General features: G+C 40.8%; 1 protein-coding gene across 1 annotated transcript; it reads right to left on the bottom strand.

Annotated features, from left to right (window-relative positions):
* Window positions 1-31,774: 31,774 nt before the first annotated feature.
* sfrp5 (secreted frizzled-related protein 5) lies at window positions 31,775-46,496 on the bottom strand. Its single transcript, XM_060924729.1, has 3 exons — window positions 45,612-46,496; window positions 37,761-37,838; window positions 31,775-32,846 (listed from the first exon to the last, which is right to left on the bottom strand). The coding sequence occupies exons 1-3, from the start codon at window positions 46,141-46,143 to the stop codon at window positions 32,518-32,520; spliced, it is 939 nt and encodes a 312-aa protein (XP_060780712.1). The 5' UTR covers window positions 46,144-46,496; the 3' UTR covers window positions 31,775-32,517.
* Window positions 46,497-72,089: the final 25,593 nt, after the last annotated feature.

Here is a 72,089-nt window from a genome sequence, read left to right as displayed (position 1 = left end):
CATAAAGATATATGTAATAAAGCCACTGTGAAGGTATAGAATGTTGATTATATACAGCTTACACACAAGTCTAGCTGTTTTAAAGATTGAGTAGATTTAGTATTTTTACTAGCCAAAATGTTGCCCATGTACAGTAGGGTCTAAAAGTCTGAGACCTCACTGAAAATCTGGGATTTATTTTCCAATAGAGCTGGAAATAACCAGAAAGTTTAGAAATCTGGAAATTTTAAAATAAAGAAAGCATATGTTCAACATCTGGTATACACAATGTCCAGAATTATGCACCATTTCCTATGACACTGTGTAAATTTAAGCAGATTAGTGATATTAACCATGCTAATTCCTTTGGACTAAAGGTCAGAGCTTTTTCCCCTCCACTAAAGTACCTGTTCAGATGGATGAACTTGATCAAACAAAGATTGTCAATTTTGACACAGACTTCCATGTAGAATCTGTGCCAGGTTGAGTACACACTGTCATTAACATAAAAGGGGGACATCCCAAATACTCTGAAATTCATTTATATATTTCTAAGATTATACTTTACAAGTTATTGCTGATAAAATAATCTCATCTCATTATCTCTAGCCGCTTATCCTGTTCTACAGGGTCGCAGGCAAGCTGGAGCCTATCCCAGCTGACTACGGGCGAAAGGCGGGGTACACCGTGGACAAGTCGCCAGGTCATCACAGGGCTGACACATAGACACAGACAACCATTCACACTCGCACCTACGGTCAATTTAGAGTCACCAGTTAACCTAACCTGCATGTCTTTGGACTGTGGGGGAAACCGGAGCACCCGGAGGAAACCCACGCGGAGAACATGCAAACTCCGCACAGAAAGGCCCTCGCCAGCCACGGGGCTTGAACCTGGACCTTCTTGCTGTGAGGCGACAGCGCTAACCACTACACCACCGTGCCACCATAAAATAACCTGTAATCAGTAATTTTGTATTGAATTTGAAACGAATGCAAGCATTTTCTCTAGTGGTCTTGGATGTTTGGACACAACTGTATTTTATAATTAGGGTTAGGGGTTAGCATACAAATAAATGAACTAATTAATTAACCTATAAATTATTAATTTATTCATATAAAATTGTAAGTTTTTTTTTATTTCCTCTTGAGCCCCATCAAAAATCAATTCCTGTTTAAAACTGAAATTCATGAGTGTGCAATTGAAATTCATGAGTGGGAAATCAGGATCCTGCCTTACCTAGAATGGGACTGCTGTACAACAGCAATAGTTTAGAAAAAAAAAATATCTAACACCAAACTGAAGAGTTTGAGAAGGGTCGGAATGACTACTTCAAACCTGTCGATATAAACTGGTGTTCCCCCACTTCTGTGCACTGTTACTTTATTACAGCTTATTATTTTCAGAAACACATTCTATGGCCGTGTATTCCTTTAAATAGACAAGACTGTGTACTTAGTGCAGGACTCATGATTAGGTCTTGGATAATAAGCATTGCCCATACTGTGTTGTGTGTTACATCAAGACAGTGGAATGAAATGTTGTGAAGAAGATGGAGACAATTCTCTCTGAACTTGCTTTATGTCATATTGCTTGGCAATATTAGCACTCTAAGTGAAATTCCCTCTAATTTGTGGCTGAAACACACACACACACACGTACACACGTTTACCATTTATTCTCTCCCCACTCAGTCTGAATAGTCTGCACAGTTTGGCTGGAGTTTTGACTCAGCATGGGGGTTGGGGGTGGCTGAGCGTGGCACTATTTCAGATCTTTCAGCTGTGGCTCCCACCACTGCTCTCAACAATTCCCATGGCACTTAAGCTGTGTTCCATGATTTATAGCATACAGTATAAACAGTGAGGCATGCTGGCCTTGGAATTTGTGATAAGGGCTTAAACCGTGTTGACCATTTTGAAGTGAATGATCACTTGGCTTGGAGAGAGATCATGGCACACCAAAATAGAGATCTCAAAATTTCCCCTTGTATGAACACAGAGAGTGAAACAAAGAGTGTGACAGAGGAAAATTGGAGAATAGAGTTTCCAGTCCCCACTAAGCTGAGGAGGGAAAAAGAGCAGTGCAACTGATCATAAATCATTTCAATCTGTATTTGAAACAGACCCATATTTGCACTGTTCAGTGTTCAGTGCAATAGGGTCCATATATCTATCTATCTATCTATCTATCTATCTATCTATCTATCTATCTATCTATCTATCTATCTATCTATCTACACTGTAAAAAAAGAATAGTCGAGAATACTTGAAATTTCAAGGCAACCGTCTGCATTAAGAATTTTATGTTTTGCCAACAATGTATGCCCATGATAATCCAAACTATGATAACACTGTTATCTTTATTAAGAATTCTTAATTAAGTCAATTTTCAATTCCTCATTCTGCCAACATAGATTTCTCTTTTTGTTGAACCGTGGCATTCACAGTAGTCCAAAAAGGCAACTGAGGTTATCACAATTTTTTTTTACCTTTATTTGGATAGGACAGTGTAGAGACAGGAAATGAGCGGGAGAGAGAGACGGGGAGGGATCGGGAAATGACCTCAGGTCGGAATCAAACCCGGCTCCCCAGATTTATGGTATGGCGCCTTATCCACCTGAGCCACGACAACATGAACTTCAACTGGAGAGAGAACCACATTGCCCAGCCCTTGCATTTGGGAGAGGAAACCACGTGTCTTGGTCATTAAGAGCATGCGCTGAATAAACACCTGTGGCAATTATGTATTTTCAATTCAGATTATTCACTATTGCATATTTACACATCATTGAGGTGCACCCTATCAGTTTGATGTGGATTTTTCTGTTCGTTAATAATTATTCATATTTTCTTGTCCATTCAATTGTGAATATGGAATTACTTGAACAAAGCGTAATTCTATTTTTTAGAATTATCCACATCAAGAAAAATCCACATCAAACTGATAGGGTGCACCTCAATGATGTGTAAATATACAATAGTGAATAATCTGAATTGAAAATACATAATTGTCACAGGTGTTTATTCAGCGCATGCTCTGAATGACCAAGACACGTGGTTTCCTCTCCCAAATGCAAGGGCTGGGCAATGTGGTTCTCTCTCCAGTTGAAGTTCATGTTGTCGTGGCTCAGGTGGATAAGGCGCCATACCATAAATCTGGGGGCCTGGGTTTGATTCTGACCTGAGGTCATTTCCTGAGCGCTCTCTCTCCTGCTCATTTCCTGTCTCTACACTGTCCTATCCAAATAAAGGTAAAAAAAGCCCCCCAAAAAATTTGTGATAACCTCAGTTGCCTTTTTGTACTACTGTGAATGCCACTGTTCAGCAAAAAGAGAAATCTATGTTGGCAGAATGAGGAATTGAAAATTGACTTAATTAAGAATTCTTAATAAAGATAACAGTGTTATCATAGTTTGGATTATCATGGGCACATCGTTGGCAAAACATAAAATTATTAATGCAGACTGTTGCCTTGAAATTTCAAGTATTCTCAACTATTCTTTTTTACAGTCTATCTATCTATCTATCTATCTATCTATCTATCTATCTATCTATCTATCTATCTATCTATCTATCTATCCACACACTATGTATATATATATATATATATATACACACACACACACACACACACACACACACACACACACAGTATATATATATATATATATATATATATATATATATATATATATATATATGCTGTATATATACTGTATATATATACACACACAGAGTATATATATATATATATATATATATATATATATATATATATATATATATATATATATATATATAGTGGTGCTTGAAAGTTTGTGAACCCTTTGGAATTTTCTATATTTCTGCATAAATATGGCCTAAAACATCATCAGATTTTCACACAAGTCCTAAACCTAGATAAAGAGAACCCAGTTAAACAAATGAGACAAAAATATTATACTTGGTCATTTATTTATTGAGGAAAATGATCCAATATTACATATCTGTGAGTGGCAAAAGTATGTGAACCTTTGCTTTCAGTATCTGGTGTGACCCCCTTGTGCAGCAATAACTGCAACTAAACGTTTCCGGTAACTGTTGATCAGTCCTGCACACCAGCTTGGAGGAATTTTAGCCCATTCCTCCATACAGAACAGCTTCAACTCTGGGATGTTGGTGGGTTTCCTCACATGAACTGCTCGCTTCAGGTCCTTCCACAACATTTCGATTGGATTAAGGTCAGGACTTTGACTTGGCCATTCCAAAACATTAACTTTATTCTTCTTTAACCATTCTTTGGTAGAACAACTTGTGTGCTTAGGGTCGTTGTCTTGCTGCATGACCCACCTTCTCTTGAGATTCAGTTCATGGACAGATGTCCTGACATTTTCCTTTAGAATTTGCTGGTATAATTCAGAATTCATTGTTCCATCAATGATGGCAAGCCGTCCTGGCCCAGATGCAGCAAAACAGGCCCAAACCATGATACTACCACCACCATGTTTCACAGATGGGATAAGGTTCTTATGCTGGAATGCAGTGCTTTCCTTTCTCCAAACATAACGCTTCTCATTTAAACCAAAAAGTTCTATTTTGGTCTCATCCGTCCACAAAACATTTTTCCAATAGCCTTCTGGCTTATCCACGTGATCTTTAGCAAACTGCAGATGAGCAGCAATGTTCTTTTTGGAGAGCAGTGGCTTTCTCCTTGCAACCCTGCCATGCACACCATTGTTGTTCAGTGTTCTCCTGATAGTGGACTCATGAACATTAACATTAGCCAATGTGAGAGAGGCCTTCAGTTGCTTAGAAGTTACCCTGGGGTCCTTTGTGACTTCACTGACTATTACACGCCTTGCTCTTGGAGTGATCTTTGTTGGTCGACCAATCCTGGGGAGGGTAACAATGGTCTTGAATTTCCTCCATTTGTACACAATCTGTCTGACTGTGGATTGGTGGAGTCCAAACTCTTTAGAGATGGTTTTGTAACCTTTTCCAGCCTGATGAGCATCAACAATGATTTTTCTGAGGTTCTCAGAAATCTCCTTTGTTCGTGCCATAATACACTTCCACAAACATGTGTTGTGAAGATCAGACTTTGATAGATCCCTGTTCTTTCAATAAAACAGGGTGCCCACTCACACCTGATTGTCATCCCATTGATTGAAAACACCTGACTCTAATTTCACCTTCAAATTAACTGCTAAACCTAGAGGTTCACATACTTTTGCCACTCACAGATATGTAATATTGGATCATTTTCCTCAATAAATAAATGACCAAGTATAATATTTTTGTCTCATTTGTTTAACTGGGTTCTCTTTATCTACTTTTAGGACTTGTGTAAAAATCTGATGATGTTTTAGGTCATATTTATGCAGAAATATAGAAAATTCTAAAGGGTTCACAAACTTTCAAGCACCACTGTATATATATATATATATATATATATATATATATATATATATATATATATATATATATATGGGAAACATGAAACAGGCAGAGATCATGGATAGAAAACTACTTCAGAAACATTCAGATCCCTTTCTGGCCAAAAAAAAAAAAAAAACCTGCTTCAAGGAGTGTGGCTTGTGAGTTATCCTACCACAACCACATTTTGCTCCTTCAGCTCACCAGGCTATGACCAAGGATTGTTTGCTATGTCCATTTCACCATAAGGGTTTCTGTGGGAGCGCACTAATCATTCCTGACTATGACTTGGCAGGTGATAACCTTCAAGTGACACTTTTGAATGGATGGATGTGTTGGGGTGGGGATATGATATAAATTAAAAAGTGAGAGGGAGATATTATGGCAGTTATGGAGCGTTTAATGAAAAGCCATGAATCATGAAGTCTGCACCTCCCATGGCACCAACTTGCTTGGCAGCTGAAACATTGTATGGGTCAGCATTTCCTCCAGGTGGAGCCCCAGGTCCAATTCCCAATGCCCCCCACATTTCAGACACCTTCACGCTGTAATCACGTTATCCTTTCGTTCTTAAAAACATGCTGGTGCTAACCTTAAACCTTCAATCTACAATCACCATCCATTTTAGGAACACTTGTACTCCTGTTCATTCATGCAAGTTACAATCTTCAGCTATTCAGTTTTGGTGAGTCAGTGTCCATTGTAGCCTCAGATTAGTGTTCTTGGCTGACAGAAGTGGATTTCAATATGGTGTCCTGCTGATTTAACCCATCCGCCTCAAGGTTTGTCATTGTGCAATCTGAGATGTTTTTCTCCTCACCATGATTGTAAAAAAATATTATCTGTGTTACCGTAACCTTCCAGTAAGCTTGAACCAGTCTGGCAATTCTACACCGATCTCTCTCATCAAGAAAGTAGTTCTGCACGCAGAACATTTTTGTACCATTCTCAGTACAGATGGAAAGGCTTGAAGCATTTCCAGTAGGGAACATGTTGATACCATTTCAAGGTCCATTCAACTAAACCCTGCTCAGTGTCCAGAATATACAGTAGGCATATAGGTATACATGCTGTTTTAAAGAACATACTCTGGGATAAATTAAATGAAGCAATGCAAAACAAACAAACAAGCAAACAAACAAACAAACATGTTTGCTTCTAATGACATCAGGGCAATGTTGAAAAAGATGAAAAAGCATGAAATTGGAATGACTGGGTTTGATCTAAGATATTACATCATGTGCCCTGGACCCTATTGAGTCATGCCTGGACCATATTGCGTCAGCACTCAATACCTTACAGCACCAGGGATTTATCATTTATTTAGCTTCAGTACATGCTTTACTCTGGTCAGGATTGTAGGAGCAATGGGCACAAGGAATAAAAGAATACACTTTGGAAGGTACTAACATAGTCTAGTATATGTGTCATTTTCCAAAACCCTTCTCAATTGGGACATTTATGGCTTTTATACATTCAAAAGACCTTATGTTAATATACATGGACAATGCATCATTTGTTATTTTATTCCCTTTGAACATAATGTGTACAATTGTACACATGAAGTTCCATAGCATAAAGTTCCATAGCATTTTTCCTTGTGTCCAAAGTGGTTATTTTATGAAATAGTACTTACACTTCTTATTGCTAAGAGCAGCCTATTTGTTATCTTTATCTTCACTGTAAACAGAGACATCCCACTTGGCTTGTATTCCTGCCTTGCACCCAGTGTTGTCGAGATCTGGATCCACTGTGACCCTGACCAGGATAAAGTGGTTACTATCAATAAAGAAATGGATGAATGAAAGAACAATGCTGCGATAAGCAAGAGGAAGTTCTTATATCTTACCGAATCAGTCAGCTGTGACATGCTTTGAATTTTTTTCCCCACACAGAATTCAGTTTTTGGTCATTGAGATTTAATCCTGAAGAGATGCACTGCACACTGTTGTGTGTAGTGTCACACTGTGCATGCAAACGTCTAACATTATTATGCATTGTGCATTTTTCCAGCTAAATGGAGCAAGGAAAAAGGGATTACTTAAGCATGTTGTTTAAGTAGCTGTAATAATTTAGTGACATGATAGCACCCAACACTGAATGTCTCCTTTTTTTGGAACAAAGCCATAAAAGTGAACATAGGGGTCACCAGCTCCAGCAATCACACACAAACACAAAATGTGACACATGGAAGATCCTGTTCTCTGAATAGTGACATACAGATGTGAAACACTCTTGCTGTATTCACTGGCAGATGCTTAATGTTCCTCTGAGTATTATTTGTCAAAACTACAAATATAGTTCTTTGAGGAAGTGTAAATGTTGTTCATACTGGTTTTGTATGTGGGTCTGTATGGATGCATTGTTGAGAAACAGAGATGCTAGCCAACATTAGGATACATTTTGTCTTCATGCAGTATGAGTACTGTCTCACAATAAAGATGCAAATTAGGGTAAGGTAGATCAGTGGCTTAGCCAGCAAAGCTGTCTTACTTAGCAGTTACAATTCACATACAGTGAAGAAGGGTTATATAACAGGGTTTTGTTCCACAGGCTTAGTTGTACATATAATTCAGTGCCTGAACCACATATTTAGTGTTCTTGTTGACTTGGTAGAAGTGAGTTTGTAGCTGACATAGAACATAAATGTTAAATATTAACAACTATTATACATACGAGTCACTTTTTCCATGGAATAAAAACATGTATTCTATTCCCTCCTAGCAGGTTTATTGATTGCATGCAATATTGTTATTATATCATTTATCCACCATGTACATATTATGCCATGCACCCCAATGGAGAATGAGCTTGCAATATTGTGATAATATTGCATGCTGTCAAGACAACACAACGTCACACTTCGGAGTTCATGCGAAGATCCAGTGACAAAACTTTTCTGCTGCGCATGCGCACAATCATTTCTTTGTCGGCCGGAAGAGAGAGAAGACGGGGTTAATTCAGTGCTCGGATTAAGCACTAAATAAATAAACTGAAAACTGAAACTAAAGATGTGCTGAACATCCAAAAGGCTACCAAAACTTCATTATATATTCTTCACGCATATTTACAAGAGAAAAACATACTAACGGACATTGAAAAGCTGGAAAAGACATGTCAGAGATGTAAAACTTCTGCACTAGTGAGTGACTGTGACAGTTTGTACACAAACATGGCCATGAGGTTTACTACATTAAAAGCAGAAGATTTAGAGAGAATTTTGAAACTAAAGACAAGTTGAACACCCGAAAGGCTACCAAAACTTCATACTGGATATTCTTCACACACATTTACAAGAGAAAAACATACCAATGGACACCGAAAAACTGGAAAAGAGACACGTTGGAGATGTAAAACTTCCGCACTAGCGAGTGAGTTTGTACACAAACATGACCGCGTGGTTTGCTTCATTAAAAGCGTAAGATTTAAAGAGAAAGACGTGCTGAACACCTGAAAGGCAACAAAAACTTCACTGGGTATTCTTCACGCATATTTACAAGAGAAAAACATACCAACGGACATCAAAAAACTGGAAAAGAGAGCAATAGCGGAAATATTGTAAAAGTTCCTCTTGGAGATGAGGAAAAGTGACAGAGACTTTTACAAGAGGACTTCACTCGTGGACTTCACTCAGCAAAGCCCTTTTGTTTTGAACAACTGCAATGTAACAATTAATTACTACCAAAAGTAACTTTGAACTTGAACGATCAACCTGTATATAGCTTGTATATAAGTTGGGTTGTTGTTCAGGCTTTTTCAACTTGTACCATTTTTATTGTTAGAACTTTGACTTTGTACATGTACATTGGATTGACAGAACATTGAATTACATTCGATCAGAATCAGCATTCAATATTGGTAAGTTACCCCCCTGTTCTTAACTTTTTGTAAAATCTATAATTGTTCCATCGAATGTGTATGTATAATAATAATAATATTGGCTGGATTTTCATGGTATATCAGATACAGTATATTCCATTCAGCTAGCATGATATTGAACTCATCTTTGACTCATTCAGTGTCATGCTAGCTGAATGGAATATATCTGATATACCACTCAAAGCCAGTCAATATTATTTAAATATTACTGTTTGGAGGTGATTCAAGGACAATTTTATAAAATATTGATTTAATTTTAATTACAGGAAAACAAAACTGAAGTCCATATAGCTTAGTAAAATTAGTAGAACAAAAGTTGTTGGTGATTACATAGTTGTATTTCTAATGCTAAAAGGACTTGAGTAGATCCTCCATGTTTCTTTTTTTTTCGATTTTCCATAATGATTCAAAACATTTCCTAAGTCAATCAGCTTCATCAGGTCTTTTCCCTCCAGATATATCACACTATCCACAACTTTCCCAAACTCTGACATTTCCCATGATTTATTGCTGCATCATAGTGGAAGCCGGTCTCTTTCTTCCACTCCACTGTGTTTATGATTGTAGCTAGTGCTAACTGCTAGGTAGTGCAGTCCAAAGATGACTAAAATATGGCTACACATGTCTGATTTTCTGACTTGCCCTGGGGATAATACGATCAAAATGCCCTATCTGTCTACCCTCATGGAATGAATAAACGACATGAAGTTGTGGCCTGACGTCAGCTAAGCTGACATTGTCGCTTATTTTATTCTAAGTGAGAGCATTGAGGGCGAGGAGCTAAGGAACTACAAAAGCATGAAGGCATACAATTATCTACACAGTAATAAAATCTGCAAAATTATGTGTAAAAGAGAGGGGGAATTTGTTTGCTTAAAGGCTGAGGTTGAGCCTAGCCAAACCAAAAAAAAAAAGAAAAGAAATCCTGCAGTCATGCAGCAGCTATCATCTGGAAGGTAGGCTATGTCAGAGTAGAGTGATTGTATTACTATATTGGTTTACTAATAATGCAGTGTTTATATAATGTACTGTAAGTTGCTTTGGACAAAAGCATCTGCCAAATACCATATAGGCTCTCTCTCTCTCTCTCTCTCTCTCTCTCTCTCTCTCTCTATATATATATATATATATATATATATATATATATATATATATATATGCTTAAGAAGCAAAAGCTAGGAGAGAAGCATAGATTAACCATTTTAATGCAGATGCAAATGCTTTCAAACTCTGAAAACAATAAACACACCACACTTAAATAATTCCTTATCTATGTATTTGTCCAAGCCTCTTCGACTTCTTAACTACCCTGATCATTCCAGATATTGGATGGTATTTGGAGGCTATTTATTTACACTAGTACTTCAGCACTGGTCACGCCTAGATCCTCTTGGCTACATGCACTTATTGTTAGTTGCTTTGAATAAAAACGTCAGCTAAATGACTGCAATGTAATGTAATGTTTGAATAATCTACAATATCTAAACAACAATTACAGTGGTGCTTGAAAGTTTGTGAACCCTTTTGAATTTTCTATATTTCTACATAAATATGACCTAAAACATCATCAGACTTTCACATAAGTCCTAAAAGTAGATAAAGAGAACCCAGTTAAACAAGTGAGACAAAAATAATATACTTGGTCATTTATTAATTGAGGAAAATGATCCAACATTACATATCTGTGAGTGGCAAAAGTATGTGAACCTTTGCTTTCAGTGTCTGGTGTGACCCCCTTGTGCAGCAATAACTGCAACTAAACGTTTCCAATAACTGTTGATCAGTCCTGCACACCGGCTTGGAGGACTTTTAGCCCATTCCTCCATACAGAACAGCTTCAACTCTGGGATGTTGGTGGGTTTTCTCACATGAACTGCTCGCTTCAGGTCCTCCCACAACATTTCGATTGGATTAAGGTCAGGACTTTGACTTGGCCATTCCAAAACATTAACTTTATTCTTCTTTAACCATTCTTTGGTAGAATGACTTGTGTGTTTAGGGTCGTTGTCTTGCTGCATGACCCACCTTCTCTTGAGATTCAGTTCATGGACAGATGTCCTGACATTTTCCTTTAGAATTTGCTGGTATAATTCAGAATTCATTGTTCCATCAATGATGGCAAGCCATCCTGGCCCAGATGAAGCAAAACAGGCCCAAACCATGATACTACCACCACCATGTTTCACAGATGGGATAAGGTTCTTATGCTGGAATGCAGTGCTTTCCTTTCTCCAAACATAATGCTTCTCATTTAAACCAAAAAGTTCTATTTTGGTCTCATCCGTCCACAAAACATTTTTCCAATAGCCTTCTGGCATGTCCATGTGGTCTTTAGCAAACTGCAGATGAACAGCAATGTTCTTTTTGGAGAGCAGTGGCTTTCTCCTTGCAGCCATGCCATGCACACCATTGTTGTTCAGTGTTCTCCTGATGGTGGACTCATGAACATTAACATTAGCCAATGTGAGAGAGGCCTTCAGTTGCTTAGAAGTTACCCTGGGGTCCTTTGTGACCTCGCTGACTATTACACGCCTTGCTCTTGGAGTGATCTTTGTTGGTCGACCACTCCTGGGGAGGGTAACAATGGTCTTGAATTTCCTCCATTTGTACACAGTCTGTCTGACTGTGGATTGGTGGAGTCCGAACTCTTTAGAGATGGTTTTGTAACCTTTTCCAGCCTGATGAGCATCAACAACACTTTTTTCTGAGGTCCTCAGAAATCTCCTTTGTTCGTGTCATGATACACTTCCACAAACATGTATTGTGAAGATCAGACTTTGATAGATCCCTGTTCTTTCAATAAAACAGGGTGCCCACTCACACCTGATTGTCATCCCATTGATTGAAAACACCAGACTCTAATTTCACCTTCAAATTAACTGCTAATCCTAGAGGTTCACATACTTTTGCCACTCAGAGATATGTAATATTGGATCATTTTCCTCAATAAATAAATGACTAAGTATAATATTTTTGTCTCATTTGTTTAACTGGGTTCTCTTTATCTACTTTTAGGACTTGTGTGAAAATCTGATGATGTTTTAGGTCAGGGGTGTCAAACTCAATTGCACCAGGGGCCAAAATTCAAAGCACACTTTAGGTCATGGGCTGAACAGGATAGACATTTATTGAACGCACTAAAAATAAGTATGTTCTGAGCAGACAGGAATATTATTTCACAATAAACTTAAACTTTATTCAACTTAAATACTTTGCTCTCGAAATATATCTCTTGTCAAAATTATAAAAGTTACAACTATGAAAATGCTGCAAAAACATGGAAAAATTAAATCAAAATCGTGCATTTCCACTATTAAAAAAATTAAATCAGAATTTCCATTTCCCTCAAAATCACCATTTTAGAAAAATAAACTTCAAATATCTTTAAATATTTCTGCTCTCCATAAAAATGTTAAACAATACAAAATCAAAACATGAGCATGGTCCAAAAGCCCTGAAAAATAAATAAAATGTGTGCTTTACATTCACTTTTCAGTTTTAACATTCAGTTGTCAACATTCAGTTGTCTTTGCTCTTATGCTGTTTTGTCAGAGCTGGATACTTGGCATCTCTTCTTGCTAACAATTTTGTTCAGGTTTGGTGTAAGGCTCTGTATTGTGGAGATTCTCAACATGGACTGTAGGTGTTCATCAGTGAGACGACTTCGGTGTGCCGATTTGTTAATTTTCATCACTGAGAACAACTTCTCACAGAGATATGTGCTGCCAAACATGCACAGGGTTCGAGCCACATGTAGACGGAGCTGAGGCATTGTTTCAGGAATGGAGCGAATAAACTGTACAGGCCCTGCAGTCTCGTATTTAGCCTTTAGTGTCCCATTACACTGCAGCTTTATCAGCTCCATCTGAATCTGTGCAGGTGCAGTTGCCACATCGACGGCAAATAGGTTGCGAAGTAGCTCGAAGTTGCTTTTTTGTGCTTCGAAGTCTCGAAAGCACCACGAGAACGCAGTGCGCTCAGCTTATCAGCAAAGTGCGCATTAGAGAATATCGATGCACCAACTTGGTTCGACAACAGCACTTGGCAACAGGGAAAATGAGGCAAGTTGCACTGCTGCATCTGTGTCTCCCATAAGAGCAGCTTCACTTGAAATGCCTTCACAGCATCACATGTCAATGATAATGCGATCACGTCCCTGGCGCATTAGGTTCAAGTCGTTGAGATGGCCCGTTATGTCAGCTAGAAACGCCAACTCGCATTTCCATTTCTCGTCCCGCAACACTGTGCAGTCTTTCCCCTTACTGTCCATGAACTGACAAAGGTCCTCTGTATGATAAGGAATGTCGGTAAACGCTGAAACAATTTCTCGCAGGAAAGACTGAAACTGCCGGTGGTTCAAACCTTTAGCTCGAATGAAGTTCACGGTTTGTGTTACAGTGCTCATCACTTCTTCCATTTTTAACACTTTACTTAAATTTATAATATTTTTTTCTGATTCATAATGGAACTTTACAATGTTAAAAATGGAAGAAGTGATGAGCACTGTAACACAAAACGTGAACTTCATTCGAGCTAAAGGTTTGAACCACCGTCAGTTTCAGTCTTTCCTGCGAGAAATTGATTCAGCATTTACCGACATTCCTTATCATACAGAGGTGCGCTGGCTGAGTTGAGGAAAGATTCTCCAAAGAGTTTTCGATCTACACAAGGACATTTGTCAGTTCATGGACAGTAAGGGGAAAGACTGCACAGTGTTGCGGGACGAGAAATGAAACTTCCCCGGGACAAACTTGTTGGACTTACAACCAATGGAGCACCGGCAACGTGCGGCGAAAAAAGTGGGCTCGTGGGAAGGATGCGAGTAAAGATGCAGGAGAACTGCACCGGTGAGTTGACAGCATATCACTGCCTCATACACCAAGAAACGCTGTGTTCTTTACAACAATGTCAGTAAACATATACTCAGGCTCCCATCTGTTTTGAAAGGCTCTATTTTCTGAATCAACTTTTCGCCATTGTCAAAGGCTAGCTTTACAGACAGTAACCATAGAGACAGTAACAGACGCTTGACTTGAATAACGCGGGAATGTTGGTGTGCTGCATTATGGGACATGCAGTTTGTGTGTTATCAGCGCATCATATCACCGGGCCATTAATAACGATAATGTAAAATGGTCTCGCGGGCCGGATATAATTGTTTGGCGGGCCTTAAATGGCCCGCGGGCCTTGAGTTTGACACATGGGTTTTAGGTCATTGTGGCAGTGGGGGAGTGGCCAAGCAGCAGTCTGTGAATGGAGGGCGGGGTTGGGGAAGGTAAGTGGCTAAGTCATTCCACCTGCTGTCAATTAATGTGTGTGTGTGTGTGTGTGTGTGTGTGTGCGCGTTACAGGGCTGGAGCATAAAAGGATGGGGAGAGCAGAGAACAGAGGCTCCCTCCTGACCACAATGCATGTGTGTGTGTGTGTGTGTGTGTGTGTGTGTGTGTGTGTGTGTGTGTGTGTGTGTGTTAGTTAGTGAGTGAGTGAGTGAGTGAGTGAGTGAGTGAGTGAAAGCTGAAAAGCTAAATTAAGTGAAATAAAGAGTTTGTGTGTGACCATCAACTCTCGCCTGCCATGCTTCTGTGCTCCACCCACATCAGGAACTGCTACAGTGGTGCCGAAACCCAGGACGTACAGAAGGGAACCACCCCATGGATTCCTCCCCATTCGAAGAGCTCATCCTTGCCCTCGCTGCCGCCCAGCAGAACCAGCATCAAGTGTTGATCGCCCTCTGAAAGGAACAAGAGCAACGCTTTGAAGCCTTGATGCTGGCCCAGCAGGAAGATTGTCAGGAGTTCCATCATCTGCTTGCATTAGCAGGGGCGTCGACCATCACCGCAGCCGGCATCCTTACGAAGATGGTCCCGCAGGACGATCCAGAAGTGTTCCTTGCCCTCTTCAAGCAAGTAGCCGAAGCATGGGGGTGGCTGCCGGAGCAGTGCGTGGCGCGCCTCCTCCCGCTCCTGACTGGCGATTCACAGCTCGCAGTGCAGCAGCTCCCTGCTGACAGCCAACTGTGTATGCTGACCTGAGGAAAGCCATCCTGCAGTGGGTCGGCCACTCCCCGGAACAACATCGCCAGTGCTTCCGGACGCTGGCATTGGAGGAGGTCGGCTGGCCATTTGCATTCGGCCAGCAACTCTGGGACGCCTGCCAGCAGTGGCTGAGAGAGGAAGACCGCGATGCTGATGAGATCATCGATCTGGTGGCACTGGAGCAGTTTATCTCTCGACTTCCGGAAGGAATGGCGGAATGGGTCCAGTGTCATCGCCCTGCGTCACTGGAACGAGCCATCAAGCTGGCAGAGGACCATCTGGAGGCAGCTCCGACGGTAGGCAGACGAGGCATCTCCCCTTGCTTCTCTTCTCTCTCTCTCTTTCCCCGTCTCTTGTTCCCCTCCCCAGCCTGTTCCCCTGCCACGAATGCGGCACCTGGCTCCTCCCCAGCCAGCCCGTCACACCCGTGGTGTCCTCCCATTTTCCTCTTCTGTCTCTGTGTTGTCTCCTCCTCAGGTGAGTGACACCCATAATGCCAGTGCAGAGGGAAAGCCTGGACCGGTGTGCTGGCGCGGCGGGGAGTTGGAGCATCTTCAGAGTCGGTGCTCCGCAAGAGAGGTGGGAGCTGTGATCTGCATCCCTGAAGCACCAGAAACCACCCCCAATCGGGCCGGAACGTATCGCATATCGGTAAGTGTTCAAGGGAATACATATCATGCTTTGGTGGATTCCGGTTGTAATCAGACCTCAATTCACCAACGCCTGGTGCAAGGTAAGGCACTGGGGAGAGCACAAGTGGTGAAAGTGTTGTGTGTGTATGGGGATGTTCACAATTATCCCTTGGTGTCTGTCCGTATTCTATTCTGGGGCCAAATGCATAGAGTAAAGGCGGCGGTTAGTCCTCATCTCACCCACTCGTTGATTTTGGGTACTGATTGGCCAGGGTTTAAAAAGCTGATAGAATATTTAACATGTAGTGGGTCCTGCACTAGTAGGTCACAGGAAGATCCCTGTGTGGCATTGACTGGAGAAGCTGTCACAGAGTCATCTACGTCAGCACCACGTCAAAGTGAGGAGCAGCCCGCTCCTCCTCCCTCTCTCATGGATTCCCTTGGGGATTTCCCGTTAGAGCAGTCACAAGATGAGACCCTGTGGCATGCGTTTGACCAAGTGAGAGTAATCTATGGTCAAACTCTTCAGCCAAGCACGGCACCGACCTTCCCTTATTTTGCTATTATTAAAGATAGATTGTACCGAGTGATGCAGGACACTCAAACTAGTGAACGCATAACCCAATTGTTAATCCCAAAGAGCTGCAGGGAACTCGTATTCCATGCAGCTCACTTTAATCCCATGGCTAGACACTTAGGGCAAGATAAAACACTAGCCCGAATAATGGCCCGGTTCTATTGGCCAGGGATTCGCAGGGACGTCCGTCGGTGGTGTGTGGCATGCCATGAATGCCAATTTGTAAATCCTGCGGCCAGTCCAAAAGTGCCGTTGGGCCCTCTTCCTCTAATCAAGACCCCGTTTGAGCGAATTGGGATGAATCTCGTCGGGCCATTAGATCGGTCAGCACGAGGGTATCGCTTTATTTTAGTTCTGGTGGACTATGGAACGCGATATCCAGAAGCAGCGCCTCTCTGCAATATCTAGGCACGCAGTATTGTGGAAGCGCTCTTCTGCTTTATCTCCCGGGTCGGGATTCCGAAAGAAATCCTGACAGACCAAGGCACTTCGTTTATGTCATGCACACTGTGCGAACTGTATGGGTTACTGGGGGTTAAGTCTATGTGCACCAGTGTCTATCACCCACAAACGGATGGCTTAGTAGAGCGATTTAACCAAACACTCAAAAACATAATCCGGAAATTCATAAGTGAAGATGCATGCAATTGGGATAAGTGGCTCAAGCCCCTGTTATTTGCAGTACGAGAGGTCCCGCAAGCCTCCATGGGGTTTTCTCCATTTTAATTATTCTATGGGCATAAGCCACATGGCATTCTGGATGTGCTATGGGAAAATTGGGAGGAGGGACCTTCGCCTAGCAAAAATGAAATCCAGTACATTCTTGACCTGCACGCAAAACTCCACACCTTCACGCACCTAACCCAGGAGAATTTGCGGCAGGTACAAGGATGTCTAATCTGGCTGTATGACAGGGGCATGCGCCTTAGAGAGTTCACACTGGGAGACAAAGTGCTTGTACTATTGCCCACATCGAGCTCCAAATTAGTTGCCAAGTGGCAAGGGCCCTTCGAGGTCGCACAGGGAGTCGGGGAAGTCGACTATGAGGTGAGGTGAACAGATAGGGATGGGGCATTGGAAATCTACCACCTCAACCTTTTAAAACACTGGAATGAGGGGGTCCCCATGGTGTTGGCATCGGTAGTCCCAGAGAAGGCAGAGCTGGGGCTGGAGGTGAAAAAGATAACATCTCAGACCACTCTGGTCCCTTGTGGAGACCACCTCTCACCAACCCAACTCACGGAGGTGGCCAAGTTGCAAAAGGAGTTTTCCGACATGTTCTCGCCCCTTCCTGGTTGTACCCACCTCATAGAACACCACATCGAAATGCCCCTGGGGGTGGTAGTGCGTAGCCGCCCTTACCGCTTGCCTGAAAACAAGAAAAAGGTGGTTTGGGATGAACTCAAGGCCATGCTCGAAATGGGCATAATCGAGGAGTCCCACAGTGATTGGAGCAGCCCAGTGGTCCTGATTCCCAAGACTGACGGGTTGGTCCGGTTCTGTGTGGACTATAGAAAGGTCAACACGGTGTCTAAATTTAACGCATACCCAATGCCTTGCATTCATGAGTTGCTTGATCGGTTAGGCGCGGCTTGCTTTTATTCGACACTGGATCTAACAAAGGGATATTGGCAGATCCCCTTGACTCCTTTATCCTGAGAGAAAATGGCCTTTTTCACACCGTTTGGATTACACCAATTTGTCATGCTCCCTTTTGGGTTATTTGGGGCACCCTCTATGTTCCAGCGGCTTATGGACAGGGTCCTCTGCCCTCACGCTGCCTACATGGCTGCCTATCTGGATGATATAATAATCTACAGCCATGATTGGCCGCGGCACTTGGAACACCTGAGGGCCATTCTGAAGTCGCTGAGGCGAGCGGGCCTCACAGCTAATCCAGAAAAGTGTGCAATTGGGCAGGTGGAAGTATGGTATCTGGGGTTCCACTTGGGTCATGGGCAGGTGTGTCTCCAAATTAACAAGACTGCAGCGATTGTGGCCTGCCCAAGGCCCAAGACCAAAAAGGAGGTGAGGCGGTTCCTGAGGCTGGCTGGCTATTATCGTAGGTTTAAACCTAATTATTCGGATGTCACCAGCCCGCTAACTGATCTCACTAAAAAGGAGGCTCCAGATCCGGTCCAGTGGACGGAGCAATGCCAACAGGCCTTCTCTGAGGTAAAAGCTGCACTGTGTGGGGGGCCACTTTTACACTCCCCTGACTTCTCTCTCCCATTTATTTTGCAGACTGATGCATCGGACAGAGGGCTGGGGGCCATTTTGTCCCAGAAGGTGGAGGGCGAGGAGCGCCGCATGCTGTACATCAGCCAGAAACTCTCGATGCGTGAAAGCAAGTACAGCACCATTGAAAAAGAGTGTCTTGCCATCAAGTGGGCGGTCCTCGCCCTCCAATACTACCTGCTGGGGTGCCCTTTCACTCTCTGTTCGGACCACGCGCCCCTCCAGTGGCTCCACCGCATGAAGGATGCTAATACATGGATCACCCATTGGTATCTCACCCTCCAGTGACTTAAGTTCGAGGTGATCCACAGGCTGGGGGCACAGATGGTGGTGGCGGACTTCCTGTCCCATCGGGGGGGTGGGGGGGTGTCAGCTTCAGGCCGGATGGCTCCCCGGCCTGAGTTGGGCGGTGGGGGTATGTGGCAGCGGGGGTGTGGCCAAGCAGCAGTCTGTGAATGGAGGGCAGGGTCGGGGAAGGTAAGTGGCTAAGTCATTCCACCTGCTGTCAATTAATGTATATATGTGTGTGTGTGTGTGTGTGTGTGTGTGTGTGTGTGTGTGTTACAGGGACGGAGCATAAAAGGAGGGGGAGAGCAGAGAAAATAGGCTCCATCCTGAACACAACGCATGTGTGTGTGTAGAGTGAGTGAGTGAGTGAGTGAGTGAAAGCTGAAAAGCTAAATTAAGTGAAATAAAGAGTTTGTGTGTGACCATCAACTCTCGCCTGTCGTGCTTCTGTGCTCCACCCACATCAGGAACTGCTACAGTCATATTTATGCAGAAATATAGAAAATTCTAAAGGGTTCACAAACTTTGAAGCACCACTGTACATGGAATTAATGTTGTTGATTCAGTTCCAAAATGCAGTGGTTAGTGAAAGACACTAAAGATGAGCAGTGTATGGTGCTGGACAACACGTCTTGCAAGTCCGTTTTTTGTACGCAAAACAGATTCCATTCATAAAATCTTTAAGCTTTTGCAGGTTGTTTATGCACCTGACGGCACATGTTGAACCAGAAAAAGACAATTTAAAAAGATGTTATCCTCTGACTAAAACATGGTTATCGTAGCTAGCTCCATTTGGCTATGTTTGGCTCCCTCAGCCTCAGCTGTTTGGATAAACCGGAAATCAAAGACCGGCATCTGGGAGAGGTGGGTGTCATGGCGACCCCCATTGTGTCTCGCAGGAAAGTCGTGGATAGTGGCTGTGTGTGTGGCAGCCTGATCAATCATATGGCAAGCCTAGTGCCTCTCTCCCCTCTAACCCTTGGTTGTTGTCAGTCTGTGATTTTCTCATACACTACATTCAGTCCTCAGACAGTGGGCACAGATTGTTCTGGCACCCAAATAAAAAAATAATGTTAAAGTCCATCAAACCAGTTTGTTTGACAGGTCGAACTGACACATTGATTGGCAGGTCTTCAGTTCAGCACTTTTTCACAGAAAAACAAATTAATATAAATGAGAAAGAATTGGTGGGGGTGGGGGGGAGTATGTGTGTGGCTGGGGCAGCGAGGGAGGTAAGGGTTAGCAGGGGGGTGGCACAACCCTAATGACCCCAATTCTTCCGTTCTTATAGAAAGCTGTATTTCTCCCCTAAAGAGGCATTGTGCTCACTCCTTTCCCACATGGGAACTCTGTTTAAGTGTGGAGGAGGGCTCCAAGAGCTAGGTTGCAAGAGCAGCTATGGCAGTCCGCCATTCCTAATGAACAATGCCACAGAATAGCTTTATTTGTCAAGACCTTCTCAGGCTGTACATAGAGAAGCTTTGGATATGTTGAATGGGCTAACTAAGGCTGTTGTTCCACTCAAACACCCCTTCACTACCCCCACCTCAGTTTTTCCCCACGCAGACCCCATTGATTAACCTGGTTCTGTGTCTGAAAGCAGGCTAACAAGATGCAGTTTAAGGTTTATGTCAATTAGTAGTCATAGCATGATGGGACAGCTGCAGGGTTTTGTCTGTTAACTCCTAGCTGTCCGGTCCCAGGCGGAGACTCATGGCCCAGGGGGCAAAGTTTGCAATCATGATGTAAAACCGCATAAGCTTAATCGACAGTGTCACTCCCTGGGACCTTTCTGACAACCTTGACCCTTGGGGCCCTACACTGATGAGGCTCAGAAATTTAACAGAGAACAATGAATTAACATTAACATTCATTCATTCTTATTTGGGGACTTATTTATTATAATGTTTATTTTTTCACAATGTTATAAATGTACATGGGGGATGTGTTTACTTTGTGCAGCACAGAGCCTGGCTGGAATACTGTAATGCTTTTAACAGACACTTAGAAATTATGAGCCTCTATGTTCCATCCATTATCTCTAGCCGCTTATCCTGTCCTACAGGGTCGCAGGCAAGCTGGAGCCTATCCCAGCTGACTATGGGCGAGAGGTGGGGTACACCCTGGAGGGGTCACCAGGTCATCACAGGGCTGACACATAGACACAGACAACCATTCACACCTACGGTCAATTTAGAGCCACCAATTAGCCTAACCTGCATGTCTTTGGACTGTGGGGAAAACCGGAGCACCCGGAGGAAACCCACACGGACACGGGGAGAACATGCAAACTCCACACAGAAAGGCCCTCACCGGCCGCTGGGCTTGAACCCAGGATCTTCTTGCTGTGAGGCGACAGTGTTAACCACTACACCACCGTGCCGCCCGCCTCTATGTTCCTCCAAGGTTAATTCCATTAGAACTGTTTTCATCCACAAATGAGTCTAGCGATTATTCTGATGTTGTCTTCCAAACTATCTCTACTTTAGCCCATGGTAATTAATTTACTGAGGATCTCACTGTGTTTCCTATTAAACATTCTCTCTCTCTCTCTCTCTCTCTCTCATTCATTCATTCATTCATTCATTCATTTCCTGTTTCCTGCCTTTTTAACCCAAGACCTCAGCTTACTTGCTTACTTTTTACCTTAAGCTCCTACATTTTTATCTATTTATTTATTTGGCATACCAGCTTCACATGGCGATAATTTTAGCATACACAGTGCTTAGTTTACATTCAGCCTAGACAAGCTATGTTAAACAACATACCACTCCAGCCCACAGCCTGAGACCAGCCTCGGGATCACTGTATATAATGAACTCACTTCAGTGCTGTCAGTGTTGGGAGATGAGAAACATTCTCACACATACACATAACATAATTAGTTCTTCTTTACATGTGAGAGGTCCTGAGCAGCAGTGTCACAAGAGCTTGTTTCAAACTATACACAGCTGCTCGGGAGAACTTTCCATTTATCTTATAGTACAGAATAATATACACTGCCTAGGCCATATGACTGTGCTGGCTTTGGTAACAGACTTATGTGAGTCTGTGTTTTAAACAATTTAAGCCAGCGTGCTTTTTATACCCCAGCAACCACCACTACTCTTTAGCCACTAATGGGCCTTAACATTATTTTGTTTATGAGATGCTAAATACACCAGGCAACATTTGATGCAGTTTGTCATTGCCCCTATAAAATGTAACGTTAAATTGATCTTACCACATGCGAGTCTGAGGAGGAAATGAATACTGGAAAATCAAATCTGTAAAAAACGACCATTAGGTGACAAATCGGGCTACTATGAGCCACCAAAACAGCTTCAGTGCACTTTGGCATAGAGTCTACACGTCTCTGGAACCATACTGAAGGGATGAGCACATTCTTCCAAAATACATCCCATCAGTTGGTGTTTTGATGACTGTGATAGAGAGCAGTGTCTAACACGTCAGTCCAAAATCTTCCATAGGCGTTCAAATGGTTTGAAATTTGGTGACATCATTTTCATACTCATCCAAGCTTTCCGTAAGCCCTCATGCCCTGTGTATGGAGGCATTGTTGTTCTGGAAGAAACATCTCAGGATAGAAATGTTATCATCATAGGATAAAGGTGGTCAGCCAAAATATCTTTGTATTTATTTGAAGTGTCCATTTCCACTAACAAGTGGATCCTACCATGCCAAGGATACCCCCCAACAGCATAAGTGAGCCACTGTTTGTTTTTTGTTTGTTTCTTTGTTTGCTTGCTTGTTTAACTTGTCTGTATGTAGAATTTGTCTGACTGTTGACAGCGAGGTCTTCAGGATGCAGATCACTGACCTGAATAACTCATCTCATCTCATTATCTCTAGCCGCTTTATCCTTCTACAGGGTCACAGGCAAGCTGGAGCCTATCCCAGCTGACTACGGGCGAAAGGCGGGGTACACCCTGGACAAGTCGCCAGGTCATCACAGGGCTGACACATAGACACAGACAACCATTCACACTCACATTCACACCTACGGTCAATTTAGAGTCACCAGTTAACCTAACCTGCATGTCTTTGGACTGTGGGGGAAACCGGAGCACCCGGAGGAAACCCACGCAGACACAGGGAGAACATGCAAACTCCACACAGAAAGGCCCTCGCCGGCCCCGGGGCTCGAACCCAGGACCTTCTTGCTGTGAGGCGACAGCGCTAACCACTACACCACCGTGCCGCCTGACCTGAATAACTGATTAGACAAAATACAATTAATTGCCTGAATATTTGATACATCTACTTTCTACCTCTATTAAAAGCAGAGTAGGTACGTTTGGAGAAACCAGCAACATTCTGCGAGATTTTGAAAGTATCCAACTGAAAAATCCCACCACTCCCTTCAGAGCTCCCTCCAAAGCGACTCCTAATACATGAAATCGCACTGCCTGATTATAGCTGTTAGACAAGTCTATGAGAGAGAGAGGGGTGGGGAGTTGTGGGGGTAGCATATCACTGTCATATCTGACTACCTCATGTCTCATTCACATGTAAGAAATCACCAAACATTATCATAATGAATGTAAACAAAGAACATGACTATTGTGAGTACTCACACTTGCTGACTAGCTCACTAACATTAGTAAAGTGCCTGCAATATGTCTGTCTAGCCTTGTGGAAGACTTCTTTTTATTGTCAGAGTGTTTGATTTATTCATTGCTGATGGGACATAAAGAGAATTTCAAGAAATATAACAGGAATACTTTGAAAATAAATTACCTATGCTGCCTTTAATTGGCTACTACTATACCTCTTTGTTTGCTGTGCTCAGGTTGTTAGCCACCCAATGCAGTTAGGAAGGAGCATCAGTAGATAAACTGCTCACCAAATTATTTGGACCACAGCAGAGATTATTTGGCTACAGCAGAGACAATGACATAATAGTGGCATTTAAACATGCATGGAAGGGGATTTTAAACACAGTGTACTTAACACACACTAACTTTATTAGATACACCTTTCTTGTTGATGCAAATTCTGGGTGTACAGATTATATCTCATATTTTCCCATGCATATTTTGTGTTCTATGTTCTAGCCCTTTACTGTGTTAGTGGTCATTTTTCGAGCACATGTCCACTGGTAGCTGGATATTTGTGGTTGGCGGACTCTTTTTCAACACAGTGAGGATGTACTGTACAGTAAGTCTCAGAATGCTGCTGCGCCTGATACACTAATAGCGCCACATCAACTAGCATGCCACTACCATGTCAGTTTCACTGCTGTGCTGACAATAGTGCACAACAGTGGCGGCTGCTGGTTTTTAAAACAGGGGAAGCCCATTTTACGCATTCATCGTAAAACCTGTAGGCTGGATATCAAAGCATAGAAAAGTGTGCCCCATTAGCACAGTGAACTAGACAACCCTACCTAGTGGCAGAAAGTATTTTTGCTTGTACATTTCATGTTATAGTCTGGCTTGCCAGGCTAGTGCCTCATATCATTCCCATCCTCTCATTATCTCAAGCCGCTTTATCCTTCTACAGGGTCGCAGGCAAGCTGGAGCCTATCCCAGCTGACTACGGGCGAAAGGTGGGGTACACCCTGGACAAGTCGCCAGGTCATCACAGGGCTGACACATAGACACAGACAACCATTCACACTCACATTCACACCTATGGTCAATTTAGAGTCACCGGTTAACCTAACCTGCATGTCTTTGGACTGTGGGGGAAACCGGAGCACCCGGAGGAAACCCACGCAGACATGGGGAGAACATGCAAACTCCACACAGAAAGGCCCTCGCCGGCCCCGGGGCTCGAACCCAGGACCTTCTTGCTGTGAGGCGACAGCGCTAACCACTACACCAACGTGCCGCCCCGTGCCTCATATCTTTAATCAAAAATATCAAACATCCAAAAATCACTGGCTATTCAACGAAGAGCCTTGAACATCATACCCTGATATGCAACACAGAGTCTTTAACACAACACCCAGCTGTGCAACACATCCTTGAACATCTTCTGCAACACAGTCTGGAAATTCATAACCAGGTAGGCTATGCAACACACAGAACCTTGAATATTATACCCAGGTATAACCTATAACACAGAGCCCACCATTCTCTTAACATTACTGAACAATATACACACTTCAGATTCATGAACATGAACACTATTTATACACAAATTCTGCCCTCCGCTCCTCATCTCATCTCATCTCATCTCATTATCTCTAGCCGCTTTATCCTTCTACAGGGTCGCAGGCAAGCTGGAGCCTATCCTAGCTGACTATGGGCGAAAGGCGGGGTACACCCTGGACAAGTCGCCAGGTCATCACAGGGCTGACACATAGACACAGACAACCATTCACACTCACATTCACACCTACGGTCAATTTAGAGTCACCGGTTAACCTAACCTGCATGTCTTTGGACTGTGGGGGAAACCGGAGCACCCGGAGGAAACCCACGCAGACATGGGGAGAACATGCAAACTCCACACAGAAAGGCCCTTGCCGGCCCCGGGGCTCGAACCCAGGACCTTCTTGCTGTGAGGCGACAGCGCTAACCACTACACCACCGTGCCGCCCCGTGCCTCATATATTTAATCAAAAATACCAAACATCCAAAAATCACTGGCTATTCAATGAAGAGCCTTGAACATCATACCCTGATATGCAACACAGAGTCTTTAACACAACACCCAGCTGTGCAACACATCCTTGAACATCTTCTGCAACACAGTCTGGAAATTCATAACCAGGTAGGCTATGCAACACACAGAACCTTGAATATTATACCCAGGTATAACCTATAACACAGAGCCCACCATTCTCTTAACATTACTGAACAATATACACACTTCAGATTCATGAACATGAACACTATTTATACACAAATTCTGCCCTCCGCTCCTTTTCCAGAAAATGGTCTGTGACCCTGTCATACCAGCTGGTTGTGCTTTCCAGAGACTTCACCAATTTCTGTTAGCACTGCAGATCCCAATAAGGCTCAAGCTAGCCTACAACCAGATTGAACTACAAATGAAATAAACGAGTGAATTCATGAATGATCAAACTGATAGAATGGATGAAAGTTAACAGAGCACAACGAGTAATATTTACATTTATTTACAGAGTAATGTACAGAGACATCAGTGAGAAGAACCGTTTATATGAAAAGAAAGTCGGACAGCACTTTGGCACACAACTACACTTTCTCGACATCCGCTAGGGACTGACTGATCATACTTCTGTGTTCCTTGCCGAAGTACTGCCCTCCTCATGTCTTTCAAACACTACCTCCAATAATCCTTTATCAGCCCGGCTTCATGTCCCTCCCACTGTCTCGTTTAGTCCCAGAGAAGCCCGGCTTCCCTGGAAGTGACGATTTTGTTGATTTTAAACAATAACAACTAGTCGAAATTGGCTGTTCAGAGCCGTCTCGTAGACTGCAACGGATACCTGGCTGCCAGTCATTGTTGCCAGATACTGCTGACGTTTTCCATCCCAAACTATGTTCAAAACCCGCCAAAATGCACTTAAAACCGCCCAATCTGGCAACACTGCTGCCAGTCCATAGAGCCCATTGAAATAAGAAAGGTTACAGCCTGGCAGCAAAGGTGATTCTCATAGCAAACTGCAAGTTAGTCAGACATCACTCAAATAAGTTACAGGATAGTTATGAACATAAATACAATCTTGGGCATATATTATGTTATGCAAGTTATTGTTTTAATGAGAATTCAATGTCGTAGATGCCGCAGTTTGGGGAGAGAATTTTAGGGGAAGCTCGGCTTCCCTTGTTGTCTCTGAGAAATCACCCCTGGTGCACAACCCAAAAATATCTTTTTGGTGGTGGTCCAGTTTCTTTGAGAAAAGCAGGAAATGGTTCTGACAGACTGTGCAGACCAGCTGACAAGCTACAGTCCATAACTGTATACATACAAAGTGTATGCTCACCAGCCACTTTAATAGGAACTTGTATTTGATTCTAAGATTCCTGTTCTTGGCTGGCAGGAGTGGAACCCAATGTGGTCTTCTGCTGTTGCATGCTGAGATGCTTTTCTGCTCACCACAGTTGTAAAGAGTTGCTGTGAGTTGCTATATCTTTCCTGGCAGCTCGAACCATTCTGGCCATTTTCCTCTGACCTCTCTTATCAACAAGATGTTTCCACCCACAGAAGTGCCACTCTGTGTGTGTGTGGTTTTTTAAAATTATTATTATTTTTTTATTTCACACCATTCTGTGTAAACTCTAGAGAGTCTTATGTGTGATCCCATTCTGATGTTTGACGTGAACGTTAACTGAAGCTCTTGATTTGTATCGGCATGATTTTATGCATCGTGTGGTTGGCAAGGGATCGGCTGATTAGAGAACTGCATAAAACAGCAGGTGTATGGGTGTACCTAATAAAGTTGCTGGTGAGTGTATATGGTAGATTTACCTGGTAAAATGGACATTAAGTGCTGGTATAAGGTACAAACCTGGGCTAATAATGCACAAAGCTGGCATTTACTTAGAGAAATCTGAACCTGTATAGGAAGTTAGTGCTTAAGAAATAACCACCAAACTCATTTGAAACTGATATTAATCACAATGTTTTAGTGTGTTGTGTGTGTGTGTGTCCAGATAACTGCTGAGTGCATGAATGACTACTGCCGCTCAGACGATACCTCAACATGACCCCTATATGCCCCCAGCAATGTACACTGAGTGAATAATCCTCACTTTCAAGCCCCTGATTTGTGGAAAGACAACAAAAGTGGCCTAGACATGTTATTAATTATAACTGACTTATACTCTCTGATCCTATGTGCCTTTCCTGTAATGCCCATTTGAGCTGTTTACTTAAATGCTTTTGTGGTATCATAACCATGTGTCTCAGCTGATCCAATGGCCCACCTTGACATCTGGAAACACTCTTAGTGTATAGAAAGGAGCTTCCAGTGGAACCACTGGAAAGCCCATTCCAAAAACTATCATCGGCAAGTCAGGCATTAACCAGAATTAGTGATTTTTTTTTCTTTTCACTGTAATATATCCCATGGAGGCTATCTTGCGCCCAGTGGATATGCAAACCTCTGAAAGTAGGTGCTTTATTATTTGTTCTTTTAGAAATGTTGAATTTGTATAAGAGTAATAGGAGATGAGCAATTTGTGTCTGAGAGAACCAAAATAGACTGCAGTCCTCTTAATGTACATGGCGATCAATTAAGTAACCTGTGAAAAGGTGCCCACTATCACTGAACCAGCAATAGAAGCAGACAAAGAGCCCATTCTTTATTCTAGGCAATAAACCAAAGTGATTATTGGAAAGAGAAAGAGAGAGAGAGAAAGAGAGGGAGAGAATGAAAGGCCAAGAGAGTTCTTGGCGACACACTGCATTCCCAGTGATATTAACCTTCCAGAGAAATCAATCTGACACAGAAGCTGACGGAGGATCTAAATTACCTTTTGATTGCTGGTGTGGTGGTCTGTTTATATTATCGGTCATCTGGCACAATGTAGTCCCCTGTTCGACCCCTCTGCAGTCGTCAGGCTCTTATTAATTATGATAAGTGACCTTTGAGCATGTGATGACAGAGATGAGGGTTGGGGGCCAGGCCTATAGATACACTGCCTGTTTGATGAGCTCCTATGACTAGGCTCTTTTTTTTTTAAGAGACCCTTTCTCTATCTTTCACCTTTTGCTTTTTTCTTTGGTACTGCTTGCTGCTGCTGCTGCTATCTCTCTTGTTCACCATCAGTCCCTTCTCTCCCCCCACCTCTCTCTGTTTTTGAGTTTTTTTTTCTTCACTGTAATCTCTCATCAGTTGGGTCTCTATTATGATTTATATGAATGTGGTAGCAATTCGGTGACTTCCAAAAGTGAAAACAGAGAAAACTGCATTTAGAGATTCCATTCCAATTCTACTGAAATCTGTCACTCCTATCTCTAGATTTATAACCTAATATACATATGGGAAACTTAAAGATTTATAAGCTTACATTGGCAAATGAGTTTTCAGACTGCTTCTCAGCATCAACTGTGTCAATCTCTGTCTCATAACCAAAGGCAAATGTCACTGGTGGCATTTTAATACAAGCCTCATTGTCATCTCTTCACTCATCTGACTACAGTCCACTCTTACACTGGTGGTGAAATAATCACTGCTTAATTCAGTCAAGTCTAGTATAATGGCTAAATTGCTTGTTATTAATGTCTTTTTATTAGATTGCTATTTTCTAGCCATTAAACTCTTCAACATTGCTGCCATTTGTACAGTATGTAAGCACTCTTCCCTGTTTTACTGAATAAGTAACAGCACCGGTGCACCACATCTGATCACAAATGGAACTGATTCAACACAATGTGTGATGTATGTCATACTGTAGTATGTAGCTATCCAACAACTTGATGAAATCATAAGGAAATCACAATTAACTAGCAAGGTTTTAGACATTTAGGCAGACTGACTGCATTTACCACCACATTTGTTAAAGCTATCCAAATCTCTATCTCTATCAAATCTCAAAGCTATCTCTATCTTGCAAACAAACAAATTGAACTAAAAGTCAGTCTTTATGTCTGCCCTTTATAAAAAAAGCTGCATGTTGAATTTTTTCTTAATGATAAAACTACTAAAGTGATGAAAATAGACGGGACTATTTTTTTGTCATGGAGGCTGCCATAACTCCGTCGTGTGTGATGTCATTTTCCGTGAGCACAGTGGAGGTGTACAAGTGCATGCTATACTAGTGTCAGCGGGGCGAAGTATTCTGTCAGGGATGGTTGGAGACGGATGTAAGTGCAGAAGATCTTTATTATAATGAAAAGTGCAAACAGGCAAACGGTCCAAATCAGCAGGCATATATCGTGAACAGTAAAACAGGCAAAAGGTCGAGCGAGGCACAAACAGAATATTGTAGACAGAAGCAGGGTCAGAAACGAGGAGCAGGAAACAGGAAGCAGAAACCAGGAAATCAGTCAGGAAACAAGGCTCGGTAATGTGTCACAACAACGTAGTACTTCGCAAAGTAAGTCTGCATTCGGAGTCCTTATTTAGGCGTGCTGATTGCGCCTTAATCCCGTGCAGGTGCATGTCATTCATGGTGCGCGCGTGAGTCAGCTCGGAGCACTCGCTGTCCAGAGCGCGCTCGAGAGTCCTTCAGTTGTGACAACTAGACTATAATATATGGTCTAGCGTGACTCCTCGGTCAATTTGTTTGCATTTCTCCACAAAAATTATGGCAATGCAGTATTAGAAAAGGAATCAAAATAAAGTAATGGCTAGTTTATTGCCTGTTTATTTAAAAAAAATTACCTGCTTATCTTCCATCCATTTGATGTGTGGCACAGTATGCTGTTGTGCAGAATCCTACGTCACGCGGCGCCACCCTCGTTTTCGTCTCCTAATACATCCATATATCTGGCTAATCCAGTATGGCCGCGCCCGGGGAAATGGCCCAACAGACTGATGTTAGAACTTTAATGTTTTTTAAGCTAAAGTTCACTTAATTTTTTTTTTGTCTAGAACATCTTGTATTAATGTATAATGATGACATTTCATAACCCTGTAATTTCAAATTTCCTGGTTAATCACTTTAAAGTGGCTCCTTAGCTGACGTGATCTCCGCAGGCAGTCAACACAAGGGTAGAAAGTAACCTAAATAAAGACATTTCCACTTTGTTTTTCTAAAATGTATTTGTTTTCTTAAATCAGAGAGTATAATTTTGTTCAAAATCAACTTTTTCATTATTTTTGGCTGTTCTCCATAATTCCATAGTCTGGGTTTTCCCAGTCTAACAGATATATGATAATTTGTAGTTTCATTCTTGCTTTAAGCTTTATACGACTGATTTAGTTCTCATGTGTCTGGTGTACTTACAGTGTTTTGTGTTACAACCCAGTGGCTCCAGTAGGTTAATTCATTACTTGAAAAGGACAATTCTCATGCCCCATTTCAGCCTTCATCATTAATATACTTCGAACATCAGTTAAATATGAGCATGGGACTGCATGTATGATTGTGTTAGTCTGTTCAACCAGAAGGCTAACGACAGACCAGGGTCCTGGTGTGCACTGGACAGATCTGTAGACAGTTGTGATGGAGAATAACTAGCACAATGCCAGCTGAGTGCTCATACTAAAGGCCATAATCTACCAATTCTGATGTTTCAGCTTTCACAAATGGAAGAGTGAGCAAACAAATTGACTGACAGGTCTCTTCTAATTTGGTCCGTTTCATTCTCTGAATAGATTGACACATGGCAAGGTACACTATATGGCCAAAAGTATGCAGACACCTGACCATGACACCCATATGTGCTTTTTGAACATCCCATTCCAGATGTAGTCCCCGTTTTCTGTTATAATAACCTCCTATCTTCTGGAAAGCCTTCCACTAGATTTTGGAGTATGGCTATAGAGATTTGTACTCATTTAGCTACAAGAGCATTAGTGAGGTCAGGCACTGATGTTGGGCAAGGAGGCCCGGTGGACAGTTGGCATTCCAGTTCATCCTAAAAGTGTTCACATATGGATGCAATGGTCAGGTGTCCACAAAGCTTGGGCCATATAGTGTATGTTGTAGCTATTTTAAATAGTGTCAGATTTTCTCTTTCTATTCTTTATCTTGTGATAAACTTTATATGATTTAATGATGGTCAAAACAAGCATAATATCTGCTTTAAAATGTAACCCATTAATGTCATTAATGACACTTCTAGCATAAGGATTTTTATCATTTATTTTAGCAACAAGGAATTTAAATGATATGCCTACCAGATGTTTCCTTCTTTTTTATTCCTTAGAAGTGTAAGTCATAATAAGTTCAGTAAAAATGAATATTTAAAAGAACAAAGTATAAAAAGACATCGGAGAGCTCACCAACCAAACTGCGAGGTTCAGTCCAGAGTCTGCCATTCAACTGGCTGGTATGAGACACTCTCAGAACAGGGAAGTGATGCAGGTGTTACTCATAATCCCACCGACCAACAATCATGAATAACTGCAGTCAGTCCTCTTTCTCAGTGTGAACCATGTTTGTGCTGTTCCCACATTTTAGAAGCATTTTCATAACCATAATCTTATCTACATGGTTTATGGTGTAACATTTTTATCCATATCTACAAAATAAAAGATTAACAGAAAAGCTATTTGTCTTTTAATCTAATATTTACTGACTGATTGTTCTTTTCCTCACTCTGACATTAACATGATCAGCCCAAATTGGCTCCTACATCTTTCTTATCCCTCCTGATGTGGGATCACTTACCACACACACACACACACACATACACACACACGAAATTTCACCTGGGACTGTTCTTTGGAATGATATTTTATCCTCTGCTCTAACAAAGGTAAATGAGTACATTTTATAGATAGAGAAATGAAGATTGCTGAAATATCAAACCATTAGCAATGAGTGCTTCCCAAAGCCAACTGCTGAATAAAATGTATGCGGTAATTGCGGAGGGGGACTGGAAAGCTTTGAGTGAGCGGAGTTGAGTTATATAGTTATTGATCACTGGAAGACGGTGTGGTATGTTGGACACTGCTGAGACTTCATGTATTTGAGGGCATACTTGAGCTCCTTGCTCTTTTTCTCCCACTTGTGAATAGACATGAGCAGTAGCTGCTGGTCCACCTTGCGGCCCATGATGAGGAAACTGCTCCCAAGGTTGTCAAGTTGGGAACAAGGGCAATTTGCTCCATTCTTGATGTACAGTGTCAGCTTCTTCAGGTCTTTTTTGCGCAGGATCCCCATCTTGAGAACCTTCTTCTTCTTCTGAGCTGCGATAAGCTTGCGGTCACCTTTCTCCTTCTTCACTTCCTTGATCTTCATTTTAAGTGCTAGAGGAGACATGAAATGATTAAATCTTTGAAAAACAAACTACTTTCACTTCATGGCAAAGAACAAAAGAACAACAATATCAATATGTCATGTCAGTCAAAGTGTGTGTGTGTGTGTGTGTGTGTCTTTAAATGTTTGCACAGAAAAAAAAGGGGAAATCTTCTCATTCCTTTCAGGGCTTCCACCGTCATACTGGTTCCATTCTTTTGTACTATCTCAAGCAGCAAGACGCTTCACGATAAGCACACAGAAACATCCTGGGCTATCCCGTTCATTAGAATAGTTTACACCTCCCCAGAGGAGCATCATTTAACCATGGATGGCATTAATTGCAGTCACGTGGGACAGGACAGAGAGACGAATGGAAAGTTTCAAAGACAGATGTGAAACACTCCTACAGTGGCCCAAGCACTTCCCCACCTCATTCACTGCCCTTCTACAGAACCTGAGCTCCTAACCTTACACAAGCAAGGAAAATGTATTGTCCGCGAAAATTATGAGGACTTATATACCACGAAATTGATTGCAGGTAATGCTGCTTTTTACATCATGAAGGGAAAAGGAAAAGGAAAATGTGCAATTATTTTGTGTGTATTATATATATATATATATATATATATATATATATATATATATATATATATATATATATATATATATATATATTCTTATATAAAATGGAACATTAAAACCATTAAAATGACTGAGAGGTGAAGTGAATAACATTGAGTATCTCATTACAGTGGCAACTGTCAAGGAGTGGGATATTTTAGGCAGCAAGTGAACAGTCATTTCTCAAAAACTGATGTGTTGCAAGCAAGAAAACTGGGCAATCAAAAATGGTCCAAATAAGGACAGCCGGTGAACTCGTGACAGGATCAAGGGCACCCAAGGCTCATTGATGCATGTGGGGAGTGAAGACTACTGTAGCACTCATTGGTGTAAAAAATGCTGGCTAAAATAGAAAGGTGTCAGAACACACAGTGCATTGCAGCTTGCTGCATATGGGGCTGTGTAGTCACACACCGGTTCCCATGCTGACCCTTGTCCACTGCCAAAAGCTCCTACAATGGGCATGTGAGCATCAGAACTGGACCATGGAGCAATGGAAGAAGGTCTGATGAATGGAGACAGTGTGATACTCTGGGCAAAGTTCTGGGGAAAACTGTGGGTCCTGGCATTCATATGGATGTTATTTTGACATGTACCACCTACCTAAACATTGTTACAGACCAAGTACAACCCTTCATGTCTACAGTGTTCCCTAATGGCAGTGGCCACTTCAGCAGGTAAATGCACCCTGCTACACTGCAAAAATTGCTCAGGAATAGTTTGAGTAACATGACAAAGCATTAAAAGTGTTGACTTGGCCTCCAAATTCCCCCAGATCTCAATCTGACAGAGTATCTGTTGGATGTGCTGAACAAACAAGTCTGATCCATGGACTCCCCACCTCACTACTTACATAACTTAAAGGAGCTGCTGCTAACATCTTGGTGCCAGATACCATAGCAGGTGCCATTGTAATGAGATAATCAATGTTATTCACTTCACATGTCAGTGGTTTTAATGTGATGGCTGATCAGTGTATATCTCAAAATTTTAAAATAACCATTTTGCATGATACTGATCATCCACTCAGTGATGTATGTTTAGTAACACAATACTATTTCTAGTACATATCTTAATGAACAAACATGCATACATATAGTAACACATAAATTATGTTATTGGTGGTGGATTAAGTTATTCATTCCCACTTGTTTTTCATTGACACGAGAGGTTTAAGTGGCTTCACCAGGGCAAAGACAGATTTCTAACTTTCTTCTCGTCTCGGTTTGGCAACAGCATAAACATTATTTCAACAGTAGTATTTTAGTCAGAAATATCCGACAGAACGCAAAACTATAGAGCATACATTACAACAAAATAGCTAAACAAACAAACCTAGATGCCCCACACATTCTGTATGGGAAGGTAGAAAGAACAGAGTAGGACAATCTGGATGCCACAAAAACCACGGATCATATTAAGCACTAATAAAATGGGGAATTCTGTAATCTTATAGAGTTACGCTGCATTTTAAATTAGCTTACAATCCAGAGTTTAACTATACATAAGGTCTGATTTTAATACTTGCCCATCAGCTATAATGCTCCGTGAGTATGAGCAGGTCTGGGCAACATTGTGATGACAAGCTGAACTTACTTTTTAAACAAGAGCTGGTCTAAATTGGGGCTGGTTGGTCTGATGGAGTGGGTTGATGAATGCAGGTAGGGAGAGGTATTCACTCTGAGCAGAAACAGATCATGTTCCTGAGAAAGTATTTTTTTTTCTTCTTCAACAATATAGCAGATGTACCAATGCCCAAAATCTTGGTTAACTTTTATCAAAAGAGCTTATTCATTGCCAAATATAATTAAAACTACTTTGCAGCCTAGTTCCCAGTAATAGTAAGAGGAAGATACTGGTTTTCAGGCTTAGTTATCTCAAACACACTGTTAGCATCTAAAAACTTTGCTTCAACTCATTGGTACATTAGTGTTTTTTTAATTTATTTAATTTTTATCCTGATGCCCTATAGGTTAATTGGCCTGTCTGTTGCCAGCCTCTTATGAGCCTGTCTGCATTTATCAAGAGCACGCTTCATCTACTGCCAGCTTGCTAGGCCTGTCACGGCTTCCCAGACAAACAACCATTCACACACACACACACACACACACACACACACACACACACACACACACACACACACACACACACACACACACACACACACACCCCTATGGGCAAATTAGAGTAGCCAGTTAACTGTGGGGGAAACCAGAGCACCCAGAGGAAACCCACACAGACAACATGCCAACTCCACACAGAAAGACCCCTGTCGAGCTATTAAAAAGGAATTAATTTTAAAGAATAATTCAGGGATTTTTTTTTATGCTTAACGCTATAATTTCATTATCTACTAACCACAGTAGTATTGTAGCTCCAGTAGAGACATGTCTTGGCTGATCTACTTGATTTAAGGTAAGTGAGAAGCCTGTAAATTTACCCCCCACCCCCTTACTCTGAAATTATGTGAATTACTATGAAAATGACTGAGAAAACAGTATCCATGTTTCCATTAACCTGCTTAATGTGCAATTTGAAATATCGAACTAAAAAGACGAGTAATGGAAACATGTGAATTAAAAAAAATTATCAAGTGTCGCAAAAAGTTTTTATGCTTGCATGAGATGGTTTTTCACATGATTTGCAAAATTGAAATGGAAATAATTTTTTTTGCATTTAAGTCACATGTCTGACAAGAAGAGCAAATGGAAACACTATCTTTCTGAACAAAGAGCGCTCTGTAAGAGCTATCGCGAGAGGAGGAACTATCACAAGAGGAGAAAACCCATCTTTATTCTCATAACATCACTTAAGGGAAACACAGACCATTCGTAACTGTGTTCTGTCAAAATTTCTAAAATATCGCTTCTATTGTGCACAAAACTGCAATGGAAACTAGTGACAATCAGCAAGAATTATAAAAACGCTAGTACCATAGAGGATTTCAGAAAATATTATTGCAGGTAATATCACATAACTTGTGTATTGTGCATTGCAGTACACGAAACATCACCTTCACTGATCTCATTCATTGATATTTCTTGCCCATGAGTAGCTGTGTCTCACTCTGAATAGTGAGAAAATTGTAGAAGTATTGAAATGGTTCTGTTTGAGTCACATAATTAGGCTCAAACATGCAAAATAAAACAGGACAGTAAGAATGTTGTTCACTGGCCAATTAAGACAGCTGAACAATAATTTCCTTTTAGTAATGGCCTTCATAAGGATAATTGTGTTGGCTCTCCATTGAGCACAGAACTCCTGATGTAGTGAATGTTATTTCCTTGTGGTAACTGGAAGCAACACTCCAAAAAATTAATTTTTATAACATCCAAGTAAATTAAATAGACCATACAGTTATGAAACATAATACTGTACTGCATTTATGTGCAGACCACCGAAGAAATATATCAAAATATCAGTGAATTCATGTTAAATGTTTTTATGTAACAGGAAAATGTGAGCAAAGCATTATTAATTGGGCTTATTTTGAAATAAGTGATTAACTGGGACATTTACTTGTGTGCAGTCACAAATATTTATTCAAAATGACTGCTGTCTGTCCAAATGTCTGCAAGTATGGAACAGTCAATCCTCCTACTCAACACACTGGAGCAAGTAATTTGTCATACTTAAATGTGATTATATACAAAACTAGGTGACTATATCCAATTGCAACAAACCGCATAGCCAAAGACAACTAACAGAATGAAGCCACTTCATGGCATTTACTTTATAAAGGCTTTTCTGAACCTTTCTTTCGCCAACTCTGAACAGAGAAAAACAGATTTTTCGAGATCCATCTCTAATAGGTCAGTACCAGACATTCTGGGGGCTCAGACAGACTTTAGAAACCTTCAGCTAGTACACTTGAGAGATTTTGGTCCTTAAACAATGTGAAACACAGTTACATATTATTTAAAAATTATTAATATGCAATAATAGTAATAATAATATTACCATATGCTTATTATATTATTAATTTAATATGATTATATTGTTTGCCTCTTTTACATCCAATAACATCAACAGTATTACAAGTTTTCCTGCATGACAGAAAGCACCACTCTCATGAATGTTGGCGAATCACACAGCGTATGTTTCTCATTTTGGAGAAATTAGTTGAGCAGGTAAACAACTCTGGTTTTTTTTTTTTTTCCTGAACAGCATTTTTAACAAAGAATTCAAATACTAAGGTGTAAATATATATATTTTGCAATACTATGGGAACTATCAATGTGTCTACCTCTCTGTGTGTGTGTGTGTGTGTGTGTGTGTGTGAATGCTAGAGTCTTACTTACCAAAGTCACTGGCACAGTAGTGCTCCATTATTGTGTCAGCTTTCAGTTCGTTATCACAGGGTGGACATGCTTTTGAAGCTGCCAGGAGAAAAAAAGAAAATACAGTGATTTAACAGATAAAATGACTGTTTTCAAAATGATATGTCAGTCCCACTTTGTCTTTTTGTGTGTGATTTGATTAACACACTGGGTTTATGTCCATCATACAAGACAGACACAATATTTGGTCTTGTATAATTCAACTGTTGGGAGATGTGGGTCTGCAGTCAGCTTCACAGAAGTACTGACCACTTTGTAAACACTTTTTGACTTTCGTCTTGTCAGATGCTATTTTCTGTGGGGAGGATACACAGAACAGGAGTCTGGTGCAATGCTTGGCTTGCAATTAAGGTGGTGAAAATGTTTGAATTTAGATATGTGTATATTTTTAGTGCACAGGCATGGCAAAAAAAAAAAAAGGCTGCCACAGAAAAAGTGCACTATTCTGAATTTTTTCAACCAACTACTGAGTGACAACTGAAGTCATGCATTTCTCTTCTGGTAGGTCCAATAACAAGAACAAATCTGACATATGCAAGAATGGAGAGGATTGTAATTTGTAAATGTCAGTTCATGGAAAAGATTATATTGATGCCCTTTAAACCATAGGTCGAATATATAATGTATTATTTCAGCTATGACTTTTTACAGACACAGAGGCTGCTGTGCTTTCACAGCGACCCTTGTGTGTGTATGTGCATTCTAATGGGGTCTCGTTTTGTGCAGAGAGACAGGGAGGCATGTAAAGCGCACCACTGCTGTTCTCAAAAAAGGGGCTAAAGGCCAGGGCTAATAGTGCTTAATCCGTAACTTTCAGAATAATAATGAGAGGGAATGCTTCAGGCAACTGGATGTTTGATTTCCTCTGCAATGAGTCACTTCAGACTTCTTCCACAAACTCAAGAAGGTTTGTTCAACAAATGAAAGTCGATGTGGCTATAAATAATTTGATGAATGTGAAATGTGTTACAGTAATGTTCTCTATGGGCTTGCCAGGTTTATCTAATAAAGAAGGGTACTAGCCTGCTAGCGTACAACTACATCCAATACAATCCTGATTTTAACAGGAGTTGACAAAGAAAAAGAAAAACACTTAGCTGTCCTCTTAAGTCATTGTGCTCTCAGTTAATTTAAATGGGAAGATTGTATCAGATGCAATTTTAAGAAAGACACGCTATTACGTTATTATTGGTTATTGTAATATATCACAAGGAACTGTTAGTTGCTTGTATAATGAATTATGACTGGAAATTTCATTCTTTGTACATTTCTCAGGACAAAAAAAAAACTCTTATGGGAACTTAATAAGCTGGTGTTATATTATGTAAGTAATCACCAAGTGTTTTTTTAAATAATAATAATAATAATTATTATTATTATTATTGGGCGGCATGGTGGTGTAGTGGTTAGCGCTGTCGCCTCACAGCAAGAAGGTTCTGGGTTCAAGCCCAGTAGCTGAAAGAGGCCTTTCTGTGTGGAGTTTGCATGGGTTTCCTCCGGGTGCTCCGGTTTCCCCCAAAGGCATGCAGGTTAGGCTAATTGGTAGCTCTAAATTGACTGTAGGTATGAATGGTTGTTTGGCTCTATGTGTCAGCCCTGTGATAATCTGGCGACTTGTCCAGGGTGTACCCCGCCTCTCGCCCATAGTCAGCTGGGATAGGCTCCAGCTTGCCTGTGACCCTGCACAGAATAAGCGGCTACGGATAATAATAATAATAATTATTATTATTATTATTTCTAAGATCTACATGAATAAGCTATTAACACACAGCCTGTTTTCATCAGTGTTTCATTTTTTCTTTTATTGCAAACACCAGCAGTACTGATGTATATAATTTCTGCGTAGCTTCAGATTTTCTATCACCTTGCTGATTTACACTCTTTAGATTCTTTTCTACACTTTACACCATTTTGACTTCAGTTGTACTTCTGGAGGAAAGTTTAAAGGAAGGTTCTATATAGAGTGTTGCCCAATCAACCCTTACATATCCAGTGAACCACAAACCTGAGTGTAACAAACAGAAAAGTAGCAACTGGATAAGGACTGGCTGTTTTCTATCACCTGGAGATTGAGGATTTTGGGGGAAAATGATATCGGTATGCATCTGTATTCTGTTCACTGAGCACTCATCAAGACTTCTAGAAACCACCTCAGAAAGCAAAAGTGCCTGGGTTTAAGCAGTTACATGCCCCCCCCCGCCCCTCTCCCCCACTGTCCACTCCCCCTTAATTCCTTCTTCCAGGTTGAAAAATGAGGGTCAGAGTTTATCACCCCTGTCACTAGTGCAGCCACTGCAGCAGATAATATGAAGTTTAAAGTTCAGTAGGTTTCATTGTTTGGGTGGTGGCGAGTGGTGGCGAAACTCCTCTGTCTGCATTAACCCGCCGCAATTCCTATACATCCCCTGAGAACTCTAGACAGTGGCTCAGCTGGTGACACACACAGTCTCTTTCTGAGTGACGAGAACTGTGGCATTTCACTTAATGGCTTCAGTCTCTAACACCGTCTGACAGCCACATTCTTGAAACTGCGATGTCTTATTTGAACTGCAGAGTAATTTATTCACGTTTGCTGGGTGGTTTATTGGCAGGCTGCCTTCTTGAAGTAAAGCCAAAGCATGTGCCTGAAGAGCTAGCACTGGGAATTCTGCAAACTGAGTTTCTGTGTGGATTTACTGATCGACTCACATGAACAGACCATCTCAATTTATTTAAAGTTAATTCAGCCAAGCATTTAGGATTTTATCCTTTGTGGATGTTGTGTACGTCTTTAAAAACCTATTAGATAAATGAGCACAAGTGACTAAGGTTGAATGGATCACATTAAAAATTTATTACCCAAGACTACCCCTGAACAAGCTAATAATTTATAGTGCTTCTATTAATAACTGTTAGAGTGATACCGTTTGAATTTGCTGCAGATTACCTGATTTACAGCTTTCAGTTCAGACCATTTTATTTAACTCAATATTGTTTATTTAACGTACCCAGAATATAGAAAAGCTTCATTATCAAAAACACAGTTTATTTTTACTTGACATTTCTTTAAACATGTAAAATTGGTTGAAAAAATATTGAATAATGTCTGTTTATTTGCAGTCATTTGGAAAATATGAAGCCATATGTAATAAATATGTATTTCTAGCATACGATAGTAATTTACATACAATTAAATTGGATATTTCCTGATAAAAAGATTTTATCATTATGGCAGAAGGTGTTCTCCCCCCGGGCAGCACGGTGGTGTAGTGGTTAGCGCTGTCGCCTCACAGCAAGAAGGTCCGGGTTCGAGCCCCGCGGCCGGCGAGGGCCTTTCTGTGCGGAGTTTGCATGTTCTCCCCGTGTCCGCGTGGGTTTCCTCCGGGTGCTCCGGTTTCCCCCACAGTCCAAAGACATGCAGGTTAGGTAACTGGTGACTCTAAATTGACCGTAGGTGTGAATGGTTGTCTGTGTCTATGTGTCAGCCCTGTGATGACCTGGCGACTTGTCCAGGGTGTACCCCGCCTTTCGCCCGTAGTCAGCTGGGATAGGCTCCAGCTTGCCTGCGACCCTGTAGAACAGGATAAAGCGGCTAGAGATAATGAGATGAGATGCCCCCCCCCCCCCCCCCGTTGTCTTGTCAACTGTAGGCGCATGCTGTTGTTTCTTTTATTTGCTTGTTCTTAGGTATTATTTTTCAGCAATTGCCTTCATCATACAAGAATATGAAGGAAAATATTTCATTTATGTTCAGAATTCATAATTTTATGGCTCATTTGGTCTCAATAAAGTACAAGATAAAATCACTTATTACATAAAACATTACAAATTGATGATCGTATTTTTGCAAGAGGATGACATTTGTTGCTCTGTCAGTTTGGCTTTAGATTGAAGAGGCCGAGCAAGCCTCACATGTGAAAAAATGTTCCTCTGTTATTGTAATTAATGTCTGAAGCCCCCCACCCACCCACATTGCTCCCTTACTGTAGAAATGCCATTTACCAGAATGCATCCATCATGTAGGCATGGTACTCTCCAGGTACCTATTCAGGAACTTGGATCTTGGCTGTGAACTGGCCATGGAGGATTTCACCTTAGACCACAGAAGAAAATCCCCTCCACTTTGCTTTAGACCACTGTTCGCTGTGTACTGGAGCTCTTGACAGGCCAGTAAAAGGCCAGACCCTTCTATATTATGTGTGCTTGTATCATCATGCAATCTTGTTTCTTGTCACCATGTCCCTTTATTAAAACAGACAACAGTATGAGCGTTTGACTGTGTGCTGCCTCATTTCTCAGGTGTGACATGTTACTCTCGCAGTATACTGCTGGCTTTCATACCTTTGTATTATACCATAACATATGTAATTGCAGGATAGCTAAAAGGCCTCATTGCAGAAATATGTCTGAAAGGACACAAGCGCTTATTAGATTACTGAAAATTATGTCATCAAAATCTTAGAGAATTCTGAGATTAACTTTACAACCAAAGCCAAGCTGCTTATAGATGGGGTTAGCAGGGGGTCAGATTCAAACCAGAAGCACAGTGTCGAAAAGAATTTCATTTCGAAAAGCAATTACAATGTTTTTCTTTCTGCTCGTTATAACATTGGAACAGTTGTATTTTTACAGCATGAAGTCAGTATGATTGATGTTTTCCTCACTTCCTGACTTGTTACATACTCCCCCCTTTTGTCACCCAGGACACACACAGACAGATGTTTTCTGAAACATGTTTTATATATACATATATTACATAGACACGAGTGTTTTACTGGGAAATACACCACTCGTATTTTTCATACGAGCTACATCCGGGACATGGAGAACCAAAACCGTAACATAAATCTCTATATTTCACTTGTGAGGAAATCGATGAATTTTTTTGATAAATTTGGGTACTTTTTGTTTGCAAATGTGTCCATATAATAAACAGAAACTCACATGTTGGCTTGAAGATATGAAGTTTATCTTCTCGTGTTCAAAAACTCACAATTTTTCATATGAAATACATCACAGATCTGACCGACATAATTCCCGATATTTCACTCTGATGACGTCGCTCCCATTGTTTTCACACTGACTAGGCGTGTGTTGTCAAAATGGAGAACCAGTTGAAAATTAAAATTCTTTTGATTAACCCGTGTATTTTTTGTGGATGTGTCCATATAATATAAAAATATGACAGGGTGGCACTAAGATATGAAGTTTATCTTCTTGTGTTGAAAAATATATCACTCCTTCACTTCACTTACTTGTGAAATATTCATTCATCACTCAAAGATAAACTTCATATCTTCATTATATAATCACTATTGTTCAGTGCCGAGCTTCCCAAAAGCATTGTTAAATGGTAGAGTGAGCAGCACAATGAATGCTCTCTCTCTCCTAGTTAAGATGCTCTTAGCGTTAAGAGGCTTTTGGGAAACCGACCTCAGTTTGGTTATTAAAACATTGATAATTAATATATAAACATAAAATTAATAAGACATTTTCCCCTATGGGCAGCATGGACGTGCAGTGGTCAGTGATGCCTCACAGCAAGAAGGTTCTGAGTTCGAACCTCATGGCTGACTGGGGTCTTTCTGTGTGTCCTCCAGGTGCTCCGGTTTCCTCCCACATGTGGATTAGGTCAACTGGCTACTCTAAGGCCAAGTTTACATTAGACCATATCTGTCTCGTTTTCTTCGCGGATGCACTGTCCGTTTACATTAAAACGCCTGGAAACGCCGGGAAACGGGAATCCGCCAGCGTCCACGTATTCAATCCAGATCGTGTCTGGTCTGGTGCTGTGTAAACATTGAGAATACGCGGATACGCTGTGCTGAGCTCTAGCTGCCGTCGTCATTGGATAACGTCACTGTGACATCCACCTTCCTGATTCGCTGGCGTTGGTCATGTGACGCGACTGCTGAAAAACGGCGCGGACTTCCGCCTTGTATCACCTTTCATTAAAGAGTATAAAAGTATGAAAATACTGCAAATACTGATGCAAATACTGCCCATTGTGTAGTTATGATTGTCTTTAGACTTGCCATCCTTCCACTTGCAAGTGGTAAGTGACGTGCATGCCCGACATGCACTGAGATCACACACACAGCGGCTCAGTCCCAAATCACTGCTCGTGCACTTCACTCGCGCGCTCTGTGAGCTGCGCAGGGCCGGAGTGCGCACCCTCCAGAGGGCACTCGCTGTTCAGGGCGGAGTGATTTGGAGCGCAGGATGCCTGCGGAGCCGAGCGTATCCGTGTATTGGCGTTGCTATGTGCACGCGAATCGTGTATTGGCGTTGCTGTGTGCACACTAATCGTTTTAAAAACGTTAATCTGATGATCCGCTGATACGGTCTAATGTAAACCCCACCTAAATTGTCTATAGGTGTGAATGGTTGTTCGTCTCTATGTTAACCCCAGCGTGCACCCCGCCTCTCACCTGAAGTCAACTGGGATTGGCTCCAGCTTCCCATGACCCTGACAGATAAGCGGTATAGAGAATGGATGGATGGATTTTCATTAATACTGTGAATTTCTTTTTGCATGTGGAAACAGTATATTTTAGTTGACAAGTCCAGGCTAGTCAAACTCTGTTTTGATTATTATAATGCAATTCTTGGAAAAAAAAAAGAAAAGAAAAAAAAAACAGGAATATGAAACAGAAGAATATATTGAAAGAATTTGTATTACAGATTCTGTCAGGACAAGGAAGGAATGCATTGTGTATGTCTTTCATTTTGGCCGCTCCCTTATTTTCTTTCTTTGTTTCATGTTTTGCTAAATTATCTGAATATTGACAAAGAACATGCTTCTCTGCTTACTTCCCATGATTGCTTAATGTCACTCCCCTTCTCTGCTCTTTCCCTTTTCTTTCCACTTCAACTTTCTTTCTTTTATGGTTGGTCCTCATATGTTCAATGAAGCTAACTAATGTATGGTTCTTCAGACTAATTAGTGAGCCACAGTAATTGCCACCCTGCCCTGGCTAATTGGTTAAACAAAGTGAGAGAGAGAGCACAACAGAAGTTGCCCCTTCACATTCCAAATGAGATTTCACTTTTAGATAGTGAAAGCTCAAAGCACTTTTTGTCTCTTTAAGTGTACACTCTAAGTTCCCTGCCTTCACTTTCTGAAGACACAATTCACAAAGAGAAAATAAAGAATGAATAAGCAGATCTGTCAGTGATTTTCAATTTGTCTCAGCAAACATGACCAACTCTTTTCCAGTAATCTATTAGTAGTCTAATTCCTTCTGCATTACTCAACACAATATGAATAAATCTGTGTTTGAAATCAAGCATAGAAATGTTGCTGACATTTTCAGTGCTGTTGATGCAAATCTTAGTTATATTCTATAGTAATGGCAAATTCATAATATTTAAATTTTAGTGCTATATATCTCATCTCATTATCTCTAGCCGCTTTATCCTGTTCTAGTGCTATATATATTATATAAAATTATTAACAAGTATTACTGACTCACTGGGTTAAATTGTGCTTATAGAGGTTTTGTTTGTGTATTTTTTGTATTGTACGTTTTTGTATAATTTTATTTTTAAGTTATTTTCTTTTGTAAAATCATTACCAATTATTATCAGCTTACCTCAGTATATAGTACAGATAGTTTCTTGTATAGATTCAAGCAGTTATATGGCTCAATAGTGCTCAGGAGCTTGACTGCATTTTTGTCAGGAAAGATGATTTTTTTTTTTTTTTGGCTCATTTCTTGATGTATACTTACCATACCTAGTAAGTAACATTCTCCTAATCAGGCTTTTTTTTTTTTTTAAATAATCTACTTGAAAAAGAAAAGTGACTACTCAAACATTTGTGAGTCGTACCTGGAGTCTGAGTGGCATGATTCCCGGAGAACTGCATAGGGATGCAGAGATCATTATCAATGGGGAATTTGTCACACTGGAGCATCTCAGGCCAGGGAAAGCCATAGGTCTCCATGACAGGAGCACAGCTGTTCCTGACGGCCTCGCACAGAGAGCGGCATGGGTAAATGGGCCGGTCTAAGCACACAGGAGCGAACAGTGAGCAGAGGAACACCTGCGTATCTGCGTGGCAGCGCTTGGCCAGGAGGGGTACCCAGCTGCCTGCCTGCTGCATCACCTCAGGCATGGTCTCGTGGTCCAGCAGATTGGGGAGTCGCATCTTCTTGTAGCCAACGGTGTAGCAGAGACGTAGCTCGGCCGGAATGTCCACACACTGTGGCTGCTTGGCATAAAAGCGGCCGTTGTGGAAATTGTCGGACTGCCAGCTGTAATAGTCGTACTCCTCTGCCAAGGTGAGTGAACTGAAGAAGACCAGTCCCAGTGCTAACGTCAGTGAGCTAGCCACACACACCTGCCTCTTATGTACAGCCATGCTTCTTGAGTTCTCTCTCTCTCTCTCTTTTTTAATGTTGGGCTAAAGAGGGCAGCAATACAGTAATCCTTTGTTTCCTTTTAAATAGAAATTGACAATAGAAAATCAATGGAAAGCTTTTCAGTGTAGTTTGCGATTCCTTCTCTTGCTCAGTTAATCTTGCCTGGTTAATCTTCCAGTACAGCAGTCTCCTGACTTCAGTGATTCAGGTGGTTCTTCAAGGAGGGCTAAGTTGCAGCTTTCACTGCTCTGCTCTTTTCTAGACTCTCTAAGATGCACCTAAGGAATATGAAGGAGTGTATTACTGGCTTTACCAGCCGACAGCCCCCTAGCAAGCTGCAAGTCCACTCCACCTCCCACAGTCTTCTCCTGTGCTGACTAAGACCCGCCTCTCCTGACCACAGCCAACTGCTCTACAGTGGGCGGCACCCCTGAATGGACTGGCACTCCCCCATAGCCCACCTCCCCTAACACCCTCCTGCAGGCACTCCCTCAACCTGGCCTCTAGTTCAAACTGTGTGTGTGTGTGTGAGAGAGAGAGAGAAAAAAAGAAAATGAATGAATATATATGTATATGTTTGTAGAGTACGTGTGTGGAGTGTGTTCAGCCTGTTGCTCTTCCTTACATACTGCACCTACACAGACATACACACATTCTTCTTTTGCTTTCCAGCTTTCCATTTTGTAAGACGTGGTAAGTAAGAAGAACCTTTTTGGGGAAGCATTGAGATTCAGTGTAGCTACAGGTGGTCAGGGACGTTTGGCCATGCTATTAGAGATATGCTAATGCCAGGCTTCGATGTGAATAGAGTCAGGCTTTCTCTCTGTCACCTTTTATCAGCAGCCTTCACACACACATACAGACATGGGGGGCCCAGCTTTTAGCCTGCAAGCATTCGGCAGCAGGGGGCCTTACAGCCACATTGCAGCCTTTTCCAACTAACCATTAACAGTTTATAATATCAATCTTACTGATAGACCTCACACAAGAACTGCAGATTTTTTTTTTTTTGTCTTCCATGTTTTAATTTCAATGCACTGTATGTCCAATTCACACTTTGTCTTGGTCTTAGTTTAGGAAACAGCTAAAGATTAAAACTGATGACCAAAATGCTGTAGATTTTATATCAATTCCTCATATGTTATTATATATATTAGTCTAAGTAATGTACAGTATTTACGGTTAAAAGATAATTCTGACACAGAACTGAATCCAGCTAAAGCAGCATTTCAACAATTACACACTTGGAAAAAAACAACAACAACTGTGCTTATGTGGTGCATGTGCTGTACAAGTCCCTGGTGTTACTATAGAAATAATAATATATTAAAACAAGTGCGTAAACATTAATCTTGTAGTTGGAACTTTTGTCCGAGCCGTGCTGTAATAGAAAGTTTGTCAACACCTTCTGAAAAATCAAATCCAGCACTCAACCATAGATAAAAATGCCTACTATAAGATTATACACTGTGCAGGGTGCCAGAACAGGAGGTCATCTACCATAATACACAAAGCACTGATTCCTTTCCAATAGCTGAATGTACAGGATATTTACACTACCGTTCAAAAGTTTGGGGTCACCCAGACAATTTTGTGTTTTCCATGAAAAGTCACACTTTTATTTACCACCATAAGTTGTAAAATGAATAGAAAATATAGTCAAGACACTTTTCTGGCCATTTTGAGCATTTAATCGACCCCACAAATGTGATGCTCCAGAAACTCAATCTGCTCAAAGGAAGGTCAGTTTTATAGCTTCTCTAAAGAGCTCAACTGTTTTCAGCTGTGCTAACATGATTGTACAAGGGTTTTCTAATCATCCATTAGCCTTCTGAGGCAATGAGCAAACACATTGTACCATTAGAACACTGGAGTGAGAGTTGCTGGAAATGGGCCTCTCTACACCTATTTTGCACCAAAAAACCAGACATTTGCAGCTAGAATAGTCATTTACCACATTAGCAATGTACAGAGTGGATTTCTGATTAGTTTAAAGTGATCTTCATTGAAAAGAACAGTGCTTTTCTTTCAAAAATAAGGACATTTCAAAGTGACCCCAAACTTTTGAACGGTAGTGTATAATCTTAGATATAAAGATATAAAAATAACAGATAAGACATGAATACTATACACCATACAGCGTTACTGAATATAAAAGAAAAGCTTTCACGTTTTACAAGCATGAGAAATACCTTGAGCCCTAGCTTAAGCTAAAGTAACAGGAACCAAAAGACCATATTTTCATCAACTGGCACTTTTCTATACAGGCTGTTTACCCTCTATACGTGTAAAACACTGAGACTGGTGTTTACAAAGAACTCTTATTGACGTGATGGTTTACACAGTTCAGTGATAAAGGATTACCGCATTACGCTGTTCAAAGTTGCAGGTACTATTCCATACTGAGACAGAAACCCCAAAAGACAGGAAAATCAAAACACATTATCTTGTGTCTTAGTGAATCACTGTTGGACAACTTCATAGAAGTGAGTTCCCTCTGCACTTTCAGCTGAAGGAAATGGTGCTTGGCCAGCAGTGCACTCAAGAGTCCCTGTGCTCTAGTCACTCCTTCTCACTGATGGAAATTCACTTTACTGCCCAGATTGTGTCAGAGTCTAGTTGAAAAAGTGTCCTCAACCTTTGCTCCTTGAAAAATCAATAATCGAGGCAACAGTTCTAAATGAGTCCTGCTCTCCCCGAGTAAGGATAACAAATGCTATCAGGGCAAATATTTAGATGAGTTTATTGTCAGGCCATGAAGGATTTGGAATATGTATAACCGTGTGACACCGTTCTAAATTAAAGAGTGAGGAAAAACACTGCTTTTTTTTTTAGAAAAACTACACACAACTTTATGAAATGTATCATTGTTTGATGGTGAGATTTGTGCAATGTTTTGTGCATGTCATTATCAGCTGCCTGATAATAACATGTTGGAATGTTAAGCTGGATATTAAAATGCCTTTAAAAGTATCCCTTAGTAACCAGGAATAGATCAAATGCACAAATATTATTTATTCAGTGTTAATGTCAAATTACCAACACAAATTACCAAGCTTGTGGTCCAGGCTCAGGATAGCATGAGTCACAAGCATGCAGAAGGTGTGTACATATAATGACTTAAGTGAAACAAAGATTCCAATACTGAGAAATGAAGTTCAAGGGCCTTTGAAAGTGTTCAACACCTGCTTTTAAGGAGTGCTTGGGTGACTGTAAAAAGGGTTCGACTCAGCCTGCTGCTTCGATAGGCTCTTCGGTAAATGCTTGATAAGCAGCCCAAGGGGAACGGTGAAAAAAATGAATCATAGAATAAAAAATGAAGAATGGTGAAAAAAGCCCTTTCCCCCTCACACGGTGTGTGTTTATTTTCATATACAATGTAAACATAGATATTTAAAGAGTGCACAGGACAAGTCAGATGATCCACAAATCTGCTCTGCTATTAACGCTGTCATTTGGCTTCCTGTCTATTGTATTTATTATACTCTGTTTTATTTAAAGAGGCTCACATAACTGCTATTTGAGCCTCTTAAAATAAAACACAATATCATAACTGTTTAAACATATTGCTCATCGTTTTAGCAAAATTTATTGATATTAGCAATGGTTTTGAAAATATTTACAGGTCACATTGCAAACTTGACCATGTATTCTATATACACTGAGTCACAGACACTGCAGTTATATCCACAAAAAGATTAAAACAAACTCCTTCTTCTTCTTCTATTATTATTATTATTATTATTACAACACCAAATCAGAAAAAAAGTTGGGACAGTATGTCTCATCTCATCTCATTATCTCTAGCTGCTTTATCCTGTTCTACAGGGTCGCAGGCAAGCTGGAGCCTATCCCAGCTGACTACGGGCGAAAGGCGGGGTACACCCTGGACAAGTCGCCAGGTCATCACAGGGCTGACACATAGACACAGACAACCATTCACATTCACACCTACGGTCAATTTAGAGTCACCAGTTAACCTAACCTGCATGTCTTTGGACTGTGGGGGAAACCGGAGCACCCGGAGGAAACCCACGTGGACACGGGGAGAACATGCAAACTCCACACAGAAAGGCCCTTGCCGGCCACGGGGCTCGAACCCGGACCTTCTTGCTGTGAGGCGACAGTGCTAACCACTACACCACCGTGCCGCCGGGACAGTATGTTTAAATTGAATTTCAAACTACCCCCCCCCCAATAATTGCAAATAATCTTTGACCTGTATTGCACTCAAAACAATACAGCAGCACATTATTTTATGTTTTACCTCATGAATGTTATTGTTTTATTTATTATTTTTTTTCCCAAGATACTTGCAACACATTTCCAAAAAAAGTCGGGACACTAAAGTATTTACCATTTTATAATGTAGCCATTTCTTCTCACAACACTTAAAAAATGTTTAGGGACTGAAGACACCAAGTGATGAAGCGTTTCAGGTGGTATTTTGTCCTGTTCTTCCTGTAAACAGGTCTTAAGATGTGCAACATTACAGGGTCATTGTCACAGTTTTCATTTCAAAATTCACCACACATTCTCTGTTGGGGATAGAGCGGACAGGCACCCTCTCCTTCCCCAGCCATGCCTTTGTAATGTGTGCAGAATATGGTTTTGCATTCTCTTGTTGAGGGCGGCACGGTGGTGAAGTGGTTAGCGCTGTCGCCTCACAGCAAGAAGGTCCGGGTTCGATCCCCGTGGCCGGCAAGGGCCTTTCTGTGCGGAGTTTGCATGTTCTCCCCGTGTCCGCGTGGGTTTCCTCCGGGTGCTCCGGTTTCCCCCACAGTCCAAAGACATGCAGGTTAAGTTAACTGGTGGCTCTAAATTGACCGTAGGTGTGAATGTGAGTGTGAATGGTTGTCTGTGTCTATGTGTCAGCCCTGCGATGACCTGGCGACTTGTCCAGGGTGTACCCCGCCTTTCGCCTGTAGTCAGCTGGGATAGGCTCCAGCTTGCCTGCGACCCTGTAGAAGGATAAAGCGGCTAGAGATAATGAGATGAGATTCTCTTGTTGAAATATCCCTGGAAAAGATGTCGTCTTGAAGGCAGCATATGTTGCGGCAAAATCTCAATGTACTTTTCTGAATTAATGCCACTATCACAGGAGTGTAAATTACCTTTGCCAAGGGCACTGACACAACCCCATAGCAGTCTGGATGGTTCTTTTCATCTGTGGTCCTGATGTCCACATCCTGATGTCCACTTCTTACAAAAAAGGCCTGTAATACCAATTTGTCTGACCACAATACAGGTTTCCACTGTGTGATGGTCCATTCCAGATGCCTCCGAGCCCAGAGAAGCCGACAGCATTTCTGGACACAGTTAATATAAAGCTTCCTTTTGGCACAGTAAAGTTTTAACTGGCATTTGTGGATGTAACTCAGTATTGTAGTGCTTGACAAAGGTTTGCCAAAGTAATCCTGACCCCATGGGGTTATATCAGCTACAGATGAATGATGGTTCTTGATGCTGTCTGAGGGATCGGAGCTCACAGGTGTTCAACTTAGGCTTGCGTGTTCCCCTTTATGCACCAAAATTCCTCCAGTTCCCTTGAATCTTTTAATGATGTTATGCACCAGAGAGGGCGAAATTTCCAAATCTTTTCATATCTTTCTTTGAGGAACATTGTTTTTAAACATTTCACTCATTTTCTCACACTCTTTTTTAACAAACTGGAGATCCTTGGTCCATCTTTGCTCCTCAAGGAGCAAAGACTAGGCTTTACCTAGATACTGATTTTGTACCAAATCATGATTACAATCACCTGGTGACATCACCTGTTTCAAATCACATCATTATTTAATTGTTTACCTCATTACGAGCCCTAAATTGCCCCCATTCCAACTTTTTTGGAACGTGTTCTAGGCCTGAAATGCAGGAATGGATGTATATTAACAAATGAAATCAAGATGACCAGACAAAACATGAAATATATTGGGTTCATTCTATCTGTGATGAAATACAAGTCAAAGTAAATTTAGAAATCACTGCTTTCTTTTTTTATTTGCATTTTCCATCCTGTCCCAACTTTTCTGATTTGGGTTATTATTATCATTATTATTATTATTATTACCCATCCATCCATCATCTGTAGCCACTTTATCCTGTTCTACAGGGTCGCAGGCAAGCTGGAGCCTATCCCAGCTGACTACGGGCGAAAGGCGGGGTACACCCTGGACAAGTCGCCAGGTCATCACAGGGTTGACACATAGACACAGACAACCATTCACACTCACATTCACACCTACGGTCAATTTAGAGTCACCAGTTAATCTAACCTGCATGTCTTTGGACTGTGGGGGAAACCGGAGCACCCGGAGGAAACCCACGCAGACATGGGGAGAACATGCAAACTCCGCATAGAAAGGCCCTCGCCAGCCGCTGGGCCTGAACCCAGACCTTCTTGCTGTGAGGCGACAGTGCGAACCACTACACCACCGTGCCACCTATTATTATTATAAACCTATTTTTATCCATTTTTTCAGCTTTTTGTGACACAGATGAAAGAAAAACAAACAGAATTGGGCTACATTTTTACTGGGTCAGCATTACACTATTAAGATTTGGCATTTCAGGTATGCAGTCAGTCATATATCAGTTTACTGTATATGTGGATGACAGTCAAATTATATCAAATCTCTTATTGTTCCTTCCATCTGTCTATGAAGTTTTAAGCACCTACATGAGTTTATCCATCAGCTGGACAAAATAAAACAAAAAATGACCTTACATTGTGTTCACTATAATTTCCAAGGGTGCCAATAATAGTGGCACATCTGTTTTTTGTTGAAAATAATTATTTCTTGATGAGGGATTTGTTTTTCCTCTGAATAAATTTATTTCGACTAAAGGTTGGAGCTTTCTAATTTTTTCAGTGTGAGATGAAGCTATTTCAGCAAAAGGTGGATTTTTTGCTTACCCTTTTTACTAACCTTTACAAGGGGTGCCAATAATTGGGAAGGGCACTATGCATCATTTCTCTTATTAATTTCTGTGACACGAATTACTGTACCTACTGGATAAATCAAACAAGCTCACAATGATTGGAGACTGAGAGCAGTTTAATGCTAAATATCAAATCAAATATTTTAAAAGACAAAAAACATGTCAACCTTTAACGTGTTAAACTATGGAGATTATCATCAGCTATTATCAAAATAATATGCCCTACCCAAGTGGAATGGATGGATAAAATATGATGAAGATGATAAAACAGTTGTCATTTTAAATTTCATTGATCAGAAAAGTAGCTTGTCAAACACTGGTGTTCAGCCTGTAGCCAATGTTTCTCTGCTCAGTAAAATTTTACTAAAATGGCTCTAGTAAATATTATTATTAAAATAAACGATGAACTATTTTTTCTGTTAAATATTACTGAACATTTTCTATTACATATTGTTTCTATTAAAGTCATTACAATTTTATAATATTAATTTATCAGTTAATACCTATTAAAAATTAATAATATATTTTCTATAAAAATTTGCCCTGTTGCCTTTTATGTTTCATATTATATCACGCTGACTCTCAGGACATTTAAAAAATATGTTTGGGTAGATATGTAGCAAAGTTTTTTTATTTTATTATTATTATTATTATTTTTTTTTAACAAGGAAATCTGGAATATTTACTGTCTTGGAATCTTTAAGCTACTGTTTGAGGGTCACTACACATAAATTGTAGCCAGAAGTCAGGCGTACTTGTGGTCAATGCACTTGACTACAGACTGTGCTCCCTCCAATCATGTTGCAGTTCTTTTTAAAGACTCTTGAAAAGATCATGGTCATGGAGCAGAATTCAAAGAGACAGATCAGAGAATAGCGAGCCCTCAAAGGCAGGAGTTCGGGCAGGAAGAGAGCAGAAGGCCTGAGGTGCCGTGTGTCTCTGAAGCCTTAATCTGGATGAGGATGTGAAACTTCCTCTGACGTGCTTTATGGGAGATCCAAGTGTAGTCATGGAGAATAGCAATAAAACATGTGCGAACATCATCAGGAGAGATGCAAATATTCAGGCTGATTTCAAAAAAGTTGCTTTACGTACAATATAAGCATTATTTCAGGATTTTCTTTTTGCAGATGCATCACATGCCAGTAACATTTCAAGTATTAACGTTAACTCTGAGCTCAAGGAAACTCCAAGAGTCATTGGGATAAATATTGAAAAAACATCTCATCTTGTGATGTTATAGACCATCTGAGGGAGAGCACTTGGAATGCAGGATCGTGGGCTACCATGTCAACAAGTCAGCAATTCCTGCATGAACTGCGAAAGCATGGTGATAAAAATCACAGTACTAATGTGTGTGTGTGTGTGTGTGTGTGTGTGTGTGTGTGTGTGTGTGTGTGTGTGTGTGTGTGTGTGTGTGTTTTAAAGTGCATTAATGCTTTTTTATGATTATATATCATCAAAGACCCCCTCCCCCATTTTTTTACTATTTTGTACTATTTTTGAATAATAGTGTTATTATATCAGTAACACTATGAAATACAGCAACACACGAGATGATGCAGTGACCAAGAAAAATGTTAAAGGTATCAAAGCTAAATTTTAAGTTTAACTTCTTAACTGTATTTCTGTTGAAGTTTTACACACTCTTGGCATCGTCTCATCCCGCTTCATGGGGGGAGTGTTACACAGGAGGCTTTTCTTAAAGTAGGCACTTGTTGTTTGAGGAAACAATTTAATTTCAAACTACTTTTAAAACTACTTGTTTTAACTACAAATGTTCTATTATAAATATTTTGCTTCGTGAATTAATTTATATGTACATGGGCATTGATTTCACTATTTACGTTTGTCTTAGAAACAAATTTCAACTTTTATCAGAGGTTTATGGAAAAAAATATATAAATTCAGGGCTGTCCATACCTGACTGGTAATATATGCAGAGGTGGGTGTTGTTTACTTTGAGTGAATTGAACTTCCCTGCTTTTGGCTATTTTGCAGATTAGGATACAACACAGGAATGAAACATGGACAAATGAATACAGTGCTCTTACCCGCAAATCAGCAACAGAACAGAAACAAAAGTCGGATCCAGACAACTGCAGACTTTCCCTGAGTGCTTCTGTGTTACCTGCAGATGGTGAACACTGCTTCCTTCTCATTTCCTTTTTGCTGTGGTCTATGAAGTGGGTCTGGGCTTTGTTGCCATAACAATCTGTCACGGTTAAGCTTCTTTATGTTGAGAAAAGGTTGAGTGAGACAAGCTTTAGAAATTCATAGAGCTGAAGTCACAAGAATGTGTGTAAGAACGGAACAAAATATATATTCCAGTGCTTTAGAAATAAAAACTCGGTACATTTTTGGTATGATGATAATCCATTGTCTGCCAAGTTAAATGTGAATTTCAAACAGCATAACAAAAATATGCACACAGAGACTAAAATTCTCATTGTCCTCTTACATCTCCCTCTCTCTCTCTCCTTGGCTGGACGATATCCTGTTCCTGCACTGGTTTTCAAGTTCTTGTTCTACAGTATTTGCATTTGCTCGGTTTGGGTAGTGCATGTAGCCGCTTCATTTTGTATAGACTTACGATAACTCATAAGTCTTTTCTGTTTTCTTCACACCTACTTAAGAGACGTTCCAACAGAGTGCACAGTGTCAACACACAAGTGCAGTAATATCATGGATTACATATGGCGTAATACATGCTCTCCTGCTATCCGTAATGATTAATCATGTGTAATCACTGTTTATCTGTGCTGTCAGTTTCTAGTTATAGAACAAGCTCTGACCTTCATCATGTCATACTTTTGGTGGCGTAGTTGGATGATTAATTTTTTATGGCTTTTGCGAATCCTTCTTGGTCATGTTTAAGTAAAATGATTCATACATCAAATACAGAAACAAGATGAAACCAGTTACACCAGATTTTAATTCACCATTTTAATTTTAATACACCAGAATTTAACTTGTATGTTACCAATATGTTAATATATTAGATAGATAGATAGATAGATAGATAGATAGATAGATAGATAGATAGATAGATAGATAGATGCAAAAAGGTTAAAAAAAGCAAACTAAAAAATCAGATAATCTGCTTTCATTCAGGCCCATTTCGTTTGCAATTATTAAAAAGTTATCAGAAGATACCACAATACCCATGATATATCAAACATTTATCATAACATAGTTTAATAGTTTTATAATCTATATTATATGATCATATTACCCAGCCCTATACTGAGCAATTAAAACCTTATCTTCTACAGCAGAATGTAATTGAAGGTAATCTGGTTTATCTGGGATGAAGTCCTATAAATTGATCATTTTTCCTTTCACTGTTACTGTATAGTACTTCAGGGTTAAATGACAATATGGACTGAAAATGACTGATTTGCCAGAGACTCATTAGAGGAACTGAGCTTCATTACTCATATCACTGTTATCCATTTCCTCTGTATCTGGTCCTCCAGCTGCAGGTGAAGTTCAGAGAATTTGCACAGTAAGAAGTCCAGGAGCTGGGAAGGAATCGAAATTAAACATGTGCCGTGGCTTTGGATTTCAGGCTTTACTTGCAGTGATCAGCATGACCCTTCTGAGGGTCAAACCAGGCCCAGTGTGGAGGAGTCAAACTTCATCTCCCACATAAACCACAAGATGGAGTTGCAGTGAAGAGGGCTGACTAGAACAAAATCAGCAGTGTCATGGACTGAAAATGACTGATTTGCCAGAGACTCATTAGAGGAACTGAGCTTCATTACTCGTGTCATTACTGAAGGGTCCATTCAGTCATTTCAGGTCATGGTACTGTATTAGATTGGAGGGCTAAAATCTAACATCTATCAATAGTTAACAGATTTGAGCAATGCATTAAAGCACAAGGTTTTAATTGTATAATAAGAATGATTCGGGTCAAATCACTACACCAGCACACAATGTTAGATAGGGAGCTGCATTCAGTGTTTCTTTTTTTCTTCTTCTTTTTTTCTCTTTTAACTGTTTCAAGTCCGTGTATAATGAGCAGGACTCAGGAGATGTGTAGAAGGACATTTATTTACAAAATTCAAGAGAGCATCAAAAATCAGTTCAAACAAGGACAATGATCAAACACAAAAATCATAAATAGACCAAATCCAAATCTATTCTTTGGTAAATCCAAAGAACAAGAAAAAGTCAAGGCAATTAACAAAACACAAAAATACAAGACTCAGAACATACACAAATGTTAAAGGTGGCAAGACTTTGAATGAGTATGTCCAACTTCTGTACAGACAGTATCAGTCAAAAGTTTGGGCACCCCTCCTATTTCAATGGATTTTGTCTATTTTTATTTTTATTAATTAAAAGACACTTCATGTATTAAAGTAATGATGGATGTCGTTTCTCTTTATTTAGTTGAGTGGTTCTTGACATAATATGGATTGCTACAGTTGTGGAACAGGACTATTTACTGTATTTGCATTATTTACTATTCACTGTTTGATCTCAAACACATTAAGAAGGCAAGGAATTGCACTGATTAACTTTTGACGAGGCATACCTGTTAATTGAAAAGCATTCCAGGTGACTACCTCATGAAGCTGGTTAAGATAATACCAATAGTGCGCAAAGCATAATCAAGGTAAACATTACAGGCTTTTAGCAGCTGCTCTTATCCAGAGGGAGTAGTTAGGGGTTAGGTCAAGGGCACTTCAGCCATTCCTGCTGGTCTAGGGATTCAAACCAATGACCTTTTGAGTGCAAAGCTGCTTCTCTAACCATTAGGCCATGACTTCACAGTGGCTATTTTGAAGAATCTAAAATATGAAACTTTGACACTTTTTTTTGTTTTACCACATAATTCCATACATGTTCCATCTGTCATTTCATAGTTTTGATGTCTCCAGTATTGTTCTACAATGTAGAAAATAGTCAAATTACAGAAAAATCTATGAATGAGTAGGTATGTCCAAACTTTTGACTGGTACTGTACCTCTAGGTACATTGCTGTTTTTGAATTAAACTCACAGGGCTTGGAAATGTCATTCCTCAGCAGGTTGCTGCATGAAGCATGAAGTTGTTCGGAACTGCTTAATATCCCAAGTCAACTCAGTAAAGGTTTATTCAGTCATGACAAAATCCAATCCAAGAATATAGAACAGAATAAGACATCAAAATGTGAACCCAGTTGTGTAATTGCAGAGCATGCTTTCACAGTACATTTTATCAGTCACAGCTGCCGTGTAATCATGGCTGCTGAGGTCAGAGCACAGTGAGGAGAAATGAGACCTGTGTTCAGAGAACATTTTCTTCAGCGGCAGGAAACTGGACCTGCACCAAACCATGATAATAGCTCTAATATGCACTTTTCTGATGACTAGTACACAGAAGACAGAAAGGCTTATTGATGAAAATATGAAGTTTTTTCCTTGAGACTGTGCTGAGCCAGCCAGGTGGCCCACCTGTATTTTATACAGCAACATTTCTGGAGGAAGTGTCCTGGTCTCTGGGAGTGTGTGAGGGAGATGTGTGAACTATCATTTTCCTTTTCAAAATGCAGGACTCTCCAAAAGCAGCAACAAAATGTGAATACCAGTGGCTGCTATGTGAGCTACACAGACACACGCACCGGATAGCGAGGTTACTAAACCACCAGAGCAAACAAATCTAGAACAATATTTAACATGTAATATAAACCAGTACATTTTCAGCATCACACATGATCTTGTGCAATGTCTGGCTAAATGGTTTATCAGCATTTTCTAGTGTTTTTTCTCTTCCCAGGCTTGAGAAAACTGAGAGGTACTGTATTTCAAATTCACAAAATATTTTGGTGAAAGATAAATAAAGATAGAGAATTGGATATTGTGACAGAAATATGGCATGTTAGATGGTAACTATTTTGCAGTGTCACTCTGATCCACTTTCACCACTAAGGCATTATCCTGTCAACAAGATAGCAGAGATATCTAATATAGCCCGCTCTGAAATCTCTGGTATCCGATTTTTAAAAAAAAAAATCCTTTATTTACTTGGAAAATAGACCAAGTCTGAAATTGGTATATCCTTCAGAACAAACAAAATGAGGGCATCAGTAGTTGTCTAGCCAGTGAGGGCACACAAGATCCTGCAGGAGGTCTTTAAGAAACCAGTGTCAGTTCTAAAGAGTGTTAAGGCCTGAACAAGGCACAATGACAAATATTTTCAATCATTTACTAGCACTTATTTTGAAAGTATGCTTATCTTATCAAAAATCTTGCTCTATCCTCAGGAACCGGTCACATTTGGGAAAATGTTAACTCATCTGTTATCCCCCATCGGATAAATTAGGTACCACCAAGTCGTAATTTTATGTCACAGAGGCCGTGGGATAAAAATGAACCCAAAGACAGCAGAAAAGATCAAATATCCCGTTTAGCACCATTGCGAAGAGTGATTCCTCTGCCTTAATCTTTATCACTTCTTACTCTGTTTTGTGGGCACATTACCTTTTATTACCTGATCCTGATGACCTGATGCCCTCACTATGCTCAAACTGACAAGTTTATATCAGGCTCATTATAATCCTCTAACACTGACATGAATGAACAGATTTTTATCAGCAGAACTGAATTTTTATCAACAGAACATCTCAGGAAGGCAAATTTGTTGTTTAGAGTGGGTGTTGTTGAGAAATAAATATGGGATCATTCTGATACTCGGCTGTAAATGGAACCAAAGGATTTCTATGCAGCGAAGAAGGACTTCTGAAGTAGCATGTCTGTGACCCCAAAATTAATCTCGAAAAAATCTATTTATTTTATTTATTATTTATTTATCTGTAAATTTAATAACATGAAATATTTGAAACATTGCAAAGTATCTAAACTAGTATTAAATAAATGTACAATGACAATAATAATAATAATAATAATAATAATAATAACCTATGAAATCTTGTTTAAATTATTAGAATCTAAATGGCCAGATTTCAGCTGTATATGGTGTGAAGAATTAAACCACTGCATCATACATGTAAACACCTAATGCTTTTTTCTAAATAGTTCCAATTTGTTTGTATATATATATATATATATATATATATATATATATATATATTCACAGTGGGTTATGACAACATTTATACATTTAAAAGCTACAGCTAAAATTAGATAAATTAGATTAATTAAGACAATCACTGGAGTTCTACACACACACACACATTATCTCTAGCCGCTTTATCCTTCTACAGGGTCGCAGGCAAGCTGGAGCCTATCCCAGCTGACTATGGGCGAAAGGCGGGGTACACCCTGGACAAGTCGCCAGGTCATCACAGGGCTGACACATAGACACAGACAACCATTCACACTCACATACACACCTACGGTCAATTTAGAGTCACCAGTTAACCTAACCTGCATGTCTTTGGACTGTGGGGGAAACCGGAGCACCCGGAGGAAACCCACGCGGACACGGGGAGAACATGCAAACTCCACACAGAAAGGCCCTCGCCGGCCCCGGGGCTCGAACCCAGGACCTTCTTGCTGTGAGGCGACAGCGCTAACCACTACACCACCGTGCCGCCCACTGGAGTTCTAGTTTGATTAAAAAACAAAAAAACTTTTGTTTCTGTATTTATGTTTACACGGAGGGTCTGGGAGAAACGATATTTCAATTCCATCTATGTCCTGTACATATGGTAGAATTGACAGTAAAGTTGATTTGACTTTACTTAAATGCAGGGGTACCCGTAATAGTGGTACATGTGTTTTTGTTGAAAATAATTATTTCTTGATGAGGGATTCGTTTTTCTCTGAATACATCTATTTCAATTAAAGGTTGGATTTTTCTCTTTTTTTTCAGTGTGAGATGAAGCTACTTCACCAAAAGGTGGATTTTTTTAAACCCTTTTTACTAACCTGTACAAGGGGTGCCAATAATTGTAGTGGGCACTGTATCCATCCATCCATCCATTCATTATCTGTAGCCACTTATCCTGTTCTACAGGGTCACAGGCAAGTTGGAGCTTATCCCAGCTGCCTATGGGTGAGAGGCAGGGTGCACCCTGGACAAGTTGCCAGGTCATCACAGGGCTAACACATAGACACAGACAACCATTCACACCTATGGTCAATTTAGAGCCACCAATTAGCCTAACCTGCATGCCTTTGGGGGAAACCGGAGCACCCAGAGGAAACCCACACAGACAGCATGCAAACTCCACACAGAAGGACCCTCGCCGGCCGCTGGGCTCGAACCCAGGACCTTCTTGCTGTGAGAAGACAGTGCCAACCACTACACCACCGTGCTACCCCACTGTATACATATTTATTTATTTATTTATTTATTTTTAAGCTTGGGGGGATTTATCCCCAATTTGGTCACATTCCAAATCCCACCCACCAGCCAGCACTGCTCTATCATAAGGAGGGTGAAGAATAACATATGCTTCCTTCAAGACTCATGAAGCCAACCAACTGCATGCTTTCAAACTTCTGCTCATGCTGTGTAACACACTCAGAGGAAAACATTATCTACCCTCTGCCACATATATGAATTCACAAATACCTGCAGTTGTCTTGTGTCACTGTGATTGACAAGGGAGACAGAGTATGCCATCCCTTCCACCAGCTAGCTTGGTTTATTTTCGTCTCAATTTTGCTGCTTGTGGCATCATCAGGATTCCAACTGGCAATCTTCTGATAACAGTACAAACACTTTTCTCTTGCACCACTCAGGAGAGAACACATTATATTAAGTGATCTAACACAAACATTTTCAACCCCTAAAAAAGGAATTCTTTCATGACTTGCAATTTATTTTCTGCAACAGCATTGTCATGATGAATAGTTTTCTGTAATTTGATAAGAAAAAAACATGTATGCATGACAACTTTTTAACAAGGACTTTTCTGTAGGATTAATTTTCAGCCCAAGGTCACTTATAGTCATTCCTTTCCTCATGTCTAATATGTTCCTATGGCAGATGCTTACAATGTGCTGTCCAAGTGAGCATAATGCTGTTTTGAAACATAGTCAAGACAAAGTCTTTTAAAAAGCTTTATTCTGTTGGCTTGCTTAGCTGTTGTATAAGAAGAGTCACAATAGATCAATCACAGGCTTGTAAGAAAATACAGTTTCTGTATTCAGCTTTCTCAATTCCTCTCCTTACACATGCTCAGTGCTTTAAGCTCCAATAATCATTCATTCCTAATCAAATACAAATCTACATCATTGGCTCCATTATCTGTACTCAGCACACACAGTTGTGAAAGGAAGATCTTTTCTGATCATGCATTATTACACAAGAGTTTGAGTGTTTGGATTTTCTTCTCATCCTTACCCTACATGAGTCCTTTTTTGAATGTGGTGACAGCAAGGGCCTTGAACCACCCATTATGCAGTCACTGAGTTCATCCACCCCATATCTGGAATAAGAGGGCCATCATTTTCACGCTGAATGGCTTTACTCTTGGTTCCATTCCAGGATGTGCAAGTGCTTAAAATAAGGTCTGTCATTCTTTTCATATCCTGGGTTGCAGATTTGATTAGATTATAAGCCTGCTTAAGATCCGCTTAGAACATGGTCCCACATAGGGTTTTCATTGTGCTCTCAAACTCATAAAACCTCTTTTATTGGCAATTTCAGTGAACATATAAAATTTTGCCACTTACAAGACAGGCAGCATATGAAACTGAGCAACCCTCACCTGTTTTCTTTGACTTTTTGGCTTGATATGTCTTGATGCATCAGGGACTCTTCAGTGGAAAAAAGCAATTGGACATGAAGAGTAATCCATGGCTTTTATTTACTGATCTCTGGATCATTTCAATCCATGTACCTGAGAAAAATAATTCACACCAAGGGAAAAGTTTACCTTCAAAGGCAGACCTCCTCATACCCTGCTAGTTCTCCAGCTGAAGCAACTGGTTTAGAAATGATACAAAACAGCCTGACAAAGTTTTTTTTTCTTATTATAAAAACTTGGCCTTCTCTCAGAACTGTTGCTGAACAGAAATGAAAACCTGAGGGATTGGTGGAAACTAATAGATCTTTATTATGTTACTATCTTTCAGCAACAGTCCTTGAATGGCGAAATAGAACATGGGTGTGTCCTCATACAGTCCAAAATGAGGAAATGGTTCCCTATGCACACCCTGCTGTGATTATCAGCCTTTTTTGCCATAATGAGGCCGCCCAGATTTTGGCGCACCAGCCATGGATGATGGCCAGCATGGGGTGATGTGCTCTGACAGTTTGGGAAAACAGACATGACTTCAAAGCATAAAGGGGTTGGCAAATTTTCCATAAAATTGCGAGAAGAACAAAGAAATTGAAAGTGGAAAGAGAAGGAGAATGTCTGACAAATTAATTTGAAGAAGGAGCCAAGGGTTGGGCCCTGTCCATTCCTCCCTGCCCTCATTATTCACATGGTGTTGATATGTGCCCTTTTTACCTTTTAAATGTTTTAAGGGACTGGAGTTCTCTTCTTTTCCCACTGCAGAATGAGATTAATTTGAAACACAATTTCAGGCTTCACCTTTAAGTGATTGGGCAAGAGTGGAGGGAATCTGTGCCTTCAAGAGCAGGGACAAGACTTGGCCATGTAAGATTCTCATAAGGATCTTAATAGCATTGATGATATGGCATCCACTGCTGGGGTATTGAGCCATGACTTACACCTTTTACAAGGAATGGATAAGAGATTTTTAAAAAAAAAAAAGAGCAAGGAAGGAAGTCATCCTGCTACACCATTACTGACAATTCAGCTCCCCATTTCTCATTTGGTTTGAACTTGATATCCATCTCAACACCCTTGATTTGCACATCTGTGTTCCTTTCACTTTTGATGACAGCTGGCAAGGTTTAATTGATTCCCCTGACTGGTTCCATCACACTTATTTTACTTTTATACAAGCTGTACTGTATGTGTTAGAGGGAGTATCATAAAGATCAATTTGTCTTTTTTAGCATTATCCTCCTTTTTCTCTACAGATGATAATATGCACAAGTCCAAGCAATGTTCACCTCTTTATCTTATAAAAGACTGGTGTCTTATATGCATCAGCCATCTTTCCTCTACATATGCAGTAATATTGTCACATGTGCACCTGTCAGCACTCAGAACTCAGATTCCCAGAATTCACAGTGGCCTTTAAATATAGCCACCCTGGACCTTCTCACCAGTAAAGCGCTAAAGCGGGCAACCACAGTATGGGAGAAGGGCGGTAAACCTACATCTTCATACGACTAATTCACTGCACTTTTTTGCAAAGTTTTTGATCACAGTCCCGAAGGGATAGAGGGTGGTGAACAGCTACTCACCATTAAACAAAGAAAGAGATCAGTTGCAGAGTATGCACTCAAATTTTGCACACTCGCTACTGTAAGTGGCTGGAATGAGACTGCCTTAAATGCTGCTATTCGGCAAGGTCTAAATCCTGAGATACTCACCGAGCTGGCATATTGGGATGATAAATTCTCTCTTGACTCAACAACCTGCAGGAGCCAACCATCACTGCACACACCCACCAACCTCCCAAATGTCACAGAGAACCCAGAGCCCATGTAGATTTCATGGACTAAATTAAGGAACACAAAGGTGCAGAAAGAGGTTGTGCTTCTATTGTGGGGACTCTATGCATCGTGTGCCAAGTTGTCCTGTTCATCAGGGAAGCTCCAACTCCTCAACTATGGCTGAAAGAACCCCAAACACATCAAGCCTGCTCTCAGTGAGTCTGTGTAAGTTCCTCTCTCACCAATCATTCATGTATGATGTGAAGATAAGGCTCTCAGAATCTGTGTTTGTTCTCTTTCTCTCAGCCCTGATGGACTCCAGAGCTGCAGGAAATTTCATAGACAGTGACACTGTACAAAGACTTAAAATTCTCACATGACCACTCCAACAGCCCCTAAAAATCAGGACTATCAATGGTGGACTCATGGGTCCTATAATACAGCACTACAGCAGTCCCAAGGAAATAGTACTTGGGAAATACTACAGCAGTTCAAATCTTGCATCCAAAATTGCCTTCGCATTCCCAAGCTCACAGTTGCTTCTACCTCAGTAGAAAGTCCTGAAGTCACTACCACTACCAACATTCTGGGCATTTACCAGGAACTTATCAAGGTGTTTAGCAAGGGTAAAGCCAATGGGCTCCCTCCGACTGTGCCATTGAGCTCCTTCCTGACAGCATGGCTCCATGCTGATGCATTTACCTGTTATCACTCTCTGAACAGAAGGCTATGGAGGATTATGTACAAAAAGCTCGACAACAGGGTTACAGCCGTCCTTTCACATTGCCTGCTTCTGCTGGTTTCTTTTTCATGGAGAAGAAAGAAGGGTGCCATAGGCTGTGCACTGATTATCGATAACTCAATCAGATCACAGTAAAATATCCCTATCCCTTGCCTTTAGTTCCCTCAGCTCTTGAAAAGCTCCAGTCAGCAAAGGTATTTATTAAGCTTAACCTACACAACACTTATTATCTGGTGCACATCTGGGATGGTGATGAGTGGAAGACAGCTTTTAGCACCATCTCTGGCCACTACAAGTACACTGCAACACTGTTATAATGAACTCCTTGGGGGACGTCCAAATAGTTTGTTATACTGAGAAGTTCATAATACTGAAATGGACCCACTTGTCCCACCAGACACTCATATATGAAATTTTAGGCACATTCTCCTTATCACAATTTTTTACTTCTGAGTCACCATCACAGTTCATTGACTGAATTAGAGGATCATGAACGGAGGCGATGACTTCTTTGTCTGCTATGGAAATGATAGTGGTTACTGGTGTATTGTTGTCAGTGTCCACCCACTGACTCGCTATGTTTTGTAAATCTTCACTATTCAGTTCAATCATGCGGTGCAAATCACTGATGTCATTTATGTCAGGAGTTCTCAACCTTTTCTTCTTCGATGCCCACCTATTCATACTTGTAACGAGTCGGGACCCATTAAAAAAGATCACCAATTATTTTGGCTCATCTATTTTATTAGAATCTAATAATCTATTGTAAAGTGTATTAATTGGATGCAACATCACTCCCTGTCACAGATGAAAGCCCAGGAATTAAATAAATGCAATAAAAACAAACTGTTTTTAATTGTAGGTGTTGTATTTAAAACTGTATGGATGTGCCAGAAGCCAACATAAAATCATACATGCAGGGCATTCTCAGTCAAAAGGGATTAATGATCCAAAAGTGGAGACTGATCAATTAATAGAAGAACTTATTGCCATGTTTGTGTACAGAAAACAAGCAAGTTATTGAAATCAAGAAGTACACTCAAAAGAACTGGATATAGAAACCACTCAGTAGGATAGATCCTTACACACTAACAAAGAAGGATTTTCCCTATAAAAGAAAAAATGTATTAGCTAAATTTGATATTAGTAGTATAAATTTTGATCCCATTATAGTCGTAACTAAATACAAAGACAATGCATACTATTAATTAACTTAATGCAAAGATAATTAACAGACAATCCACATATTTTAAGTTTTTTTAAAGATTGTGTTTATTTTTAGTCTTTTGTATTTGTAATTATTTGTGTCTGTACATGCATGACCCTACCAGCTGTGCTGATCAACTTATCGTGTTTAAATAAAGTTATTCATTCACTCATTATGAGTTGGAAAATTATCCATCCATTGAGTTCCCCGACATCTCAAACTGCCTGGTGCTGCAGACATCATTCTACATGGACACACAGATGAAAACCTGGAAGAGCATGGAGGCCTACAATTTTTTTAATATGTGGCTGGGTTAAAGATCTGGGGATCAAAACACCGCAAGATAAATCCTGTATCATTTATGCCCGGGTAAGGAGGAATTTCTGGGCTTTGTATGCGTCTTTGCGATGGTTGCTAGGATGCTAGAAGTTTTAGTCTCGGGTGTAAACAAACCATACCTGTTCGATTCTCAATCCTCCCTGCTCTTCTCTTCCAGCAGGCATCACAGATCCATATAATTTACCCATAAACGTATTTATTTATTCTGCTCACTGCATGTGCACACTTGTGTGTGTGTGTGTGTGTGTGTGTGTGTGCACACATGTGCTTGCTCTGTGTCTGCACGCACACACGTGCTCTGTGTGTGTGTGTGTGTGTGTGTGCACGCTGGGGGGTGGGGTTAAATGCAGAGGAGGAATGTGACAATAATAAAGACTTGTTCTTCTTAATTTACCCACAAATGTATTTATTTCTCTTGAAAGGTGTACATCAAACCAGCTACTGGATTTGAGACACTATGACATCCTGAACAATTTCGTATTTGGCTTCAAACTTGAAAAACATTTGCGGCCCACTAGATGGTGCTTCGCGGCCCACTAATGGGGGGCAGGGTATAAAACACCACTGCTATGTTTTAATTAGGTGTTAAGTTGAGTGGTATCAGCAGTCATTTCATCCTTTTATCAATCCTTTGATCACCATTCTCAATAATTGCTAGTGATCAACACCTATGCTAGGCTACTTAAGCGTTTGTTTTATGGTGTTACTTTGTATTGTTAACTTGACTGCAAACTTGATGATTTATTGTTTGTCTCTGGGACAAGGAATGGATGGCTCAGTGTGTCACGTAAGCAGGCGAATGATGGATATAATTGTAGGAAAAGTGTTTATTTACAAACAGGCAGGCAAACAGTTCAAAAACGTAAGACAAATGTAGGGTCATGAAATGGGCAATAGTCAAGCGAGGCACAAACAGAATGGTGGAGGCAAAGTCAAAAGGCAGAGTCCAAATACAAAAAACAAAGTAAAAACTAGAAAGGCAATACACATATACAAGGCTTTGTAATGTGAGACACTAGGTACAGCGCATATACTTGTGTGTATGCGTATCCAGTGTGCCCAGTCTGTGTGTTTAGAGTGTCCTTATAAGTGTGTGCTGTGACTGTGCTCTAATCCGGAACAGGTGCATAGTACTGTAATTAGTCCTAATGGTGCAGCGTGTGCTACTGCACTCTGAGTATCAATGGACATGACACAGTGATGTTTTTTTGAAGACTCCGACTCATTGTCACTAAAGACAGGGGACACCAACTTAGTTCATTATATGTGAAATTTCATAGTAAAAGATTCATTATAGTGGGGATTTATTGTACTGTGTAATGCCGTATGGGCTATCCTGCACTCCCAGTGTCTTTCAATGCCTAATTAATGGCATATTGAGGAACATGCGCAAAACATTCATCATTGCCTACATAGACAATATTTTGATATATTCCCGTTCCCTAGAAATTCAAGTGAACCATGTCAAAAAGGTCCTACCTTGACTCCTTGAGAATCAACTCTTTGTCAAAGCAGAGAAGTGCAGGTTCCCCAGATATCCTTCCTGAGATATATTATCAGTGCTGAGGGGGTAACCACGGATGAGAACAAGGTCTCGGCAGTAACCACTTGGCCCACTCTCCACTCTTACCACAGTTAAAGAACTAACATTTCCTAGGATTTGCCAACTTCTACAGGAGATTTAAAAGAGGATTTCATTCCATTGCCAATCCACTCACTGCCCTACTTAGAAAGCCTCCTAAGTGCCTCCACTGGAACCAAGCTCCTGTAAAAGTCTTCTCCCAACTCAAGACAGAATTCATGTCTGCTCTCATTCTGAAACACCCTAATGCCAAAAGCGTTTCGTTGCAGAGGTTGGCACATCTGAGTCGGGAGTTGGAGCAGTGCTATCTCAACATTGATGCGAAAAGCCCAAGCTGCATCCTGTAGCTTTCTACTCCAAGAAACTTACTCCCACAGAATAAAACTACAATATTGATAATTGGGAGCTTTTAGCTGTGAAGCTGGTGCTGGACAAGTGGTGACACTGGCTGGAGGGTGCAAATTATCTTTTTACTATTTTCACTGATCACAAAAATCTGAAGTATATCAAAACTGCTAAACGACTGGTTCCATGTCAAGCCCACTGGGCCCATTTCTTCACGTGATTTCAGTTCACCATAGCCTACAGGCTTGGCTCCAAGAATACAAAAGCTGACTCTTGTCCCACATCTACTCATCCACAGCTCTAGATCAGGATTCAAAGTCCATTATCCCTCCAGCCTGTTTTGTGATAGCTATGGCCTGGGAGATTGATCAGAAACGTATTTAAACTCGGCCATACCATGTTCCTGCCATTTGGCCCACTAACAGTACCTATGTTCCCCCATGTCTCCAGGGCCAACTGATCATCTGGGCACACACTACTCCTGCCACTAGGCATCCTGGCAGCCAGCACACCTACCAGTTGGTAAGAATAAAATACTGGTGGCCCAACATGTTAACAGATATCAACCCTTACATCTCCTCCTGCTCAGCATGTGCACAGTCTAAGGTGCCCCATGCATTTATAGTTGGTAAAGTCATACCACTTCCCACACCTCAGTATTCTTGGTCTCATATAGCCATAGCTTTTACTGTATTACAGATCTTCCTAAATCACAAAGTAACATAGTAATCATGGCAATCATCCCCCAACTCTCTAAGACTTATTGCTCTACCTGGCCTCCTCATGGCCTTCAAAAGAGCAGAATAGCTACCCATGTGTTTTGATACTTTGGCATCCCAGAAGATATAGTCAGTGATTGTGATTCACAGTTTACATCAAGACTTTGGTCTAGATTCATGGACAAACTGAGAGTTTCATCTATCACCCACAGTCAAACAGACAAGTGGAAAGAGCCAATCAAGAGATCGGGTGTTTCCTGAGTCTTTTGCACTGAGAATCAGGGGGACTGGGCCCAATTCCTGCCATGGGCTGAATATACCCAGAACCCTTTGCATCACTCTGCAGCCCATCTAATGCCAATAAAATGTGTACTTGGTTACCAACCTCCCCATTTCCATGGGATGATTCTCCCACTGATGTACCCGCAGTAGACGAATGGTTCAAATGCAGAGAACAAGTGTGGGCAAATGTCCATCAGTACTTCAAGCAGGTGGCTCAAAGATACAAGCACTTCACTGATAATCACAGAGAAGAAACCCCTCATTACAACCCAGGCGATTGAGTTTGGCTATCATCCATGGACATTAGGAACCCACAACCTTGCAAAAATCTCAGTGCCAAATACAGCGACCCCTTTAAAAATAATACAATGCATCAACAAAGTTACATACAAGCTGGCCCTGCCCAAATACAGTAGACTCTCACACACTTTCCATGTCTCATACCTGAAACCTGTTATCTCAGGTCCCCTACCTTCCAATATCCCATCCCACTTCCCACACGTCGCACCACTGATGGACTTCCAGCCTACATCATCTCATCTCATTATCTCTAGCCACTTTATCCTTCTACAGGGTCGCAGGCAAGCTGGAGCGTATCCCAGCTGACTACGGGCGAAAGGCGGGGTACACCCTGGACAAGTCGCCAGGTCATCACAGGGCTGACACATAGACACAGACAACCATTCACACTCACATTCACACCTACGGTCAATTTAGAGTCACCAGTTAACCTAACCTGCATGTCTTTGGACTGTGGGGGAAACCGGAGCACCTGGAGGAAACCCACGCGGACACGGGGAGAACATGCAAACTCCACACAGAAAGGCCCTCGCCAGCCCCGAACCCAGGACCTTCTTGCTGTGAGGCGACAGCGCTAACCACTACACCACCGTGCCGCCGCCTACATCATCTATGCCAGATTAAACTCTTGCTGCAAAGAGGGCAAACTAGAGTATCTGGTGGAGTGGGAGGGTTATGGCCCCAAGGAATGTTGCTGGGTCCTTGCACAGGACATCTTGGACACTTTCCTATGTCAAGAGTTTCATGCCAGGCATCCTAATAAACCAGGCCCTCAACCCCAGGGCTGGTCCCAGGAATCTCTCCAAGGGTGGGGCACTCTTGGGAGTGGGGGGGTTCTGTCACATATGCACCTATCAGCACTCAAGACTCAGTTTCTCAGAATTCACAGCAGTCTTCAAATATGGCCCCCATGCATTACAACACCCAACACACACCTTACCATTCAGTCTCCTGATCATTGATTGCACACACCTGGATTCAATCACCACAGCACCCCATATAAGTATGCACTTATGTGCACTGCACTTAGTCTTTGTGAAGTAAATGATCAGTTACCATTGATCTGACTTGACCAACCCTTTGCATTCAGCTCTGATTGCCTGGTTTTGATTTTGAATGATTTTTGGATTTTGCTCTTTGCCTTTGCCTCTGATATTTTCTTTGTAACTTGGCTGAACCTTGCCTGCTCCTGTTTTTTTTTTTGCCTCATGTTTTGGATTTGTCTGCCTGAATGCCTGACTAAACTCTCTTTACTGCACCAACATTCGTCTGTTGCCTGCATACCTGACACATATGCTGTTGCTTGTATGGTCCATTTAGGCTCATCCATAGAGTTTAAAGTGTTTATCATTCTAATTTTTAAATTAAATAAATCAGGGTAATGATTTTATTTTTTTGAAACCTTGGGTCTAAATTAAAAATGTGTAAGCATGCATGCATAACATACAGCATAAACATTCTCCACTTTACTCCCTAACCTATATATCCCCTTCGGACATAATGTGTACAATTGTACACATGAAGTTCCATAGCATTTTTCCTTGTGTCCAAAGGGGATATACTCACTGACCACTTTAATAGACTAGGCAATGTTTTACCAATTTTCAACTACTCAATTTATGTAAACCTGTGACCAGATTAGCTTTAGATCTCTATTTCTGGCTGTGGTCTTCTGCTATTGTAGACCATCTGCCTCAATACATAAATATTTAAAGAGATGCTTTTCTTCTCACCACTGTTGTACTAGATTTACCATAGCCTTCCTATCAGATCAGACCAGTCATTCTCCTCTGACCTCTATCATCAATAAGGCACTTCCAGTTGCAGAACTGCTGTTCACTGGATGCTGTTTGTTTGTTTTGCACCATTCCATATGTAGTCTATGAGTGAAAATCCCAGGAGATCAGCAGTTTCTGCTACATGATTGGCTGATAATTGCGTCAATGAGAAGAGGTACAGGTGTTCCAATTAAAATGGCCAGTAACTGGATATACTTGAATAAATGG

This window comes from Neoarius graeffei, chromosome 7 (assembly GCF_027579695.1).
Source record: "Neoarius graeffei isolate fNeoGra1 chromosome 7, fNeoGra1.pri, whole genome shotgun sequence".
Lineage (NCBI taxonomy): Eukaryota > Metazoa > Chordata > Actinopteri > Siluriformes > Ariidae > Neoarius > Neoarius graeffei.
The sequence above is the reverse complement of the archived record's forward strand: the minus strand, read 5'-3'. Positions and strand labels throughout refer to the sequence as shown.

Coding starts and splice junctions, on each gene's coding strand:
- sfrp5 (XM_060924729.1), bottom strand. CDS start 46,143: ATGGCTGTACATAAGAGGCAGGTGTGTGTGGCTAGCTCACTGACGTTA. Junction 37,839..45,611: donor TCATGCCACTCAGACTCCAG/GTACGACTCACA, acceptor TTCTCCTGGCAG/CTTCAAAAGCATGTCCACCC. Junction 32,847..37,760: donor CTACTGTGCCAGTGACTTTG/GTAAGTAAGACT, acceptor TGTCTCCTCTAG/CACTTAAAATGAAGATCAAG.